At 48.1% G+C, this 71343-nt stretch overlaps 2 protein-coding genes and 2 long non-coding RNA genes across 4 annotated transcripts; 1 reads left to right on the top strand and 3 right to left on the bottom strand.

The window, feature by feature from the left end:
- Positions 1-11776: 11776 nt before the first annotated feature.
- On the bottom strand, positions 11777-13089 carry LOC144111048 (uncharacterized). The gene is made up of 2 exons (XR_013309972.1): positions 12999-13089; positions 11777-12281 (listed from the first exon to the last, which is right to left on the bottom strand). It is a non-coding gene; the product is annotated as an uncharacterized LOC144111048 (long non-coding RNA).
- Positions 13090-39644: 26555 nt separating this feature from the next.
- Positions 39645-40353, bottom strand: LOC144110191 (uncharacterized). The gene is made up of 2 exons (XR_013309763.1): positions 40250-40353; positions 39645-39713 (listed from the first exon to the last, which is right to left on the bottom strand). It is a non-coding gene; the product is annotated as an uncharacterized LOC144110191 (long non-coding RNA).
- An 832-nt stretch (positions 40354-41185) lies between these two features.
- On the top strand, positions 41186-63660 carry LOC144109780 (putative rRNA-processing protein EBP2 homolog). The gene is made up of 7 exons (XM_077642573.1): positions 41186-41375; positions 42006-42092; positions 49790-49995; positions 57164-57377; positions 63301-63415; positions 63460-63506; positions 63616-63660. Exons 1-7 carry the CDS (start codon positions 41340-41342, stop codon positions 63658-63660), a joined length of 750 nt encoding a protein of 249 aa, XP_077498699.1. The 5' UTR covers positions 41186-41339.
- Positions 63661-64091: 431 nt separating this feature from the next.
- On the bottom strand, positions 64092-67111 carry LOC144109992 (uncharacterized). Its single transcript, XM_077642791.1, has one exon. It carries the CDS (start codon positions 67009-67011, stop codon positions 65104-65106), a length of 1908 nt encoding a protein of 635 aa, XP_077498917.1. The 5' UTR covers positions 67012-67111; the 3' UTR covers positions 64092-65103.
- Positions 67112-71343: the final 4232 nt, after the last annotated feature.

Below are 71343 nucleotides of genomic sequence, written 5' to 3'. Positions count from 1 at the left end.
TGTGCGCCGTTGAAGTCACCGCCAACTAGAATAGGGATACCCGAGTTGGTAGAACGTAGAAAACGAACCCATCCCAGATTGGGAGATGCGGAGCCAGGACGACTATAAAAAGAAACTAGAATAAGGGGTGTGCGGGCAGGTTTTACGAGAAGGGCGACAACCTCTTGACGTGTGTTGCACCACCGTGAAAGGTCAAGCGGTGTGTGCGGAACTGAACTGTGAATATAAATTACAGATTTACCTGGGCTGAGGGAGGAGGCGGTGCAACGGCGATCAGGGATAGATGGTGAATGGTATGCGCAGAAACCTGAAAGGCGTGGGAGTGCATTATGCTCTTGCAGTAGGAACGCCCATGCCCTCAGCTTTCCGTCGCGAAGGCGGATGTTCACTTCAGAGGCCTTATTAGCGAAACCTCGACAGTTCCACTGCACCACCACCGATGATGATGCGCTATCCATGACGAGGCCGAAGAGCTTCCACGATGAGGGATGTCACCTGCTTCATCAGCGCTAATATCTTGTCCACTGTCGGGGTAGTCACGGCTAACAGGTGGTCGCCACCTGATTGTGGGCCAGTGCTTACCCTAGGTGATTCCTCTGATGATTGCTCCCGAGTTATGAGAATTCTTCGAGAGGATTGAGAACGACGCTGTTCCCGGCGCTGGGTGAGTTCGTCTAGTCGGCGGCGAGCCTCCGCGATTGCATTGTCTAAAGCTGTGTCTTCATCTGTAGTATCCACATGTGATGGATGCACTGGACGTTTGGGCGTACCATTTGATCCGGGAAGGTGAGCCGAAGTTGGAGATCCGGCTCGGTGCTGGACAAGGCACCAAACATCAGGCGCGCACGGTTACCGAGGTGCAGGAGCCCAAGCTTCACGCCGCCGGTGAAAGACTGCGAGATCGTGAAGTATGCGCATGCGTAGTGTCAAGTGGGAGAAGATGAAGGAACGCCCAGCGAAATGGAGCGGCGAAAGACTGCTACCGCAACAGCCCCCCCCCCCTTCCCAATAATTCATCCGGTCATTTTAGACAAAGAGGCATTTGCTCATTAGCTTTCAATACGTGATTGAATGAATAGAACCACGTTTATTCCACATTAGAACGCGCGAGGGCACTGCGGTGGAAGGGGTGGAGGTATTATCAAGGAAATTTGAGGGGGAAATGTGCCTGTTTTGAGCAGCTAGGTTGGGACTGTGCGCCTTTTGTAGCCGTCTCGGAGCCGACCGCCGACGAGTGACGCCTCCAGGTCCTGGAGGAAAACGAGGAGTGCCCGCCAGATCTCAATGATATGATCTGAAGCATGGAATCTGGGCAGGCGCAGGTCCGTGGAGAAAGCCAGGGTCTGGTCAAATATTTAGGAGAATCCCCCAAGGTGGAGTAGATTTGTAATAAGGGAGTAATTGCTCAGTGGCATTCACTCAAGTGCATCCATACAGCTACACAGGAAAGCTGTACAGCTGTCTCAGAAACTTCGCAGTTTAAGAACAATTCGTCCTGGTCCGGGGTTTTCTCTTTTAACCACATGCTATCTAATTGGTTGGTCATACAGATTATAAACACTCTTATCTCCCTTATTCCTTATTTGCAGTACATTCAGCAAACAAACTGCCCGCAGGCAATATATGTGTATGCATGAACGGCTAGTAAATGAACATATCTTGTAATAGTGTTTTCATGAGAGGATGTGCAAATATAAGAAAAATGAGCGGAGAGGCTCTTCGCTCATGGTCGAAACCATCAGAAAGCAACAACGTAGACAATTTACTAAAACGCCTATACCACGAGAATCGCGTACCAGATCCCGTTCGTGGGAGTTATGGAAGTCTGGCAGCGTAGTAACAATGCTCTAGTCACAAAAAAATGTGTGCTGCATACTTTTTCGCTATGTCAATGCAATTAAATTAGCTGCCTTTATATGTCGAGCACTCCACTGTTCGCACTGCTTACGCGATGTATAAGTCCTATTTCAGATATTGTCACCCCCCCCCCCCTGCTCTTATTTGGCTGAAGCAATAAATGAAGGTGGTGCCTAGATTTATCTTTGGCAAAGGGCATCTTTTGATACCTAATTCAGGAAAACTGGTCTGGGGTCATATCAAATTGTATTATAATATGCACAGCTGCCACTAAAGGGCGCGCGTCTGGGCGATAAGCCATCCTCCTGGGTCATATTACTCGTCGTCGCTCGATGAGGCGGCGGGGTCGTAGTCGTGTCCATGGTCATTTCGATATCTGAATGATATAATTGTTACTCCCACTGTCACTTTTTGGGCTGTAACTTTCTATCCATTTCACGCTTCCATGCCGCCAACTCTGAGCTTCCAGGCGCGACAGCTCAACCGATGCCAACACGGTGCGATGGGAGCAGGCCGCCACGAGACGTGTGACGTCACGTACGCCCCCCGCCTTGGCGGGCAGCAACTGGCGCGCCCGCACAAAACCAACAAAAAAAAAGTCATCCGCGTAAAAACACATTAAATAAAGATTGCAACTTTAGATAATAGCACATAATCCAATATGGAGATTAGACAGAAAGTCGCAATTTAATGCAGCATACCTTTAAATTCTGTGATAGTCCTCGTAGGGCTGGTTATGCAGCCTAGCGTGTTGGTACGTTGATGCGAACACGCCGAGCCGCGCGTTTGCTAAGTGGAGGCGCATTTAACATTGGCTATACACAGCTCTTTTTCCTTGTCGCAGGAGGAAGGACGCTGAGCGGAGGCTGAGCGGACGTGTTCCGCATGAGCTCCCGCCTTGAGACCGTTTTTCGGTGGAACGCGCTGTGCCTTGGTCTTGCTTTTTGTGGAATCGTCTGCAGGAAGTTGCCCTCTACCTGTGGACACCATATTTTGGCAAGTGTTCCCCCTTTTAGGGGTTTTCTTCACGATTTGTACTCGACCACGGTGCGGCACAATTAGGCCTAATCTATAGGCCGAGCCGACGCCTACGGCGCCGGGCTCCAGGGCCGTGCCTTGCGGTAGTGGGCCTTTGCGAGGCTAAAGATGATGGAGTACTCCGTTGAGGGAGAATCTATAACGCCCGAAGAATTCGAGGCGGGAGAATGGGCCTGGGTTTTGAAGGCGCAAGATCGCTTCAAGAAGACTGTGTACGGGGACCACACCCAGAGTAGGCCTACCGAGAAACAGGCGGGCAGCGACGGGCGCCCGACGCACGGAGCAGCCCAAGTCAAGCGGGGGAAAGCGCCGGTGTGGAAGAAACGGGGACCGTTTCTTCAGGTGCCAGCCAAGGATTTCAAGGTTGTGTGCCGGCCCAAGAATTGGGACTTGAGCATAGTGACGCCGAGGGAGCTCGGATATGCCCTGAGAGCGGCAGCGAAGCTGACGAACGCGACTGCGGTGGAAGAAGACCTGGTGCGGGTCAATGAGAGAAACAACACGATGACGGTGAGCACGCCGTGTATGAATCGTAGTGGGGCATATGCGAATGTCAAGACGCTCAAGCTGGGCGGTCGTGACCTTGCGGTTTCGGCGTACGTGGCGGCGCCGGAGAATTCTGTGCGCGGAGTAATTTACAATGCGTACAACGGATGCCCACTGGCAGAAATTCGTGCAGGATTCTTGAAGAGGAATGAAGACATGGAAATTTTGGATGCCAGACCTTTGGGCAAGTCAAAGGCGATTCAGATCACGTTCGGGGGGAAGCGCGTTCCCCGGCAAGTCATCTATTGGAACTGTCTGTACGCTGTGATCCCATATAGAGAGTTAGTCGAGACCTGCTATAACTGCAGACGAGTGGGACATCGGGCGGACGTTTGCTATCGTCCGAAGACTAATTTGTGTCGCCGCTGCGGGAAAGAACATCCTGCACCACCGGAGGGAGAGTCGCTGACCTGCACGCCGGACTGCATCGTGTGTCATGGGGCGCACAGCACGGGAAGTCGGAACTGCAAGTTTCGCCTAGCCGGTCAGCAGCCGACGGGTCTGCAGCAGAGCAACGAGGACAAGAGCCAAACGGGCAAGGAGGAGCGGCGTTCGAGGCCCAGGAAGCGGTCATCTAGCGGTGCGAGAGGCGATAGCAAGAGCAGGGACCGGTCAGCTTCCTTCCCGCCACTGCCCGGACCCGAGCCTGGCAAAGGAGGAGGGCAAGGTTCCGGTCATGGAAGAAGCCCAAGTGCCACGAGGAAAAAGGTGAGCTGGCCCAACGCGGGCTCCCAAAATGAGACTGCTCGAGAGAAGGAGCTACAAAGGCAGGTGCTGCAGCAAGCCGAAACTATCAAAAAGATGGAAGCTAGGATAGCAGAGATGGAACGCGCGCTTAAAACCGGCAGAGTAGACAGGGTACAGACGCCGTTGGCCCAAGCCCCACAGCAAGCGGCGCAGGCGAACGCTTCTCGCGTGGACGATAACACAGCTATGGAAGTGGAGAAAGTGGAGAATCGGGGGATGGTCAAAAGGCCACTTCCGGCAGATGAGGGAGCTCGTGCAAAGAGAGTAGCAGAAACTTCGGCAGCGGACACGCCGCAGCCAGTATTTACAGTCACTTGTCTTAAGAGAGACATGCTTACCCTTGCGGAGAGAGTAGGAAAACTGGAAGAAAGACAGGATAGGCTGGATCGCCGGGTCGACAGGATAGAAGCTAGACTAGGCAACATTGAGGAGCGTCTTGACGCCTTCACCAATGACATGCGGGGTTTCCAGACCCAGGTAATGGACATGTTTATACAGCTAAATGCTATGCTAGAGGTTAGATTGCCTCCCGTAGTCGGCCAAGAACCGATGTTAGTGAACCTAGGGCTTCACCATGGCCCCTCGCCAGCAAATTGAGGTTTGGCAGTGGAACTGCAGGGGCTTCCGTCGCAAGCGGGGGAACCTGCAGTTGCACATACAAAATCTGGATAGTAAGCCGGACATTATAGCTTTGCAGGAGGCTAGCGGCTCGGTGAAATTACCAGGATTTAAGACATTTACACCACCAGAGATTGATCGAGGGGGCGTATTGAGCGTCTTCACGGCCGTGTTAGTCCATCGCAACACCACAGTGATTCACCATACCATAGATAGCAGCAGGGAGGACTACGTCCTGCTGGAGATTTTGCCCAAAAGAAAGGACGATAAGAGTCTATTTGTTCTTAATGTATACTCTTCTCCAAAAGATAAGGGGGTGGGCCTGCCAGACCTTCTGATAAAGACGCAACGGCTAGCGGCTAGGTCTCAACTCATCGTGGTGGGAGATTTCAATGCGCCTCATCCGGAGTGGGGCTACATCCGAGCCAGCCCGAAGGGAAATAAGCTTTGGCAGGTTGCCCAGGACCTGCGATGGACGATCTTAAACAACCCGCTAGATCATACCAGGATAGGCAACAGCGTAAGCATAGACACCTCTCCAGACCTCACATTTGTGAATGGTATCAGGGATGCACAGTGGGCCAACACGGGACAGCCACTGGGAAGTGATCACTATATCCTTTCCACGATATTTAGTGCTGCTAAGCACAAAGACACGGTGAAAGGAACTCGAGTGACGGACTGGGACCAATTTCGGCAATACAGGAATGACATAGTGAACGGGGAAATCGAGGACTTAGGAGCCTGGATTGACACGCTCAAGCAGGCCGTGAAGAGTACCACAGAAGAGGTTCCGACGGAGGGGGAGGGCTTTACGGCTGACTCTAGATTGTTACACATGTGGGAAGCACATGCGAGTCTCCTGCGGAGGTGGAGGAAACAAAGGCATAATGGTGTCCTCCGTAGGAAAATGGCCAAGCTAGAACGACAAATCGAAGCCTACACATTGGAATTGCAGTGTCAACAGTGGGGGCAGATTTGTGACCGGATGAATGGGCAATTCGGATGCAAAAAAACATGGCAGTTGTTGAGGCACCTTTTAGACCCGGCCGCAACCAAAACTGCGCAAAAGGGGCAAATGGCTAGGCTAGTGCATCGGTATCAAGGCACGATTGGGGAATTCATACATGAACTCCGAAGTCGTTACATAAACAGAGAGGCGGGCGGTTGCTTGCCGGATTACTCGGGAGAAGAAAACCTTGAATTGGATGCAGACTTTACGGTGGCGGAAGTGGAGTTTGCAATGGGCCAGCTTCGTACCACGTCAGCAGCGGGTCCGGACGGGGTTACTAATAAAATGCTGCGGAACCTGGATTTCAAGTCAGTGGGGGCACTCACGAATTTGATGAATAAATATTGGGCGGCCGGGGAGATTCCGCCAGAGTGGAAACATGCTAGGATTACATTTATTCCTAAACCAGGGAAGAAGCTCTGCATTGAGAATCTGCGTCCCATCTCGCTAACGTCGTGCTTGGCCAAATTGATGGAGCATGTGGTCTTGAACAGGCTTCAGGGTTATGTAGAGGACAATGAGTTGATACCTGAAACAATGATTGGCTTCAGGGCTAATTTATCGACGCAGGACGTCATGTTACAGCTCAAAAAAGACGTGGGTGATCCTGGGTACGGCACGGGCACCAAGGCTATCTTGGGGCTCGACCTCACTAAGGCCTTTGACAATGTTACCCATGAGGCAATATTGAGGAACCTATCAGACATAGGACCGGGGGGTAGAACCTTCCGGTACATCAGATCGTTTCTGGAGGGTAGGACTGCGGAGATTGTAGTCGGAGAAATGAGATCGGATCCCTTCCCATTGGGGGGCAAGGGGACACCGCAAGGGTCGGTATTATCGCTCTTCCTATTTAATCTCGCCTTGATCAAGATACCACCCAGGCTGCAAGGGATATCGGGACTTAAACATACATTTTATGCGGATGACATTACTCTATGGGTAACAAGAGGCAGTGACGCACAGTTGGAAGAAACTCTACAACAGGCGGTGGATATTGTGGAGGAGCTAGCAGGGGAAGCAGGACTCTCGTGCTCTCAGCCCAAGTCCGAGCTTTTTGTTCTGAGGGATAAACCAAGAGGGATACATGCGAGGCACTATACGCCGCCACCACCTTTAGAGGTGAAAGTGGGGGGAGTACCGGTCGCTGAGGTCCAAACGATCAGGATCCTGGGTATGTATCTGCAGACTAACAGGAAGAATAGCGAGTCCTTGCAAAGGCTTAAAAATACGGTCAATACTACCGTGCGGCTAATCAGGAGAATCGCCAATCGTAAGAGAGGTGTTAAGGAAAAAGACTTGTGTAAGCTAGTGCAGGCATTTGTGCTCAGTAGAATAGTGTATGCGACGCCTTATTTGAAGTTGGACGCGGCGGAAAAAGGAAAGGTGGAGGCTATGATTAGGCAGGCGTATAAAGCGGCCCTTGGGTTGCCTCAAAATGCGTCTACCGAAAGGCTGCTGGGATTAGGGGTGCACAACACCCTAGAAGAACTACGGGAGGCGCACTTGGTGATGCAGCTCGGTAGGCTTTCAAAAACAAAAGCAGGAAGGGACATATTGGAAAGGATCGGCATTGGAGTTGACGTTCCAGCCGGTGACACGAAAATTCAGATGAGGCGGGAAATGCACAAGGGCTTGTACATAAAACCTTTGCCCAAGAACATGCATCCAATACATCATGAGGACCGCAGGAAGGCAAGAGCCAAAGCTTTACATGCTAAGTACGGGAAGTACAACGGGGCAGTCTATGTAGATGTCGCCGAGTATAAGGACAAGGATGCATTTGCAATTGCGGTGGTGGACGGGCGAGGACGCTTGATCGCCTCTGGATCAGTCAAAACCCGCTCCCCAGAAACTGCTGAGGAAGCGGCGATAGCACTAGCTATGACTAGTAGTAATGCTGACCTGATCTTCAGCGATTCAAAAACAGCCATCCGAAATTTGGCGAGGGGCAGAATATCTGTCACAGCGGCGCGGTTGCTGAATCGGGCCACGGAGCGAGGGATTACGGAGACGGAAATTGTCTGGGTGCCTGCACACTCTGGGAACCCTGGGAACGAGACGGCTCACATGAATGCTCGAGGTTTCGTCAGCCGAGTAGGTGAGCTGGACGTCCCGGGAAGGTCCACGAGAGATGGGCTGGTATCCTTTCATGACATTACTAATCATTTCAGACTTGAGCGGAGGATTTACCCACCCCCGGACAAGCAATTGGTGAAGGCGCAGGAATGCGTCTGGCGACGATTGCAGACTAGATGTTTCTTCAACCCATACGTATTGAGCAAAATCTACCCGGACATTCAGCCGGAGTGCAAATGGTGTCACGAATTGGCAACCTATGACCACATATTATGGAGCTGTAGCATAGCACCGCCACCGGCGGACATTATGCGTGATCCTTCCCTCGAGCAGTGGGAGGCCGTGTTGGCCAGCTCAGACCCGGTCGTCCAGACCAGGGCCGTGGAGTGGGCCCCCCAGGTCGCCGTCAGCCATGGGTTGATGGCCATCTGACACGGAATCGTCCACACATGCTCTCTGACGAAAATAAAGTTTTTCCATCCACCATCCTTGTCGCAGTTGCGTGCCGCTGCACCAACTTCGTCCGAGGAGCACTTAGAGAGGCAGTTGGAGGTCCTCTGCTGCTCTGCCCTTGTAAATCGAGGCGCATAAGGAAAACATGAGGGCACGCAGAACGCATATAGCTGTGCACCCCAAAACATACAGGAAACTCAGCTGGCCTCCTGTTTCACTGCCAATTGCAGGTTTTTTTACTTCCAACATTCAGGCTATTTTTTCAGTCTTCCTCTGGTGATAAAAGTGCACTAGTGGTTCCAAAACAAAACTTATATACTTCAATATCAATCAAACACGTAACCATTATGCACGTTTGTTAGCCCCTGAAATCTGTGGTGTCTTTTCTCCTATTTCATCATAACGCTTTTGCTTGCGAGATTGGCCTGTGGTGGCGATACCTGTATTTTAGTTCTTGCTCTTTTCTACCTTACATGAGCTTTGTTTTCAGAGTGGTGATTTTGTGTTTAGAAGCTGGTAATGTATCGATACAAGCCAGCTTCAATTTCTCCTAAGTGTCCCTTTAAGGTAACGGAGTGGATTCCAAGAGAAAGCAAGCTTATAGCAGGGGGCGTTAGTGTGCAACATGCAGTGTCCCGATCTGTATCCAATGTTTTGCATATTTTCATTAAAAATCTACTTTCAACGCGAATGGGCATGTAGATTCAACCAGAGCCAAGCCATTTTTTCATTTACAAATATTTTTGTATGTTGGCCTTCATGTTTCAGTTGTTGTTTTTATAGACCCGAGGGCAATTTTTGTACCACGTTTTAAGAGCGGCTATGGCACATAGGGGACACATCTGAACCACTTTTTTCAGCTCTGCTGACACACGAGGTTGTGAATGGTGCTAAAAGTATTCATTTGTTCTTTCGAAGTCATGTGGCCAGAATTCATACACATTTTTATGCAAAACTTATAGCACCCAATAAAAGGTTAAAGGCATCCTAGCCTAAATCAAGAAGAAATTAGCATGAGCAGAGCACGTAATGCGAAGGGAAATTCTAACCAGTGACTCCTTACGGTAAGACAGTGTTCCAAGAAAAGGCGGGCTAAACAGAGGGCAGCAGAATATCAGTCATGTGGGCATATAAAAATAGGGAATTTGCAGGGATAAGGTAGCCACAGTGGGCACAGGAGAGGGTTAATTGGACAGATAAAGGAGACTTTAATCCTGCAGTGGGGGTTAGCTGGGCTGACAATAAGGATTGTGACTTAGGCCCGGTTTCTAAAATTCTCCTTACCTTACTAAGGGCACTTCACGCACCGTAAGACGACGTGATGTCACTTCTGAAACGTCCCTTACTAAGGGACCCCGAGTTAGGGCCTTCTTGGTGCTTCCCCACGCTAAGGGAGCCGGCAAGCTAGCTACCTTCACGTTTCCAAACCCCGCTCCTCTACCTGAACGTGTTTCCCCGCACGGTTTTGCACGCGATACGCAGAGAGGAGGCTATGGCCGAGCCGTGGGACTAGTGCCGTGCGCAGCTAAGATGGCCGCAGTCTACTGACGGTTGGTATCGTCCCGTGGATGTTTTTTTGGCGGGGGGGGGGGGGGGTGCTATTTTTGCTGATATTGTGAGAAACGTAGCAGGAAGAATGACGACCGTGCGATATCTATATGGAGACAGCTTTGAAAGCTACGCAAGGTTCCTTCGACGCGCACACGACCTTCTCTACGGCAGTGTTAATAAGCCTCCGACGTTGACTCCAGTCCGGCATCTGACTGGCAGGCAGAACCCACCGCTGGACTATAGAGTGAAGCGGAGTTCCTAGCCCAGTATCGTTTTTCAAAGCGAGCAGTTATCGCGATACTGGCAGACCTTCAAATGCATACAAACAATGATACTAGAGGAGCGCCGCTACCTGCTCTATTGAAGGTGCTCATCACATTGCGTTTTTATGGAACAGGTGCCATGCAAACTGCTGTAGGTGAACTTGTGTGTGTGTGTCTCAACCTTCTGTCTGCCGAAGCATCTGAGAGGTGACACAGCTGATCTCGCTGTGTCTTTATCCGAAGTACGTCCGGCTGCCAAACGCCACCGAAACGAGGTCTGTCATGACCAGGTTCCATGCCATCGGAAGATTCCCCGGGGTTACGGGGTGCATCGATTGCACGCATGCGCCATTAAAAAGCCCCGTTGGAGATGATGCCGAAGTGCTCAAGAACAGAAGAGGAGTCATCTCTATAAACGTGCAGGTGAGTGGCCCTTTCTCGAAACTTGCGAAATTGACAAGAGCACAATTCGAGTTTCTTGCCAATGTGCAAAAAGTCCAGAAGAGCATTTGTTGGTTTGTGGCCATTGCTGTAGAGTCTTGGCTGCATAATTTCTCTTTACCTCCGTACATGCACCACACAGGTGGTGACACTGTCGCTCGTACGCAGAAGTAAATTAACGCACACTCACCACACACATACAGACAATAAAAAGTTTTAAGGTTAGATTAGAGTTAACTTGAGGCATTACATTTATATATATTTCGACCACATACGCATCCAGAGTGCATGCGCATTTCAATGGCCATGGGTACCAAATCGTGCCTCAGAAAACTCAAGCCCATAAAGCAGCAGCAAATGCCACAAATGCAGAGAAGGCCGAGCCGTTTGAGTGCTCTAGACAAGTGTGTGGATGACTGTACATGGCATCTGTACACATAAAGTATACGTCAATGCACATGCCACAGTCTGAAATCATTCTTTTGCTTTTACAGGTGGTCTCAGGGCCCCGAGCGTCATTTTTTCGACGTCATGGGAAGCTGGCCTGTCTCTGTCCAAGAGTCAAATTTTTGATAACAGCAGGGTGTCAGTCATGTACGAGCAGGAGGCAGTAAATGGCATTCTCCTTGGTAACCAAGGATATACTTGTTTGCCCTTCTTGATGACTCCCTTGAGGTACCCTCGAACAACTTCAGAGAAAAGGTAAGGAAGAATTGACTTGGCTGAAGTGATGTGAAACACGCGCAAGGTCATGTTCTGTCATGTTCCTTGCAGGTACAACAGAAGTCATATTAGAAGAATAAATTCCATTGAGCAGGCTTTTGGAGTCTGGAAGAAACGTTTTGCTTTCCTGAGGACAAAGCTGGAAACGCTAACAGAGCGGTCAGCTGCAATAATAATGGCATGTGCAGTACTGCATAACGTTGCTTGTACCTTGCAGGATCCCATCCCTAATGACGATGAGCCAGAGCCTGAAGATGCAAGTGTGGATTTGCCTGAACCCGACTCACTTTTGGGCCCCCAGCATCGAAGGCACCTTATCCAGCGTTGCTTCACTAGTGAAGATGACAGCTATATGGACACTGTGTAGAGGTAAACTGCGAATAATGCTGCATATTACAACCTAATGCCAGTAAGTCAGACAGTGCTGATTTTATAAGACAGATAAACATGACTGTATGAAAATGACTTTATTCAGTATGTTGCATATGGACAGGTTCAGCATTGCCTCCTGCTGCAAGGAGTTCCAGCTTTTTGAGCATACTTTCTCGCTTCAAGTTCTGAGCCTGTTCCTTGGCTTTTAAAACTTAAACCTTCATATTATGCAACCCACTGCGTTTCCACGTTCGTCAGCGTAGCGTTCTTCTTTCAAGGTATGCTCATCGTTGATCATCTTCTGCCTTCTCATGCTGAGTGCGCCTCGGACTGCGCTCATCTTCTGCAGAACGAAGGCGTGCCTCCAGCTCCGTTGACAGCGCTGCGTCAACGGCGGACCACTGCCTCAGATGAAGAGCCTTGCTGGGCTCCTCCGTCTTCTGTATTCTGGCTGCATGAAGCCCTTGTGGCCGTGTCGTCTGTTGATGGCCCACCATGGCTAAGAGGGGGTGCTGGAGAGCTCAGACCAGAACTGTCGAGGAATCCTCCTTGGTCACCTTAGCCTAGGCTCATCACGAATTCTGCAGAAAAGAGTGTTGATAAAACATTTCACTATGTTTTCCAACAAAACCAATAAATGACACATAAGAAAAGCAAACTTCATGGCACCTAACTCACATGTTCAGAACAAATGAATGCAGCAATTATGCTAGTGCATGTCTATACTGTACCGCCTTAATGGCACATAATGCATGATGAACTCTCTACAGTGTTTTTTGAACACAATAAGCTCACGCAGCTGTGTTGCAATGGGAGCTTGATAGTGTGCATTCAGAGCAGGCATACGGTGTTTGCCTAGTCACACAGTGTTACTAGCTCTTCATGAAAAAGGAAAGCAGCTGTCTGCATTCCTGGAAGCAGAGTACTATATTGCAGTGGAAGAGTTGGCAAGTTGAGGAAAGTGGCAAAGGAATAGACTATTATTTTTTACATATTCCGCTCATGTGTTGATTGTGCAAACTGTGCCCCACGAAAGGGAAATGTCCATAACAGTCACAGTAGCAACAAAAAATGTAAATATTGATTCCCAACAGAGCACATGAGTGGTCGAGCCGTTTTGTGATAGTTGAGGATGGTAATGTCGAAAAGGGAGGCCAGCAAGCCATTTGCTTATCGATCGCAACTGCACTGGCCGTTATCAGCAATCGAGCATTCAATACGAAACAGTGAGGCACGCTAAGGTGGCCGCAGAACCACAAATACGGTGGTAGTCGCAGTAGAAACGATGTTTCGCTTACCACCGTCGCTGTCTTCAGGCTGCGCGTTCCCTAGCACCATGCCGCCAGTAATGTCGGTGACGGTCTGGCTGGCTGGCATGCCGGCTGCGATGGCTTGTTGCTATCGAAGGAACTTGGCACTCGCACCGCCACATGCGGCACGAGTGCCTTGATTCGGGCAAGGCTGTCATCCAATAGTTCAGGCGGTGGTCCGCTGCCTGCAAAACTTTATAATATATACTTGCAACTTTCTGAGGGAAGAAAACATTTTCCGGGACAAGAAATGAGGGAAGAAAAGAATAAAGAAAATTTACCTATGCCCATCACGCTCCTGGTCTGCTGTGCCTTCGCCTTCTTCAGTTATTGTTTGAGATTATCCCATAATTATTTTAGTTTGATTTGCCGTGGGTGCACGTCGGCATGCTGTTATACTGAAGCCACAGCTGCTCCCATGTTTTGCCTTCGCATTCAGGGAAATAGCATTCTTTTTTTTTTTGCACTCGATTACACTGCTGTACCTTTTTACAAAATAGTCAGCAAAACCTTTGCTTCTACACTGAAATACGGCTTCCCTGGCATAGCAAATGCAAGCACAGTACAAAACCAACAAGACGAAGCGAGGTCCAAACTACCAAAAAACCGACGCTCAGATGCTACCGGAGTTGCCAGCCTCAGTTCGCTTTCTTGCCCAATGCAGCTTTCAAAAAAACTTTAACCTGATAACAAAACAAAGTGAATTTATGCTCAGGTATAGAAGTATAAATGTAAATTTCACGGTGTCGGCAGTTTACCTTGGCAATTAATTGAGAATTTTTTACATTTCTTGAACGTATCCTCGGAACCAGCAGTCACTTCGGTCCTTTTCCTTTGGCGAGGCACTCCTTCCGCAGGGAAGGCGAAAGGAAGCTTTTAGAATTCGTGACGGTCTTCTCGGGTCGCACTACACTTAGGGAGCATAAAGGGCTCCCTGCGGAAGGTAGGAAAATGGTCTAAGGTTAGGAGAGTTTCAGAATTCGGGCTATAGTTTTGCCTTGCCCTTTGTGTATTGCATTTATAGAATTCAGCACACCATTGCTTTACGCCATCCACTGAGAATATTTCTGGACGGGCACTGAACGAGATCATTCCAATTAATTTTGCACAGCTAGCATTGTGCTATTCATGTCAATGAAAATGGAATATCTATCGTGGTTGTAGGTGTTTACATGAACTGGATCTCAGTGACACGTCTGACAAACGTTAGTTAGTTAGTTATATTGATTTTAATGGCGCAAAAGCAACTGAGGCTATGATGCGCCAAACATACGGTTAGAGCTTTTGTTAAAGGTTACGCTTTTTATATCTAAAGTTTGTATAAAACATTGGCTTCTCTGAGAAATTTAAAAATGCTTGAAAAATCAACCAGTGCTTGATCTCCTAAAAGTAACATGGGGTGTAGTGGGATGTATTCATTGTACAATGTTGTGAAATATTTTTTCCTCAGTTGTTCCAGTTTTTTGCATACAATTAAAATGTGGTTTACCGTGAGTTCATCGCCACACATTTCGCAGAGAGGTTTGTCTTTTTTTGCCAGTAAGAAGTTGTGAGTAAGGTGTGTGTGTCCAATGCGTAGTCGACACAAAATAACTTCTATGAAACGCTCCTGATGTGTACATGATCTCCATTCTCCCAAAACAGGTTTTATAGAATGTAGTTTGTTGTTTGTTTGTTCGTCCCATGCAATCTGCCATTTATTCCTGAGTTTACTGTGCAGTAATTTAGAAAAATCCCTCTGTGGTATGTTAACTTGTTTTATATGGCCAATTCTAGCTTGTGCTGCGCAAGCATCTGCTCTCTCATTACCTAAAATTCCAACATGACTAGGGACCCAGCAGAATATAATGTTATGTTTTTGCTTTGTAATTTTAACTATGTTATGTATGATTTTTCCTATTATGGGTTCAGCAGCGTTTGTAGAATGCAGCGCTTTTAGCATACTCAGTGAATCGGTGTAAATGTTGTTATTTTTTATGTTTTGTTTTACTATTTGTTCTACAGCTACAAAGATGGCATAACACTCCGCAGTAAATACCGATACATACTGTGGCAATCGTATCATTTTTTTCATTTGTTCCTTGAATTACTGCACTTCCGACATGACTTTCTGTTTTTGAGCCATCAGTGTTAATTCAGTGTAAGTGTTATATTTTTCTTGTAGTGCAAAGAACTCTTGTAGTATGTGCTCGTGTGGTATTTTCTCTTTTTTTACGTGTGTCAGTGTGAAGCCACACACGGAGGGAAGGCTATACCATGGTGGTAGATATTCATGTCTGTGCAATATTAGGTAGGGCGTCCAGCACTGCTAAGTCTTCACATTTATCTTCAAAGCGCATTATTAGTGGCCTGATAAAATGTGGTTTATTATTGAATAATCTCCTAGATGGGCACTTGGTAACAATGGGATAGCAGAGATGTTTAGGGAGAGAACGGGTTTTTAGGATGTACGTGCATGTTAGTGTGACTCTTCTATCCTCTAGTGTGGGCTCATTAGCTTCAACGTAAAGACTACTTACCGGGGATGTTCTATATGCTCCAGTTGATAGGCGCAAACCAAGATTATGAACAGGGTCCAGTCGTTTCAAGTAGGATGCTCTTGCCGAACCATATACCACGCACCCGTAGTCCAGCTTGGAGCGCACCAAGGAGCGATATATTTGCAATAGGCATGCTCTATCGGACCCCCACCGTTTTCGCGAGAGTACCTTTAATATATTGAGGGCTTGGGATGCTTTCTTTTTCAGGTTGTTAATGTGTGACAGAAATGTAAGTTTCTTGTCAAAAGTGACGCCTAAAAATTTATGTTCCTGTTTGACTGGCAGTGTGGTTTGATTCAAGCACAGATTGGGATCTACCTGTAGGCCTCGTTGTAATGAGAACAAAACAGCTACTGTTTTTTGAGGGGAGAACTTGAATCCATTTTTCTCTGCCCAAGCAGCCAGTTTGGTTTGTGTGATTTGTATTTGTCTCTCGCAGGACAGTATGTTGGAAGAAGTGTATGCTATCTGTATGTCATCTACATAAACTGAATACATTACGGACTTAGGGATTACTTTGGCCAAAAAATTCATTTGTATTATAAAGAGTGTCGTACTTAAAATGCATCCCTGGGGTACGCCATTCTCTTAGGTGAATGTCATTGATAGAGTTGCTCCCAGACGGACTCTGAATGTGCGGTTAGTCAGGAAGTCGTTCAAGCAGTTCAGCATCCTGCCGCGGATCCCTAGCTCTGCTAGGTCATGGAGGATGCCGAACTTCCACGCGGTATCATAGGCCTTCTCCAAATCGAAGAAGACCCCGATACAGTGCTGTTTGTGGATGAACGCCTCCCGGATGGTGTTTTCTAGGCGGACAAGGTGATCAGTGGTCGAGCATGCTTTCTTAAATCCACATTGATGTAAATCTAGGAGTCGACGAGATTCAAGTGTGAAGATCAGTCTAATGTTTACTATGCTTTCGAAAGATTTAGCGATGCAGCTGGTGAGGGCTATCGGTCTGTAATTGTTAGGACTTGTTGGTTGTTTTCCGGGTTTCAGAAAAGGTACTATTATTGCTTTCCTCCACTCCTCAGGTATATTTCCAGTTGTCCATATTTTGTTAAAGAATTTCAACAATGCCTGCACGGCAGCCTCAGAGAGATGGGCAAGCATAGCGTAATGCACATTATCTGGGCCTCTTGCTGTCTTTTTACCAGAAGATAATGCCTTAATCAATTCCTGGAGTGTGATGGGTTGATTGTAGTCCTCGTGCATACCTGCTGCAAATGGAAGTTTTTGTTTTTCTGCTATTGCTTTGTACTTCTGGAACGTGTTTGTGTAATTGGACGAACTGGAAACTTCAGCAAAATGCTCACCTAGTATGTTGGCCTGTTCTTCTAATGATGTTTGTGTCCCGGGTGTAGTCAGTAGAGGGAGTGTGAAAGAGGTATGGTCCCTACTGAATCTTCGAACCTTTTTCCACATTTTTTTTGAGGTTATTGAGCAGTTTATTGAGGACACATATTTCTGCCACGAGGATTTCTCGGCATTTCTCCGAACGAATCGCGCTCTGGCCTTGGCCCTCTTAAAGACAATCAAGTTCTCCGCTGTGGGATACCGACGCAAAGAGCCCCAAGCTTTATTTTGTTGTTTTTTGCCAATGTGCATTCTTGTGTCCACCATACTTTATGTTTTTTGTGTACGAGTCCTGTTGTTTGTGGTATGGCTAGTGTAGCGGCCGATATTATGCATGTAGTAAACCTTTCGTTAATTTCGTCGATGGTGAGGTCTTCACAAAATTCTTTTTCTAGTGTGGCATTAGCTGTAAAAAGTGACCAGTCGGCGAGGTGAAGTTTCCAGCGCCGTGGTCTTGTGGGGATAACTGCAGTAGACAATGAGAGGCTGATGATAATAGGTAGGTGATCACTTCCCAGAGGGTCATTTAAAACATCCCATTTAATATCGGTAAAAAGCGATGGTGATGCGAAAGCTAAATCGAGAAAGCTCATTTTTGCCGAGCTTGGGCAACAATAAGTTGCTTTTCCTGTATTTAAAAGACAGATGTTATTTGAGAGGATAAAATCTTCGATTGTTTGCCCCCTAGAGTCGCAGCGCTCGCTTCCCCAAAAAGGGGAGTGAGCGTTAAAATCCCCAACTACCAGATATGGCTCTGGAAGTTCATCTATCAATTCTTCTAGATCATGGACTGTTAATGTAAAATGTGGAGGAATGTATACGGAACAGATTGTTAGTGTTTTATAGCTGACGATGCTGACTGCAACCGCCTCAAGTTTTGTATTGAGCTTGATTTCTCGAGCAGGGACGCCGCTTTGGACGACAATTGCGACGCCTCCTGAGAGTCGATTTGCCTGCTCGCGATCGCGTCTAAAAGTTTGATAATGTTTCAGGATATGTACATGTTGTGGACCAAGATTGGTCTTCTGAAGACATAAAACTATGGGTAACATTGACCATAAAATATGTGTTATGTCAATATAATTCCGCATAAGTCCTCTGCAATTCCATTGAATTAAAAATGCCATGCTTGTGTTTTTGAGAGAAAATGAAAGGGGATTTACTTATGTGGTGGGCCCGTTATGAGGGGCCTGTCTTTTTTTCGCTCACGAGAGCTGTTCCGCCGCTGTAATGGAGGCGGAGTGGGTGTTGTATCCATCACCTCAACAGAGGTGCTGGAGGACCGCGCAGTCGCGGTTGTGTTAGTTTCAGGTTTCTCCCGACGGGGGGAGGTCCTGCGGGATGCCGACCCATGGACCGGCGGTCCCTGCTTTGGCAGTGACAGGGCAGCTTTCGCTGACCCTGCCTGGGGCGTGGATGGCCCTGCCATAGGCTCGGTGGGAGCGGCCTTGGCAGGTGCCGGAGTGCTGTGTGGTGCTACGCCCCTGCGCACCACATCAGCGAAGTTTTGTTTTGCTGTGAAGGAGAATGTGTTTGTTAGCGCAATACGCCTTCTCGCTTCTTTGAAAGAAATGTTTTCTTTTGTCTTTATGGTGATTATCTCTTTTTCTTTTTTCCAGGACGGACACGCCCTGGAGTATGCAGCATGTTCTCCTTCACAGTTTGCACAGCACAGGGCTGCGTCACATACATCAGACTGGTGATCGTTCGAGGCACATTTTGCGCAAGTTTTACGACCGCGGCAGCTCTGTGAGCCGTGGCCGAACCTTTGGCAGTTGAAACACCTGCGAGGGTTTGGTATGTATGGTCTTACATTGATTTTCAAATATCCCACGTCGATTGTGTCGGGCAGGGTGCTGGTGTTGAACATCAGGATCATGTGTTTTGTGTCTATTTCCTTGTTGTCCTTCCGGATTTTGATTCGGTGGACATCTATGACGTCTTGGTCGATGAGCCCTTCGAGCATTTCTTTTTCAGTTATGTGAAGAAAATCATTTTCCGATATTACGCCTCGGACAGTGTTTAGTGAGCGATGAGGAGTCACGGAGACCGGGATTTCCCCTATGGACGTTAGGTTGGAGAGCTTAGAATGCTGGACATTGTCACACAGTTCGAGCAATAAGTCGCCGCTGGCCATTTTTGACAGCTTATAGCCAATGCCCAGGGTTTCAGTCAAGCACTTTGACACAAGGAAGGGGGATATTATTCTTGCCTGTTTATCTTGTTGTTCACTGTGGATCACATGATATTTGGGGAAAGTTACTTTTCTTTTTTGAAAGATGTTGTCTGCCTCGTTCCGCCCCTTTTGAGAGAGCGATCAGGTTTTGAAAGTTGGGGAGCCATAAAAAAACTTTGTTTTTCGGTCATGGTGTCAGCCACCCACCACGGAGTCCAACAAGGGGACGGGACAGGACTTGATAGCAAGTCCTGCCCACGCCAGCTGTACACCTCAACTATAACCAAATATGACGCAACTCAGGGTAGTTGGTCACACAAGGTTAACCCTCGCCGCCAGGAAAAAAGGAAAAACCAAGAAGCGAGTAGGATATAGGAGAGTTGTGAGACAGAGAAAGGAAAGTTAAAGATGAAGAGGAGGATAGGAAAAGGCGACTGTCGATTCCCCCCGGTCGGGTCAGGCCGGAGGTGCCGTCTGCAGGAAGCTGGAGCCAAAGTGGTGTGTTGCCTCCGCCAAGGGGCCTTAAGGGTCCAAACGCTCGGCATCGGCTCAACCACCAGGATCCCCTTTTCCCCGGACACGGCGATGCCACGCACGGCGAGGCGCGGGTGCTCGGGTCCGTGGTGATGCACAGTTCACCATCATCCCCTTGCGGGGATGTCCCTGCGGATGCTCGGGAACCCGCGGTGTCGCCACTCACCGTCGCGACGCCTGCAAGCTGCAGGCGCCCCCCCTGCGGGGTCTGACAAACGATCTTGTTCACAGGTGTTTCAAGAAGAGTATGTTTCGTATTCGGAACTCTACCCTGACGAGTCGGCCAGACTGTCCCGAGCGATCTTGGAACCAGGGGCCAGATCCAGCGACGTTTCCGTTCGGCAACTGGTTCCTTTCGTCGCTTCTAATTGGCCGGCCGCCGTCATGCCGGCGTGACGCACGACTTCCGGAGGAGGGTCTGCGTTTTCCGTTTACGTCCCGGGGCGGGGCCACGAAACCGAAAGGGTCCGTTTTAGCGGCCGAGACAGGGGTTGAATTCGATTCATCTGTGGTTCACTGCACAGCCTGCACCAGTTCATGGTACACTGCACCAAGCCCTCGATTCCCAGCGCCGTCTGCACCGCCGCCCGCAATTGATTTGTGTGCAGCTTTAATTTGGTGCCATTTGGTGCAAGGAACCGCGGCACCAGCTTCCAAGGCGGTGCAAAAAAGAAGTGCACGTGCAGACGGCTTTCAGCAGACGACGCATATGTTAGCCCGTGAATATTGAACATGAATTGAGGGACGTTTTCGCTGTCGTCGACGGGTTCGATGTCATTCTGCGAGAAAATGGAGCTGAAACCTACGCGACAGTTGGCAAATTTCTGCGTTTTGTGCAGTAGCTGCTATGTTAATTGTGACAGGCTGCCCGTGTGCGTGTGAGTTCACACGAAACTTACGACGGTGTGTGGGATGTTAGCAAACTGCGGGCAGGGCGAATCCGAGCGTGTTTTGCTACAACCGGCACCGGTACCTGTGCCTCCTGCGCGTTAAGCGTGCATGCATATGCTGCCGATTTGACGCTGCCTGGCCATTCTGCTACGGCTACGGGGATGCCGGGGATAGCGCTAAGCAGCTGTGAAGGCTTCTGGTACTGCTGAAGGACTGTTTTTTTATCACTGCTTATAAAGAGCTAAATTAGCGAGGCGGGTTCTCGGCGGTGATTTCCAGGCGGCCTCCCATAGGCGTCGGGAAATATGCAGAGGCCTTGAATTCAAGCGTGACGAAAAATCTTCCAGCGTCTTTCTGAGTGTCTGAAGAGCCTTGCAAATTTGTGATTGAAATGGCTTGCGACCACGCTTTTACAGCACTTCGGAATTCGACTGCCGTCGGCCCAAGCAAGTGAGTTGCGGCATGAAAACACGGAGTCGGTTTCCTCGTATTCACTGTGGGAAGAGTAGAACTACTCCGTAACAAGAACTATGCGATGTCGTCGTCGTCGACCATGGCCAACTCCATGGCCGACTCAAGCCTCGTTAGGCATGGAAGCGAATGCACACAAAAAATGCACGCAAGAACTCAACACCTCCACGGTGAGCAGACAAAAAAACCTGCCTGCACGAGCTCATTGAAAACGGTCGCACATACGAGGCGTGGCGCTGGTGACGCGCTGCACCTGCACCACGGAATTTGTTCTGCACCGCACTGGCACCAGCGGCACTTTCTCAGAATTGGTGCCGTGAACCAGCAATGAATCGAATGCAGCTAGGAACCGTGGACGGAAGGTTCGTTTCGGCGCGAACCGGGAGTTCTGCTTGTCAACAAACATGGCGGCACCCATGACGGCGTTCATCTTCGCGGCACTTTGCGGCTGCAATCGACAAAGGCAGCATGAAGAGCCGGACGATGCATTTGCCACGCCGGTGGATTTTCGCCGACACTTTCGGCTGACCAAGGCACTCGCACGCAGGCTGTGTGCTGATCTGGAAGGAGAGATTGGGACGGAGGGGTCGACCGGCCAGACAACAGAAGCGAAAGTGCTCTGTGCGCTTCGCTTCTTTGCGACAGGGAGCTACCAGACATATGTCGGCAGCAAGGTCACCATTCGGCTCCCGCAATCCTCGGTCAGCCGCAGCCTTCACGCTGTGGCCGAGGCCATCACCCGCGTTGGCAAGCGCAAAGGGTGGGTGTCCTTTCCTTCGACTACAGCCAAGAGGGAGCATGCCGTGGCTGACTTCTTGGAGCGCGGCCGGACCCCCCGGGGTTGTCGGCTGTGTCGATGGGACGCTGATTGCTATCAGCGCTCCGAGGGGCCTTAACCCGGGCGAAACTCGGAGTTTCATGACCATCAAGGGCTACTATGCCCTCTACACGATGCTGGCGAGTGCTGTTCACGTCTGCATTCATACATGCGTCCAGAATGGTATTCGAGATTCGCAAGTAGCAACAGCCCGCGTGGCCTCCATGCATACGAATGCTTTAAGTTCCCATTGTTTGCGTACATAAGCAGTAATTGCGTAGCAGAGAATGATAGTAGACATATACTGTGCTACGAATTTAACGTATATGTTTAACCTATCGCCTATCGCGGCGAAAGAAATCATTTATACTGAGTGCTGTGCATGAATCTCTCAATATCAGATACTGCAAGAATATTTACATTTTTTGTGTCATTCTGCATAGGAATATGTTGTCTGCAGCTATAAACCAGAGAACACCCAGGTAGCGTGTTCTAATTAAATTAGTATCGGCAATATCTGTCATTGTGCATTCAGGAAGGCTAGTGCATGCATCATTTGCTATTGAAGTAGTTATCACCTCTTTACAGCATTGCACGGGGAAGCTTTCAGTGAACAGCTTGCTTCACAAGGTGGACCTGACAGTACACTGCATTATACGTAAATTGCAGTGCACATTATAGGCGGTTTTTCGGAGGTAGTAATCATCTCCTGCATGTGTTGATCTTCATGCTATTTTGTAAATTTTTGCACGTCTCCAATGCCAATAACAAAATCCTGGCCATTGACCTGTGTTGAACAGGCTTAAGCCAAAACTCATTTGGCTGGAAGTACTCTACGCTTCGCCATCGGATCTCTGAGGAGGGGCTGCTTGGTCAGTCTTTACGTGACACAGGCAACCACAGATATTAAGCATGCCCCTTTTTCTTTCTGCAGGGGATAGCGGCTGCTCACTGAAGCCATGGCTAATGACTCTCTTGGCGGGGCATCCCGGTCTACAAACACCTGAAGGGAAGTACAACCACGCTCATTCCTCAATGAGGTCTGTTGTGGAGCGCTGTATTGGGGTGCTGAAAAGCATGTTTCGATGCCTGTAACGGTACCGAACTCTACATTACAGCCCCAAGCGTGCTGCTACCATAATAGCAGCATGCGCAGCGTTCCACAACTTGTGCCTGGAAGAGGGTGGTGCAGTTGACAGCTCGTGGAGCAGCAATGACGACCATAGCCGCTCAGGTGACTAGCAGGAAGACGGCACTGCTGCGCAAGGTGTGCAGCCACCATCTTCTAGCTGCTCAACCCTTGTGAAAGGAAAGGAGGTGTGCAGCCGCCTCGTGCACCTCTTTTCTCTGACGCGTGCCCAGTACACTGCACATCTCAGGCGAGTACGTCGGCAGTTAACGAGGCAACTGGCCAGGCAGCGACGGCACCCGTCACACTAATGCCTACAGCAGTTTAGATGACAGTATTTAATAATTACAGCGTAATGGACAAGACACAGAAGAAAACATACAACACAGTGCTGTGTTGTATCCTTTCTCCAGTGTCTAGATGATCACACTGTAATTATGGAATACGATCACCGACACGCCAAACATCTTGTCTTGAGATGACATTTTATTTTTAGCCTCATCTTAATCCAGTAAAGAGAAAGTTATGTCTTCCCAATAGGTAAGATTTTAATTTGTAAAGCCATTTGCTATAATCTAACAAAATATGGGTCATTAATAGTTTCTATTAGTCTAATTAATTATTCAGAAATGCTAGCACAACTTAAATGGACGAGGTATGCTGTGCTATGGGGGTTTAATGAGCTGAGGCTGCACATGGGCTATGTGAGACATTGCATTGGAGTGCCCCAAATTAATTTTGACATACTAGAATTTTTAATCTACTACACTCACACCGCACATTGCCATCATCATAAGCCTGACTATTCCCACTGCAGGGCAAAGGCCCCTCTCATATTTCTCCAATTAATCCGATCTTGTGCCAGCTGCTGCCACTTTAACCCTGCAAACTTCCTAATCTCATCCGCCCACGTAGCCCTGTGCCTCCCCCTGCTACGCTTGTCTTCTCTTGGAATTCACTCTGTTACTCTTAACGATCATTTGTTACCTTAACAAAATCGCACAGTACACAGTTATCAGTATACGGTTGGCATAATGCTGCAAACACGGGCTTAAGGTGTTACTAAAATTTTTCTAAGACCTGAAACCCGGGCACCATGATCGCCTTCAGGTCTTAGAAGTTTTAGTAAAAGCATGGTAATTTGTGCACAAAAAAGGATTACACAAGAAAAAGAGCACGACATGACAAGCACAACTAACAACTGATTTTATTCGGTGGTTGACACCTCCGAATATGAAGTGATTGAAGCAGCAATGGTGAAATTAACAACACTTTTTCTCTTCAGTTCTTTGTTTTGTTTTAAGTAGACTAGTCAAATGTAACCGTTTTTTCCATATCCTGTCACCTTTTTTCCCCCTTTCACCTCGATATGCCCATAGTCACTGTAGTACTTGATTCACCACGTGTGCCATACTCGGGCACGGTCATGCAAGCGAGCTGAAGGCTTAGGCTGGCCTATTTGTGTTGTAATGCATTTTTTGGCGATAATAAACATCATTATTACATCCTTTGTCACTACAAATCATTCTGTATTCTGATTATGTGTGCTTGTAGTCTTTTTTGCCTCCCTATATATTGCCATATTAATCTTGCTGCTGTTACAATCTAAAATGTTATGGGACCCAGAAGCTTGTCAAGCTCAAGCTCGTCCGAGGATTTCGTCAGCGTCCTCTATCGGTTGTGGCAGAAATAAAGGTGCCTGAAAATAAAACACCTTAATTCTACCACAATCCTTGTGGTTGTTTATTATGTGCAAATGACTCACTGTCAATATAGCCTTCTTAAGCACCGTTGAAGTAAAAATGCTGAATGTGCGTAACCAAAAAATACTTTCTTATACTGAACTGTTCAATTTATAGGGAAATGCTGCCCAACTACAATTCCGTTATGTAGAGATGGTAGCTTTGATGACCTTTGTATTCAGAAAAATCACAGCAGAAGTTGTACTGTCACGTTAAAAGGTCACTACGTGAAGCTGCAGCCTTATAAAACTGGCTGGCAGTCCATGACAAGACGCATGGCTGCCAGCAGTTGGAATATGTCACAGTTACCATGATTCCAGTCATTTAGCAACCTATGCAAAGTACACTTTGTGAATTCTGTGAAACAAAAATAATGTACGCAGCCATGCAATAATGAAGCAGTGCAAACAAGGCAACTATGAGACACACGGAAAATGCAGCTGGATGCACTGCGGTAGCGAACATAGGTGTCGTGCGCGGCTGGATTGGACACATCCGGAGCCCCAAGTAATCACGTACGGAACGCCGCCTGTATGTGGACAAGAGTGCGTACGCTGTGATCCATTTCCTTTTGACTCCACATGGAACTAACGAGTCAAGCAGACGGCGACGGAGGGGAGTTCGGGGTGCGCAGGCGACCCAGCTTGGCCGGGCCCCATTGTTCGCAGCCCCGCTCCGAGAAGCAGCAACGAAGGCGCGTCGCCTTTCATCCCTACCGCGGCGACGCTGCCCGAGGCCATTACCCGGGCGGCGGTCGTTCAGTGTATGGCTGGGAGGAAATTTTGAAGACGCGTTCCTCATGTTCACTGTGAGCGCTTATCAGCTCCATATGACTGCCAGGCACTTCCTGTACACGTGGGGCATCAGGAAGAATTGGGGAGCGATGGCGCCTTAAGTGGCACGGCTTTCGACAATCTGTGCGGCCCTCGCATGCTCTTTAAGCGAGTAATCATGCCGCCCCGCGGGGGAGGATGGAGTGATCCGAGAGGGGAATTGTTAGTATTCGTGACAATGACCTGTCCCCTCTCCCCAATCTTTGATTGGGCGTGTTTTACGCTCCTCTGTCTCTTTTTCAATGTGTTTTCCTCTCCCATGTGTTTTATTGGATGTGTTTTCCTTTCCGCGGTCCTTGATTGGATGCGTGCTTGTGTTTGGCCTAATTGGTTGGTGTCCCCACTGAGGGCGGGGGCTTAGGGATTAAAAGAAGACGTTTTGGTGGGACCGGGGGTTGATTTCGTCTGGTCACTCTGCGGATCAATCACTATGTACATAGTTGTTCTCCTTGTTGTACCTTCCGTTCTGTCTTAACTATTTTATGTGTGATTAAACAGTTTACTTCCTGAAGTTCCACGAGTAATGTGACTGAGCAAGTTTAGAACCTCAAGACGTCGGCATCCAACAACTTCTACCTTTCCCCTTCGGGCTGACATCAAGGAAGAGAAAGGGGTAAAAGGAACCCAACTGGTGCAGTCGACAGAAATGCGACGTCTTCCTACTCGAGGCAACTGAAGGAGGGCGGAAGTACAAGGCGGCGGACGAGCTATAGCGTGGCACGTCCAGAGGAGAAGATTTCAAGAGTGACAGCTGGTCAACGCCGACGTGACGCTGAAGGTCCAAGTCAGCGGGCAGCTGAAGGAACCAGGTGACCAGAGTCAAGGAGGGCGCTGTTGATCAGGAGGAGCCGACGACGACGCGGATCAAGGAGACGAGTTCCAACCGGGACCGTGCGGCGCAGCGACCAACTTCCGGGCCAGTCTTCCATGCTGGGGCACCGGCAGCCTCGTAAAGCGGAGCTTCGGTAGCCGGGCGAGTACCTTTCTGTTTCTGTCGGGCTTGTGCTTATGCCAAAGCCTTGGGTTTTGAGAAGTGACAGTGTTAAACAGAAAGAGATGGAGAACGGGGCAGGAAACGGAGAGTTGGCAGCCGCGGGTCAGGCAAATGAGGGTCCGACGTACCCTCTGACAGCGCGCCGGAGCAACAAATGACCGAGTTGCAAGTGCAATTACGAATTGCCGAACTAGCGGTGGAAAAGGAGCGGTTGGCTTTGGAAAATACAAGGCTGAATCTTAAGCAGAGCGGAACAGCGGGTGGGCTTGGTGAGAGCGCGGGAGCGAGCGGAAGAATGGACGAGGACAGAAGGTTGAAATTTGCTAACCTTATGAAAGGCGTCCTCACGCCGATGCCGCTTCAAGAAGCCCTGGTACCAGGGTGGTTCGAGGACGTAGAGGCCACGTTGGGGTCATACGAAGCTCCAACCCAGTGGTGGGCTGGACTAGTTTTGCCACACCTAAGCGAGAGGGCACGCATGCTACTCACGCGGTTGTCCGCAGAGGAAAGGAGCGAGTACGCACTCCTGAAAGCTAAAGTGTTAGACGGCTTGAGGCTCACTGCCGCCGAATACAAGCGTCTTTACTCATCCGCGAACAAAAACCCAAATGAGACGTGGGAGCAGTTTGCGGTACGCCTGCAGAACTACCTGGAATACTATTTAAACAGCTGTCAGGTAACTTCGTTAGAGGAGTTCAAACTGCTAGCCGTCGCGGACCGACTAAAGGAAGCCCTCAGTGCAGAGGCGAGAGCGCACGTTGCTCTAAATGATAAGCCAGGGTTCCTAAAACCTAGTGAGATTGTCACGCTGGCAGAAAAGCACGACGAAAGCCGAAGATATAAGGTCGGGAAAGCAGCGAGCGCGGCGGTGGCGACGAACGAGGCAGTCGAGGTAACACAGCGCGACGGAACCCAGTCCCGACCAAACAACACGCGGCCCCGGGGACGTGGACAGTGTTTCCATTGCCACGGGCATGGGCAAATCGCAAGATTTTGCCCGAAAAGACAAACCGCGGAAAAGCCAGACATGAGGGGCGGACGCGCAGACCAGAAATCAGTAATCGCCCGAATATCGGTCCCCTTGCATGACAGGGAGACAGTGCACGGCTCAGTGGAAAGGCAGCCCGCGGAGGAGAAGGTCAGCGCCGGAGAGGTGACATTGTTGAGTAGCGGGAACGCTATAAGTGCGCGCATTGACTCAGGGGCCGACATCACGGTTATCCGCAGGTCGCTCGTGCCGCGATATGAATGCGCGGGGGCAACAATAAAACTCACCGGGGCTTTCGGAAAGCAGGTTGTCGCGGAGCTGGCGTACGTTCCCCTAGTAACAACTCAGGGAGCACCGCGAGTATCATTTGACCCGTCGGAGCGGGGCATACTGTGTGCAGTCACAGACGAGCTTATAACTGGGATAAGCGCGTTAATCACTCCCGAAGACTATGAGCAGCTTCTGAGCGATCGTGTCCATGCGCAAGAACAGGGAGAAGCCGAGGGTTCTGACGAAGAAATCGAAGAGAGGGAGAAGCGGGTTGACGAGGCTCTAGCGGGCGCGGTAGCAGCAGATTGCAGCGAAGGGGAAACCGCGGTGGCACAGACGACGCGGCAACGGTTTCGCGAGGCGCAGATTGGAGACGAATCACTCCAGGAAGCGTGGGCTCAGGCTAGAGAGGGAACACACGGCATGGCGGTCCGGGACGAGCTTTTGTTCCACCAGGAGCCTGTTGCTGGGCATCCATGTACTCAGCTTGTCCTCCCAACCGAGCGACGCGCAGAGGTGTTAAAAATGGCGCACGACTCAGTGTCGGCAGGTCATCTCGGCGAGTGAAAAACGCTTCAGCGGATAAAGGCTTCATTCTTCTGGCCCTGGGTCACACGCGATGTGAAGCAGTAGTGCCGCTCATGCCACTCATGTCAGGTGAAGTCGCGTGCACGCACAGCAGATCGAGTGCCGATCGCGCCGATCGCTAGACCAGAGGCCGCATTCCAAGTGGTGAACATCGACTGCATAGGACCGATAGAACCACCGTCAGCTCGAGGGCACCGCTCTGCACTCTGTGTAGTGGACATGAACACGCGTTGGCCCGAAGTCGTGTGTTTAAAAGCGCTGACCGCTAAGGCCACGTGTGACGCTCTTTTGCAAATATTCGCGCGCCTGAGAGTCCCTGAAACAGTGTGCTGTGACCAGGGCACAAATTTTACCGCAAAGCTTACACAAGAGCTTCTCAGGAAATTGGGCGCCTTTCCGAGGTTTTCCACGCCGGACCACCCTCAAAGCAACGGTCTGGTCGAGCGCTGGAATGGAACATTCAAATCCATGCTATTCCAGATTATTCAGGAGCACGGACGTGACTGGGATAGGCTTGTGCCATTCTTGCTCTGGGCTTACAGAGAGGTCCCTAATGAGACGACCGGGCAGTCGCCGTTTGAGTTAATGTATGGCAGAATACCGACCGGACCGCTATCCATTCTCCAAAAAACTTGGACGGGAGACTGGGCAGTACCAGATTCTTTGGCAACGCCGGCGGCAGAGTACCTGTCAGCTTTGCGCGAGAAGCTGGCCGAGGCAAACGCAAAGGCTAGTAACAACAGCACGATAGCGCAACGCAGGTACACTGGACAATACAACTTGCGCGCTGTCGATAAACACTTCACAGATGGGCAGCAGGTGTTGTTGCTTGAAAGGGATGGCGAGGGAAAGTTGATGTCCAAGTGGACGGGGCCTGTGACGGTAATGCGGAAGACGCGCCCGTACAGTTATCTGATCAAACTCGACAATGGCGCATGTCGGACTGTCCACGCAAACAAGCTCAGAGCATACCACGCAAGGGTGAATGTAGTAGGGGTGATATTCGAGGGCGACGCGGAGTTCGGCGACGTGCCCACGTTCCCCATGCGCTCAGTGCCAGGCGACGCGCTGCCGCCGGGTGCTCTCGAACATTTGAACGAAGCGCAGCGCCGAGATCTAGAGGCACTGATCGAGGAGAATGACCAGGTTTTCAGCAGTAGGCCCGGCAAATGCACGCTAGGAGCGCACAAAATCGTGCTAAAGGAGGGTGCTCAGCCACGGGCTGGCCATGCGTACAAGGTCCCGATGGCGCATCGGAAGGAAGTGGAGAGGCAAGTAGATGAGCTCCTGGAGTGGGGACTAATATATTCCGTTGAGAGTCCTCATGCTCACCCAGTGGTTTGCGTCGCTAAAAAAGATGGGGGGCTGCGCCTGTGCTGCGATTAGCGGAAGTTGAATGCGATAACCGAGCAGGACGCCTTCCCGTTGAGCCTACCGTCCGAGCTGCTGTTCCGAGTAGCGAAGGCCAACTTCATCAGCCTAATAGACATGCTGAGAGGCTATTGGCAAATATCCCTTGACGAGCAGGCACAGGCCCTCACGGCATTCGTCACTCCGGTGGGGCAGTACGCATGGAGGGTCATGCCCTTCGGCCTTCGAAATGCGAGTTCGACATTTCAGAGGGTCATAAACCAGGTACTAGCTAGCACCGCACCGCGAGTACGCATGCGCCTACATAGATGACCTCGCGATTTATTCAGACACCTGGGAGGAGCATTTGAGGCACGTTCGGGCGGTGCTCGCTTCGATCGCAGCCACCGGGTTCACCGTGAACGCAGGCAAATGTCATTTCGCGAGACGAGAAGTCGAATTTTTGGGCCATGTGGTTGGGTCGGGGAAGCACAGCGCTAATCCAGGAAAGGTCAAGGCAATAGACGAGATGCCGAGGCCCCAAACAAAGAAGGAGCTCAGAAGCTTTCTGGGCTTAGCTAACTATTACCGACAATATGTCCCCGACTATTCTCGCGTCGTGCTCCCACTGACGAGCTTAACTAACAGGCGGACACCGCAGCGGCTCCCATGGGATGACGAGGCGCAGAAAGCTTTTGATGAGGTGAAAGCTTGCTTGAAGAGCGCATCCTCACTTCATGCGCCTGACCCAAGTAAGGAGTTCGTGCTCGCAACCGATGCTTCGGACTACGCGGTGGGTGCCTGCCTTGCCCAGTGCGATGACGAGGGCCGCGAGCAGCCTATCGCTTTTCTGAGCAAAAAGCTAAGCCCGGCTCAGACCCGCTGGGCGACTATCGAGAAGGAGGCTTATGCCATCATTTGGGCATTGGGGCGACTTGAAGTCTGGTTGTGTGGCGCACAAATTAGGGTCATAACGGACCATAACCCGCTCAAATATTTGACTCTGAGTAGTCCGCACAGCGCCAAGCTGACACGCTGGGCACTCGCTCTGCAGAGACTCGATATCCGGGTCGAGCACAAAAAGGGGGAGCAAAACGCTAATGCCGATGCAATGTCGCGACTCGTAGCTGCCAACTGGAGGCGTGGGGGTATCCGGGGCCTGGAGTTATGTCATTTATGGAGGTGTACCCTGAGGCTTTGGCAACGCATATGGTTCGGCAGCGGCAGGTGGTGCTTCTTCGGCTCCGGGCCCGCGCCACGTTGGTCTGTTCGGTTTTTTGTGTGTGCTTCATTCCAAGATGTTATGCAGCACACTTGGTGGGGAGGTGTCGTGCGCGGCTGGATTGGACACATCCGGAGCCCCAAGTAATCACGTACGGAACGCCGCCTGTATGTGGACAAGAGTGCGTACGCTGTGATCCATTTCCTTTTGACTCCACATGGAACTAACGAGTCAAGCGGACGGCGACGGAGGGGAGTTCGGGGTGCGCAGGCGACCCAGCTTGGCCGGGCCCCATTGTTCGCAGCCCCGCTCCGAGAAGCAGCAACGAAGGCGCGTCGCCTTTCATCCCTACCGCGGCGACGCTGCCCAAGGCCATTACCCGGGCGGCGGTCGTTCAGTGTGTGGCTGGGAGGAAATTTTGAAGACGCGTTCCTCATGTTCACTGTGAGCGCTTATCAGCTCCATATGACTGCCAGGCACTTCCTGTACACGTGGGGCATCAGGAAGAATTGGGGAGCGATGGCGCCTTAAGTGGCACGGCTTTCGACAATCTGTGCGGCCCTCGCATGCTCTTTAAGCGAGTAATCATGCCGCCCCGCGGGGGAGGATGGAGTGATCCGAGAGGGGAATTGTTAGTATTCGTGACAATGACCTGTCCCCTCTCCCCAATCTTTGATTGGGCGTGTTTTACGCTCCTCTGTCTCTTTTTCAATGTGTTTTTCTCTCCCATGTGTTTTATTGGATGTGTTTTCCTTTCCCTGGTCCTTGATTGCATGCGTGCTTGTGTTTGGCCTAATTGGTTGGTGTCCCCACTGAGGGCGGGGACTTAGGGATTAAAAGAAGACGTTTTGGTGGGACCGGGGGTTGATTTCGTCTGGTCACTCTGCGGATCAATCACTATGTACATAGTTGTTCTCATTGTTGTACCTTCCGTTCTGTCTTAACTATTTTATGTGTGATTAAACAGTTTACTTCCTGAAGTTCCACGAGTAATGTGACTGAGCAAGTTTAGAACCTCAAGACGTCGGCATCCAACAACTTCTACCTTTCCCCTTCGGGCTGACATCAAGGAAGAGAAAGGGGTAAAAGGAACCCAACTATAGGGAACAAGACACAGCCATTTTTTTTCCTGAAATTTCCTGCAGCTGTAATACTGAAATGTGTCTGAACCCAAGAATTTCATTTCTTATGTGCTTGGGCGAGCTCTACATCTATGTGAACAGCTTGCTTTGCACCGGATGCATTCCAAATATGCTAAACATGCTTAACGTTATCTGCTCTGAAGCTGTTTATTTGCTCCCCCCCACTACAATAATGCCCACAAGAATACTCTAGGTATCCGAATAAAGAAATAAATGTGCCTCTTCCACTTAAACAGCCAGACGAGATATTTTCTTGCTCTTATAATGACATCTAAGAAAAGTTTGATTTACATGATTTCCTGATTCAATTGCCATGTACTGAAACTTAAGCCCCGGTTTGGCCTTATTACCATGCCTGTAAATTGTACTATAGCACATATAAAATTCATCGTTGCTACTATTATAACATGATCTTGGGTACACGGCACTTATCACTCATTTGGTAGAGCAGCTGCCCGGGACAGGTGGCGGTCCTGGGTTCGAAACCTGGACTAGTACAGATTTTTACTTAACTGCAAATCTTATGTGCAAGCTGTACAGCTTTCCTTTGTAGTCATATGGATGCCCTTGGGTGATGCTAATGAGTGATTACTCTCTTATTGCAAATCTATTCCACCTTGGGGGATTCTCTTATACACATAACCAGTATAGGATAGCACTGATAATTTCTGGGATACATAGTTGCATATTAATACAAATAAGGTAAGGCATATTACTGGGGGTCATATTAACAAGACACAATTGTATGGTAAGTAAAATGAAATAGCACAGTAAAATTAACAGAAGGTAATCATTCCAGGTGGGCATCATTATGAAATTATAACAGTGTCTGACTAAGGTAGCAGTAGATTAAAATGAAATAAATGCAATCAATGTTCATTACACGACTAAAAATTATTGCACTGTACACTGATGAAATCTGGGGTGCGTATAAAAATAATATGAACAAAGATACTCTTTGTAAATACACATCATTACAAAATCATTGCATGCAGTGTCTTTGGCTGGGTAAACATTATAAAGTGAAAAGATGTAGTTAAATAAAATGAATGACTTGCCATTAATCTTGGCAACACACTACCGTGAAGTTATCACAGTCAAATGGAGTAACATACTAAAGTGAAATGAGAGTAGTAACGTGATAATGTAAAATAATGAGGTAGTGACTCTTGACTATATGTTGTGGGGTTGAATTGGGGAGATAAGTACGTTCTCCCCACTCAATCGCGGCTGACACGGTTCAAAGTCGCCCTGACCCCACCCGTGATCGCGTACGCCGACCACGGCGGGCCTTGCTCCGAGGGAACAAAGGAACGACACATTGTCTGACACAAACTGGCATTTATTGCTACAGAAACAATAACGCCTGCTAGCAACAAGGTACGCTAATGAATCGAGGACGTCCGACTCACCAGCTAGGTTCCTAGCGAATGTTCGCCCGCGCTAGGGCAAGGGATATATACTCCGAAGGCCGGGCGGGACGAGTACGGGAGCCTGTCTCCCCGTCGCTTCCTCGCCCCGCCGGAGAAGAGCTGAGCCGCGAGCGGATGTGTCGCTCGCGGCTCCGCTTTTCGCCGAAGCCCCCCATCTCCAGCGCGCGGGCTTCAGCAGTCTCCCGGACAGCGACGCTGGCGCCCTCTCTTGCCAGTTAATGTAACTGACAAGGGAATGCGTTCATCCTCGAGGTTATACTGTTGCTGCACGGTGCCTCGCGGGAAAGCAAACACGGGGGGCTGCAGGGCAGGTCGCCACAATGTATATAACAAATATTTGTACTAACTTTCTCTTGGATAATATAGCATAATAAAAATCAAATAGGAAACGAAACCCACAAGATGCTGTTTAACTACAGATGCTGCCCTCCCGGAGGTGCAGCATCATCATTGGCAACTGCGGCAATCCGCTGTAGTTGCTGCACATTCAGCTGGCCTATGATCGCTTGCCGCTCAGCTGTAGCAACAAGGCGTGCCTGGGATGCAACCGTGCTGTTCAGCTGCTGCTCTGCAATTGCTGTCTTGCGTTCCAGCGCAGCGGCCTGGCAATCAGCCTGTGCCTCTGCTGCGGCAGCCAAGCATTGCAGGGCCGCAGACTGGCCCACGGCGGTCTCGACCAGTCGGTGTGAGCTTGTGGCGACTATTGCCACATCTTTGAGCTGCTGTAACTCCTGTTTGCAAAAGAATGCCGATATCATGGACCTGCATATTAGCTCACAATCTTATGCAAGACAGGTAGTGCAAAAGTTTGCTAATGCATGGGTTGCATGCTATTCTCCAGACTATGCTAAGATGTCTGTCCCAAACTGAAATACATCAATCATCATTCAACATCATGATCTGCTGCATTGCCAAGCTGCAGCCAGGCCGATGCTCCTAGATAACTCTATTTATTGTGTTCTGTGAACTCTGCATAGCACGTCAGCACATAGTGCAAAACATCACCGGGCTAAGCATCATCTGGCCTTGCATTCTTCGTCATTGCTAACAAGAATGTAGTAAATAGGAAAACGTGTACGTACAGACTTGATCTCGGAAGCCAACTCCAAGGACTTCTCATGTCTAGCTGCTATGCCGGGAAAATCTTCTGCAGCTGGCCTGCGTGCTGGTGTGCGCCGCTCCTGCTGGCCTGAACCTAAGAATATGTAGTAGTAGTAGTAAGTGTTTAATCAAAAATAAAATAAAAAGGAAGTTAAAAGATTTTTGCTCGCCCCGGCATCTGCCATCACTGCGTCGGCGGCACCTGAGCTGGGGCAGCAGAAATAAAGGATAGAAGGCAGTATGAAAAAGGGAAATGAAAAGAGGTGAGGGGACAGCAAGAAAGGACGTAGGGAGGGGTCATATATACAATATTTACAAAGAGTCAAAATAAAGTTGTTCAGGTCGTGCGCGTGTACAGAAAATGATAAAAATAAAAAACACACGCGCACAACACTTTGCACACAACAGCTGGGGTGGGGCGCCCAGCTGTTAAGCGTCCGAGGTAGTGCACGGGGAGCGTTCCGTCACAACGCATCACTACTTGGCGCAGAACAGACGGGACGTCAAGCCCGTCTGTACCGTCTGTTCGAGAAATGCACAGAGGCTCACCATTGTTCGCTCACGGGTGCGCGCACTGCCCTGCGGCCACAGTAGTGTCTTGAGCGAGTCTGGGAGTAGGCCCAGCTCTCTGTAGGCCGCGAGCATATCGCGACGAGCATCAGCGAACGCGGTGAATATACACAGAAAAGACATTCTTGCAGTGCTCAATTGCTGCAGTGTAGATCTTCTCATCAGATGGCAGTGTACACAATGACGTGCAGCAGGGAAGCTTGTAACCACTGGTAACTAGCCATTCACATGGTTGAATTTACGTGACAAGCCACTCGATCCTTGGCTGTTCCCCAACAGAAATATGTTGGGACAGGGACTGCCGCCGAGAGGACGTGACTTGGGCAGCAGGCTGTGCGCTGCACATCACGGGCTGCACATCAGCAGCTGATGGGGAAGTGCGCTGGGGATATGAAGTGCTCCCATCCAGCGACTGCGCAGCAGAAGGTGGTGGACTGCTATCCTGAGTGCACAAGATGACCACAATGAATATCGGTATTGTGATTTTGCTCTCAACATAAATAATCTCAACTAGTCACATGAGTGTTGCAGCAAAGCGAAAAGTAAATGAAACACAAACAGATTAGATCTAAGAACCAGACAAATTCACTGAATGTACATGAACATTCAAAATATTTCACACTGTAATGCATTGAAGCCATATTTGCGAGCACATTTTGAGCAGATAATCTATTTAGCATTTTCTAAACATGTCACTCAATGTAAATCGCAGACCTTCTAGCAGGTGACTTTTTTGTGGACAGTCAAAACAGAAAATGGACGCTGTTCATTATGTATTCTGTGGGAGTTAATGCATCTTGACCTCGATAGTCTATTAAAAAATGTGTGCTGCTGTATATATGCTTTGTCTTACGACCGGGCTTTGGACACTTACCTTTTTAATGTGTTCGTTACTATATCCTATACATTTGACCATTGTTCACAGCAAGCATAATTAACGATTGGACTATTCATGTTTTTATATATTGAAAATTGATGTGCTCATGTATGTCTTATTTTTGTTTTCATGCAGATAGATTTCGGTTCTGGGAAAATTTTGACCAAACTTCTCTACTTTCGTCATGCTAATCAAATGGTCAACCGATCGCCACCGGTCTCAGCATGCAGGGGCCTTGCAATCAGTTGCAGACCTAAGAAATCAATTTTCTAATCAGCCAAGATCGATATCAGGAAACATGCAGTTTTTGTCGAACATACCTCGTCAAAAAATCCGCCGCACACACCTACGGCGCTTGAGTGGCCGATGAGGGCGAGGATGCGGCCCCGTAGCCCGGACAAACGTCGGCCGCCGGTGCCCATATGAGTCAACAATTAAGGCGCCTGTTACGTACACAACAGCGGAGGCACATACTCGATCATAGAGCTTACCTGTGTTCGGCGGCCACGACGGCTGCGTCGTGGCGAGAGTTGTAAACTTACTTTTTCCAGAAGTTGCGCATCTGTTCCACTGTTTTCTCTGCGGGCCCCTCATCGTTCAAAGCTGCGGCAAGCTCACGCCACAACAGCGCTTTACCAGCTTTCGTTATCTCCGATGTTAACACCGAAAATCCTTTCACTAGACAAGGAAGCCTTTTCATGAATTCGACTAGGATAAGGCACTGGTGTGGCGAAACATGAGGACCTGCAGGAGGCCGATGGTCTGATTGAGCCATTCCGGAACTTTAGATGCGCTGCGATCGAAATGACGCGCAGAGAGCAGGCAGACGACGCCACATCGCGCACATTCGACACCATCTAGCGGCCAAAAAAGAAAACATGAGCCAAGAAAACGTTGCAGCAGTTGTGTGAAAGGCTCTCGTCTACTGAGCCGGAGTACCCGGGTTCGAACCCGACCGCGTCGGCTGCGTTTCGATGGAGGCGAAACGCGGAGGCGCCCGTGTGCTGTGCGATGTCAGTGCACGTTAAAGATCCCCAGGTGGTCGAAATTATTCCGTAGCCCTCCACTATGGCACCTTTGTTCCTTTCTTCTTTCACTCCCTGCTTTATATCCCTTCCCTTACGGCGCGGTTCAGGTGTCCAACGATATGTGAGACAGGTACTGCGCCATTAATTTCCTTTCCCCAAAACCCAAAATAGTTGTGTGACACTTGTGAAGAACTTCAGATTAGTTTAGTCCGGTTCTACCGCACAGCACACGGGCGCGCCTTTCGTGCTCCGCCGCCATCGAAACGCGGCCGCCGCGTCCCGGATTGAACCCGCGGTGCCCACGGGTCCTCCGACTCAGTAGCCGAGTGCGCTAACCACTAGGCCATCGCGGCTGGTGTAGAAAAAGTACCTGAAGTCCTCCGGGGATCTGTATGATGCAAGCTCTTCGCCGTCGCAGCCACTCAGTTTGCTGGTAGTCCATATATATTGAGCGCCTGCTAGCGCGAAACATCCCGGAAATATGTTCCCTAACATTAATGAATGCAGCAGCCGAGTAACAACAGGAGAACTTTTTAGCAAGTGACTGAAGCGTTCTAAACTTCTGCGCGAACAGATGACGCACGCCGAAACGTTCGCACTTGCAACGCTTTTTCGCCATTAATTCAAAAACGGAACGTCGAGCGCGGACATAATAATGCACGTACAGCATCCTGGCCTTTTTTACGGCTCCATTCGCGCCATAGAGAAAGGAAAACTAAATTTTCCTTCCTCCATGATTCGTGCGTATTAACCCATGAAGAGACGAATCCAAGCTTGTCAATTCCGCATTTCAAGCAAAGCGCTATATACACGCAACTCGCCGAAAGACCGGGAAATCGGAGTACCTAGCATGCCTTGCGGCTCGTTCAAAGTTGCGTGTTTCGTGGGGCGTGTTTTTCTAGCACTGTAGTTCTAATGCGGTGGCGCCAGGTGACTATTCCGGGTAATGATGAAAATAATAATAATAATAATCTTTATTCATGCTGTCAGGTATGAGAAGGAGTCGAGAGAAAAAGCCACGGAGCTTGACGGGCCCTCGACCCCTGGTACAAACATATCGGCAAGCAGGTTTTTTTTTTTTTCACCGAGTTATTTCCTGGCATGGCACAACGAAGTTTAAAAAGACAATAATACATGCTTATACAAAAATAACATTATGAGAAAAGAAAACAGGAATAGATTAACAATTTATAAAACCGAGGAAAAATGGAGTAAAAAAGTAACAAAAATTATCAACGTGATTTGACATAACTGTCGCCATTCCATGCGCGATTAGACCCGATCACGGACCCGATGGAAGCAAAGAATTAATAAAATTGAGCGAAATATATACAATTGGGTTCATTTGGGTTTGGGTGCGAACCGAACCCAGGGTTTTCGCGGTGGAAAACGAAGGCTGGTTGGTAGAGGACACATCAGGCTGTTGCGGTGCAGAACCACGCGCACTATGCGAAAGGGGGGGTCGTCAGTGCTACAGATAACGCTGATTTATAACTGATTCTGATCAAATCAGGAAAGTACATAATTAAAAACCAAGACTGTCATACGTCACCTCTGCGTCAAATTCCAGCGCGAATAAGCGAGCGGTTTAACCGAGAGTAGCATTTTACGGCGCGCGTTTAGTACTGCTGTGTATACATAATAGAGTTAAAGGGGCTGCGAAACACCGCTTGAACGGATGCCAGTTACACTTCAGATGGATTCTTTATGTCACACAGATGATGACTCAAAAAGAATTACGAGAATCGATGCATAGGAACGGGAGCTTCCCTTTCCCATTTCACTCTCCCAATGACGACACACTGTGCGACCAATCAAAACAGCCTATCTTAGCGCGTGGCGGAAGTTTACACTCCATGGTTGCCTGTTCTTTGTAACTCGTTCATGCCAAGGCTGGCGGCGCCGTTTGCATGGTTACAACAACCGTTCCATAAGCTACAACATGGTTACTTATGGATCCCGTCTCGAGCGCGAGATACTGCGATGGTGTGGCAGCCTGCGCAAGATATCAGACACATTTAGCATAGCGCGTACCTCTACTGCTTACCGCCAACCATCGCCCCTAGCGCGCTGGTTGGTCACGGCGAGCAAGGGGCGCGCGCTGTTGACGAAAGCGTGGCGCCATCTGGCGCCGCCGCCCGGTGATCCTCCACAAGCTTACGATGCGCACTGTCTGCTAAATGTGAACTGAACGCATCATTCCTTGTGACCGAAACGAACGCTTATAGAGTGCAATGGCTCGATCGGATCAACTCTGCAAAGCCGCTCTCAGATGTTCCAATACTCTAGACGTCTAACAAGACGTCTAGTGTGACGTCTAGGAAGCAGTCTACATGTCCATGTATTGGAACTTGTCTAGTGCTCACGCCGCCTCGCGGCATAATAATGTAACTAAAGCTTATGAACAGTTGTACTACTATTTTTCACAAACTGAGCAATAAAGATAATTAAAAACGTGTTTTCAACAAGTTTACACATTTCTTCTGGAATGAATTTGCGCGTAAACCGGACTGGTGGATGTGCCTATCGGTCAGTCTACTTGTAGCAGACGGGACCGTTCTCCGAAGACGACGCTAAAGAGATATGCGATTATTCTTTTATTATTGATGCTCAACTGTACATGCTCCTCGAACGTGCTCGTCCAGACGGTCCTGTAAACATAAGAATACGAAAGACTGTAATTAATATGCGCGAAATACGATACGGCTAATATACACTGCAACAGGAAAACACATACGTGACATTAAACCCGCTGTCTGCCCTACGTGGCACTCGGAGACGGCGAGAGACCTAAATACAGCAGCGATCTTTAATCCTGCAACGACTAAAATCAATTCGCAACATGCCGGTGTATTTGTTCTGAGAGTGTAGAGATAAAAAAGAATGCACGCGAAAGAGTTGATGCAACTAATACAGCAACAGAAGAACACATTTGTTAACCGTCACGCCAGCCGTCTTAACGCCCGTCGAGGAAACCAACGACAGCGACGAGTATTCTCTAAAATCAAGCGCTAATTAAGATCCGGCATCGTCCGGATCACGTAAACAGACCTACAGCGTCCGCTGCTGTAGCAAAGCTCTCAACTGCACGATTTTCTCCTGCGTGATTCACTGCTAGGAATCGCACGTCCACGAAGATTAATTAGCCACTAGTTTGCGTACCAAATAACATTATGGAATGACTCACATTTTTCCTTTCCTATACTCCGTGTACAGTCCGACGCCCGCAAGAGCACGACTCGCTCATCCGCGTATATCAGCTCCGCCATCTTTAGACAGCAAGTTAGCCTGCACCGATGTGGACTTCGGCGAAGCAGTCTCATAAGACTGCTTCGCCGAGAAATGGAACGCGTCCCAAGATGGCGGCTGTCCGGCTAGACGTCTAAGTAGCCGTCTACTTGGGAGTATTGGAACGCAGCCATAGAGAGTACCCAGAAGTGTTAGTGCTAGGTCGTAGGATGTTTACAGAGAGGCGCAAAGTCCGTCCATGCAAAAAGTAGCCAGAGCCTCTAGTGGTGTATTTTTGTTTTACTTGCTTTACAGTGCTTTTATCTAGGGCAAACAAGTTGGTTTTGTTAATGTAATATAAAACACAAAAACATGACAAAACGTATCTCTAGTTATTAACACAATTTGCAATACCTTTACTCTTTGTCCAATCATAAAGTTCGCCCTCCGTGATGTCATATCCGATGCTAAAAACCGCCACTGTATGGTGACACCGTCAGCGCCATGAATTTGTTTTTGCGAGCTAATTAAAATATTAAAAACAGGAGTATACGTGGTACGACTGATGCTAATAGCATCACTATAACTCTTTATATGCAACCAATGGGCAAAAAATGCACTGAAAATGTGTTTCGGGGCCCCTTTAATATACTGGCTGCGTACATGAGTAATTATGAGTATGCAAGCGAGAGAGCGACGAAAATGGAACCAAATAAGATGAAACTATCCTAATCTACTCATAAATATGAAGTTTTTCTTTATCTTATTGCTATTTGTATTTTTTAAAGTAATAATAAAGCAAGTACGAGGAATTGTTTTTTGCTAGGTAGACAGCGCTACTGTGGCCATGCTGGGAACTTTTCTAGCGTACCGCGGCATTGCTCGATAACGGGCTTACGTTTAATGTATATAAAGTGGCCGCGGCTGGCAGCGTGCGGCGTGGTTTTGACTTGCGGAGTATTCGTGTGCAGCGTGAGGCTCCGGATTTACTTGTGTTTCAGTGCCATCAGTTGTGTTTTTGCTATCACTAGTGCACACCAGAAGAGGAAATGTCTGACTCGGAATCTCTGGACACGGATGAAGAGGTATACCTGTCAGTCATTTCTACTATGCGTGCGTATGACAGTCGCAACACGTGTCCAAGCGATGTTTACTCGTTGTAGAGAGAATAGGCCGTCAGTGAATCGTTTACACGTTTTCACTTCACTTCACTTCACTTCACTTTAATACCTTAAAAACCCTCGTTAGAGGGTATTACATAAGGGGTGGGGCACACAGAAATGAAAAACAAAGACTAAACAGATAAGTTGAAAGTTATACAAATATAAGATTATCACTAAGCAAGTACACGCGTGATTTCTTCGATGAACAATGATTGGCATGTGATAGCAGCAAGTTCACGGGGAAGGCCGTTCCAGTCGTTCGCGGTCCGGGGGAAGAATGATGGTTTTGGTTTGTCATGGCCACTGTTTGGCGAAACGTTTTTATAACAGAGGCGCCGCTGCTTACGAATACTGTCTGGCAATGTTGTTGGCCATCGGTGCTTTCATTGCGATGTTTAACGAGGAGTTTGGAAGCGCACTAGTAACTACCTGTAGCGCGTCAGCGTGCGATTTCGTTAGGATGTTATGTTCGTTTGGAGCGAATCCCAGCCTCCTACGGGCTGCCGAGATCGGCGGTAGATGGGCGATCGTTTGATCACTTTTCGCTTTCAGCTGCAAGAGAGCCTGGCGAAAGGCGAACTAAAGCCCGGACTCTACGCCATTGCGCCTCATGTCAAGAAGGAGTTCATCAATAACACGGTAAGCGACGCCCGATACGTGATCTTCAACTTTCAAAGTTCGTTTTATTGCGGGTTGAGCCGGTTTTTTTTTTCAAGGCATTTCAATCATTTTAGCCGCTCGAGTCTGTGTAAGCACACCCCGCGCGGGCGACGGGCATTACTGGCTTAAAATGCCTTGAAAGGAATCGTACAATGCAGAGCAGTGATAATTTCTTGATCTCAGAAGATTTGCAGGGCCACACCAAAGGGCCGATCTCGTGTCAAAAAGGCCGGACCATCTGACGACGCAATAATCGCAATTAACGTCCATCTATCTTGGAATTTTCCGAGTTCGATGCACGGGACAAGTTAAGTGCAAAGATATGAAATCGACCTGAAGTTTTCTTTTGTATTCATGAGTTAATGTTAAATATGAATGTTAATTAAATATACATCTTGTCACAAAGAACACCACCAGCTTTCACATCTTATATCGAAGAAGTACCGGCGGTTTTCGGATAGCAATGTGTTAGCAAATAGTTGCTGACTGTTCAGTTTGGAACGAGTGTCGTCAGCAGTATGCCGACATTGACACAATTGTCCTCATTTGCAGTCTTGAGAGAAACTTTTGGCTTTCTCACTTTGGCTGGGGGCACATAGTTTATGCCCTGTTTTGGCTTCAGAATTAATGCTGGCCTTGCTCAGCTGTAAATAATACTACCCAGTTTCATGCTCCACAGGCCATATTCATGTCAATCTGTGGCCAAGGCTTCAAGTTCTAATGCCTGTCTTGACGCACTAGGAAGCTGCTCACAATTTATTTGCTTTGTGCTGTTCGGCACTCAGCTAGTAAGGATCAGTAGGCTCGATGAGAATCAGACAAACCACTAAGTCATTAGCCTATGCTCCATCTCGTCAGTAATTTGCAGCACTGTGGATGCTATGGCGATCTGAGCCTATAAGAAAGGTGTACAGAAGGGTGGCTCCATCACTCGGCTGTGTCTCCTGCACGCAAGAAACTCAGCCGACTCTGGGGACCGCATATTTCCAAATCGAGACACACCACTTTGCAGCAGGCCTCCGCAGTGCTGTTTGTGCAGACTTTCTCTTCTACTTTAACCTTTGAAAGAAACACTTACCTTTTTCTCCAAAAAAAAAAAAAAGCCTGAACTGCCTTTACAATTACAGCAGTAATTGTTTGAAAAATAGTTCAACACTGTTCAAATATTTGAGAGCCTATTTGTTGTGTTCCTGCAGCCCTGATCAGCTGAGAGAGCTTTAGCTTGCTGCAGACAACTTGTGAAGTGGACTCTAGGTGGAGTTTAGGCTTGCGCAGTGTGTAAGCACTTCATGCTTCAGAAACCCAGGCTTTGCTTTTGCCGTTGTTTTTCTCGCTGTCATAGAGTCCGAGTTCACCTTCCTCACCGCACTTCATCTTAACCATGTCTCTGCTTTTAGGATGTCTTCACCCATTCATTCACCTTCATTTTCCTTTCATATTTTGGTGCTCACCGTGTTCATTTCCAACATGTATTGGGAGGTGGCTGCGCTGTACCTATCTGTTGGACATTATAACTCATTACCGGCTGAGCCTTTGTTGCGCGAGAGTATGCAGTGCTGGCCACATTTTCCGCTCATGTTGTCAGTACTCTTCACTTTTTATCTCTGTGTCTAATTCTAGTGGAAATTCTGAGGATGGTGAAAAGAAACAATGCTGTTGAACAGCATAAGAGCTCCATGTCCCCACACCCAACCCACAGAACAGCCAGCTGCTACGTGCCAACCGCAGTCAGAAAACTGGAGAGAGGGAAATCCCCCTCTCCTCTGGTGGGAGGAGGGAGAAACTGGAAGGGGGCTGCCGTGTTGTCCTCGAAAGTTTTTTGTCGGCAGTAATTTTTGCAAAGTTGGAACTATAATAAACCAAGTAGCCTGGGAATGCTCTATAAATGACATTTCTTGTACCAGGGCCTGTTTTCTGTGTAAAATGAAAACAAAGTGAAATGCAGCGGTTGGCAGTACCAGCCTCATTGTGGCTACAACCTGCCAGTACTGGTTGGTTCCTGTGTGTGTCACGCACGTTGCTGCTTCGTCCGCATTCAGTTCATATAGTTGGAATTTCATGCTGCACGGAAGCAACTAGCCTTCCAGGTCTTAAGTTGGCCTGTATTGATTGATTACTGTGTTCTGACCACAAACAAGCCACTTTCGCTCGAAAACAAGCTTTTACAGTCTAGGGAAGGCCAAAGATCAAATACAAGTATCATTGTTGCTGGTTATGTCATGTCATGACAAGCATTGTATGCCTGAAGTGCAGCTACATTGTCATTCACTTTTTTACGGTGATCATGGAGTTGTTTTTTTAACTGATGTCTCAAGTTTGAATGCAGTGACGAGGAACAAAATCGATTGTTAAGGGTGATGAGGATGTTAGAAACTTTTTTATTTGTCAGCACATCTTTGCTGAAACTTGGCATGTAGGTATATCATAAAATGCTGAGTTTAAATGTAAATTTAGATTGCGGATATCTCACCTGGAAGGAAATATACTACAAAATAACATATCCTAATTAGGTCATTCCTCACCGGCCTTCATGGTCTTTTGTCAGTTAAAGAACGCTTTTTTTTTTTAAGATTATACAGACATTTCCTCCTTTGGAACTTTTAATATGAGCTATTTATCAATATTGTTTAGCTCTCATTACTAGGCAGAAGGAAATAACTTTTTCAGCTTTCCACACCGCCAAATTTTATATCTGTAAAAATCTCCAGAAAACAATTCTTTATGCCTTGGGCTTGGTGCATGATGGCCTTAGTTGCTTATGTGCCATTAAACCCAGCACAACAACAGACATTTTCAAAGGTCCATCACACATCATAAAGCTAACAAAATGCCTATAAAGTCATTTTGTTGAGAATAAATAAATTGCAAAGTCTGAAATAAAAAACGATGCCGCGTTACTTAGCCTACATTTGGCCTAATTGCTAATGTATCATGATTGAAGGAAAAAAAGATGCCTATAGGATATGCGTTGGACCTTTGGAAATGTCTACATATTCTTAAAAATGCTTTTCCTCAGTTGGGAAATTACCATAAAAGCCTGTCAGAAATGACCTAGTTAGGATATGTTATTTTGCATTATATTTCTTTTCAAGTGAGATTTTTGAAGTCTATATGTATACTTGAAAGCAGAATTCTATAATATACCTGCATGCTAATAAGTTTCAGCTGGCTATGTTGAAAAATAAAAAGTTTTTATGACCGTCATCTCCTCTAATGCGCCTTTTCCACCAAAAGATCTTATCAAAGGCATAAAAGCAATACTGTTGATTTTTACGAAGACTAAAAGATTGCATGGAGTTGTCCCCAATGTCCTTTTAAACAGGGGTATCTTTAGAAGCAACGAAGCTTTTGTTTGAGGTTTGAACAACCTGGCAGGGTGTCACATATAATAAGGAGCCTAAATTAAATTTTAAAGGAAAGAGTTGTGAAGAAGACAACGTGAATTAACCAAAGAATAAAGAAGAGGAAGAAGAAGCATTCCGAGTGGTGGAGGGACATCATTGGTGGAGAAGCATTCGGTGAGGTGGAGACATGATTGGTGGAGAAGAGAAGAAGACGAGGACAAGGCTTAGGTGGACTAACATTGAGGCTATAAAAGGTCGAGTGAGAGCGAGGCACTGGGGGGAACAGCAGAGAAGCGGAGGCTCCGGCGGGTCAGGGACACTTTGGCTGGAAGAGAGCGACGTCGGCTACTGCTCCGTTGAGCTCGCGTTCTACGGCAACGCATCGTGGACTTCCTGCCGTGCTTGAGCACGTTCCGGGGAGTTGACGGAGGGCGCTACCACCTGCTACGGCCAGGGGTATCTCCAGCGCTATTGCAACCCATCCGGGTGGTGCCCCCAACGCCAACAACACCGGCATCACCTCCACGGGTGCTTGGACCTTGAGCTTGTACGACGCAGCCAGCGACGCCAGCCCAAGCGTGTCGAAAGCCGCCAGCGACGCCAGCCGAAGCACGTCGAACGCCGCCTATGGGATCCATACAACGCCGCACCGAACCAACCGTGAGCACGAACGCCGACCACGAATAGTAGAACGCTAGTAGTAGACGCTGGTAGCAGTGTGCCTGGGTTGTGTGTATTTATAGCCTTTGCGTTTTGTGTTAGATTTGTTAGTTTTGTGTTCTAGTGTGTGTGTCACGTAGGGTGTATTAAATGTGCGTTTGTGTGGGTACACCCGTCGCCTAGTCCATTCTTTCGGTCCGAGTGTTCTCCGGAGAGATCCGTGACAAAGATAAGTGGCGAGCCTGTGCCAGGATTAATTTCCTTTTTTCTTTTTGCGTTGGCTCGGTTCTTTCCGATCTCTCGACGGCAGAAAGGATGGATTTGGCTAGAACGTTAGAACTGGCGCTCAAGCTAGGGTTAAGCAAGGAAGAGGCGATGCATCTCTATGAGGAGGAGGGAAAGAGGCAGAGAGAAGAAAGGGCACAAGCACGTGCAGACGCTCGCGAGGCAGAAGAGCGAGAAGAGAAAACAGCTCGTGATGCAGAAGAGCGCGAGGCGAAAAGAGCTCGTGAGGCAGAAGAGCGAGAAGCTAGAAGAGCCCGCGAGGCAGAAGAAAGGAGAAAAGAAGGATAGAGAACGGGAGAAGGAGTTTATTTTGTGGAAACAGGCGCATGTCGCGGGAGGATATGAGGAGATCACGGACAATGATCAGCATTCCTTAGCGGGTACAGAATCTCCTAGACCGGCCAGAGTTTGTCCAAGAAAGCTGCTGGCTCCATTCGATGACAAGAGAGATGATTTGGATGCATATCTGCAACAATTCGAGCGGATAGCTTTGGGGCAAGGCTGGGAGCGCAGTGAATGGGCCACGGCATTGAGCGTGTGTTTAGTCTGAGAAGTGCTGAATGTGTTTGGAAGGATGCCTGCTGCTGATTCCATGGACTACGAGAAAGTCAAAAAGGCACTCCTCCAAAGATTCAGGCTTACGGCAGAGGGTTTTCGTGAGAGATTTCGCACCGCGAAACCTGAGGATTCGGAAACCGCTAAGCAATTTTCCTGCAGGCTTACCAACTATTTTGATAGGTGGCTTGATATGTCAAACACAGAAAAGAGTTTTGAAGGGGTGCGTGACAAGCTGGTCACAGAGCAATTTTTAGCGTGCTGCAGCTCGAAGCTAGCGCTATTCCTGAAAGAAAGTTGTGTTCATTGGAAGAGTTCGCCGACACTGCAGACAAATTCCTCGAGGCTCAAGGGCTAAAAATTTGAGTAAGGCAAAGGAGGAAACCCAAAAGACCATAGAGACAGACGCGGCAAAACCAACAGTATATGCCGGTGCATCTAAGGCGCCAGTAAGGTGTTTTCTCTGCGGCAAGGTGGGACACCGTGTAGTTGACTGTCGGACTAGTAGCGTTGCCCAAAAGACACAGGTTGTGTGTCAAGGTTGTAAGAGGGGGGGGTCATACTCTGGATGAGCGCCGATACAGAACGCAGGACCGAGCTGCATGCGTTGTCGACTCAAGGGTAGAACTTGTAACGCCACCCGAAGTTCCACAACTGAAAGGAGAGCAAACGCCGCTGCAAAAAGGGGCAATGAGTTGAACACCCAAGTCGAAAGCAGCAATGCCGGTGGTGGTTGGGCAAATAGGGGACCGTCCTATATTGGCGCTTAGAGACAGTGGAGCCAACACAGTCTTGGTTCGGAGAAACCTGGTGAAGGACGAGGATCTTACAGGGGAATCATCGGCCGTCACTCTGGTAGACAGCACAGTAAGGTACCTTCCTGAAGCCAGGATTATAGTGTCCACGCCATATTATACTGGGCAGGTAGTGGCAAAATGCGTAGACCAACCCATCTACGATCTCATCTTGGGAAACATTACGGGTGCAAGAAGTGTTGAAGACCCTGATCCCGAGTGAAGGATGCTCGACGCTGAAGAACATCGAAAGGAGGAAAGGCCCGCGACAGCTCAGACGGGTGCAGTCAGTTTCTCGTCGGCAGTGGAGACAAGAGCTCAAGCGACAGCCCGAGCAACGCAGCGTCCGCTCTCTACTCCTGTTGCGATGTGCTTGAACGTAACGCCGGGCGAAATTGCAATTAGGCAAAAAGAAGACCCAAGCCTGAAGGCCTGCTTCGAAAGAGTCGGGGAAAAGGTAAAAAGAAAGAAATGTCGTACGTCATTCGAATATCTATTGGTAAATGGTCTTCTGCACAGGGAGTGCATATTTAGTTCAGAAAGGCGGGTCCAACAGCTGGTGTTACCATGAGATATGCGAGAGACCGTGCCACACTTAGGACATGACGCCATTATGGCCGGACACCAGGGTGTCCAAAAAACGGTGTCTGGGATCACCGAGGAGTTCTTTTGGCCGGGTGTTCAGAGTGACGTTAAGCGCTTTGTTGGCTCATGTGACGTGTGCCAGTGCACAGTCCCGAAGGGAAGAGTTGGTCCCGTAGCTCTGGGCAAGACGCCAGCCATCGACCTACCACTTCAAAGAGTGGCTGTTGGCATTGGATAAAGAATTTGTTCTTCACAGTGAAGTACCAGACAGAGTATTAGGAACCGTTCTTTTGCAAGAAGAGAATCAAACAGCTCTAGCTATCTCTGGAATGTATCTTTTTGGTTTTGTTGTTGTTGTTGTGGTGTTAATATATCTCTGGGATTTATCTTGTTGCTGTTGCTGTTGTTGGTATTATGTGATTACGCAAGGGATGTTTTGTGGACATCGACATATCTTTAAGTACTTTGTACGGACAACGGCAGTGGTGTGTTAGTGTTCTGAACACGCAGTTTGGTGTGCTGTGTTAGTGTCGTGCTCATGGTGTGTGCTGGACATCTGCGATGTGGTGTGTGCTGGGTCCAGAATCGCCACAGAAGATTGTCGGTTGGCTGGATGGCTTGGAGATGAGGATGACGTGAGCAGTTTTTCATGGAAAAACTCTTGAGAGAGAGGGCCCTTGTCACATATATTAAGGAGCCTAAATTAAATTTTAAAGGAAAGAGTTGTGAAGAAGATGATGTGAATTAACGGAAGAATAAAGAAGAGGAAGAAGAAGCATTCGGTGTGGTGGAGGGAGATTATTGGTGGAGAAGCATTCGGTGAGGTGGAGAGAGATGATTGGTGGAGAAGAGAAGAAGACGAGTTGCCACCCATCCGGGTTGTGCCCCCAACGCCAACAACACCGGAATCACCTCCACGGGCGCTTTGACCTGGAGCTTGTACGACGCAGCCAGCGACGCCAGCCCAAGCGCGTCGAACGCCGCCAGCAACGCCAGCCCAATCACGTCGAACACCACCTCGACGCCGCCTACGGGATCCATACAACGCCGCAGCCGCACTGAACCAACCGTGAGCACGAACGCCGACCACGAATAGTAGAACGCTAGTAGTAGACGCTGGTAGCAGTGTGCCCGGGTCATGTATATTTATAGCCTTTGTGTTTTGTGTTAGTTTTGTTAGTTTTGTGTTCTAGTTTGTGTGTCACGTAGGGTGTATTAAATGTGCGTTTGTGTGGGTACACCCGTCGCCTAGTCCATTCTTTCGGTCCGAGTGTTCTCCGGAGAGATCCGCGACACAGGGTAAATTCATCATCTTTCTTTTTCCCGAGCACAAACCGTTTTTTGGATCAGGTTTCAACGAGATTCTGCTAGAGCTTGTCCTGAAACTTTGTGGCGGCATCCACAGGCCATATTTGCCCTTCAGAATTGTTGACCGTTGGTTCTGTCATTGCAGGCAGCGCTGAAACAGAAGCTGGCAGAAATGGAGCTCGATTTGGATTGGGTTGAGACCCTGACCATGGTGAATGGGCTGGCACCTTTGACGCCGGAGCTGTCGGAGCAATTTGGTGACATGGAGCTGCAAAAGAACCGCAAAGGCACCGTGGTCATGGGATCCAATGAAGACCCTGTTCACCATGACTTCAAGCGCGAGATGGCCTTGTGAGTCCTTTTTATACTTCTTTTTAGCTTTGGACTTTTGATACATGGAATGGTTGTACCTGTCCTAGGTGGGCAAACTTAAAGGAATAAAGACGCCAAACATTTGATGTCTTTATTCTTTTCGCATGTGGAATTCACCTATGGCCTCTGAACGATTTACAGTGTAACTGTTCTTTAATATTCTTTTGATTTCAACTGTCGGACTATGGCTGGGACATACAGCAGAATGTGGGATCATCTGAGGCATCCAAAAGCTGGGATATGACGGATAGTTCATTTTTTGTCTTCTTAGTTATTGGGCAGGCTGGTGTAGGAGTTGGCGTGAACTTAAAGGAAGGAAGCAACAATTGTTCATATGCCTTGCACGACTTCAAGGCATCTTGTATGTCATAGCCATCGTTTGTCAGCTGAAACTGAAACTGGAACAAAATTAGATTAAAAAGTTTTAAATTATTTACGTGACTTAGGCAGATTCCATGCAATGATTGATGTCTTCGGTGTCATTCCGAAAACAGAGCACACGACAATATTTGGTGCCTCTGTGCCTGAAATGCCAACTGATGTTGTGGACAGTCTTACGGGAAGCTCTTGTGGCATAGCTTGGAACGGAACGATTTGCAAGCAGTTTGTTCAGCTCATTTCATTTTGTCCAAGACTGTTGCCTCAGTAGTAGTGTTTCAAGAGCAAAACGAAATGCGCTGTAGAAATGAATCAGGGTACTGTTTCTGGACATGTACAATAAGATCTGTCGTGCTAAAACATGGCTCAGAAGGTTTTGTGACTGATCCTCTCACTTTGACCAAGTGTTTTGCCATTTCGCCTGCCGGGATATGAACTCTTGAAGACACTGGCCAAGTTACGAAGAAATCGAGAAAGCAGTCGTGCATGGTGTACACTAATATACAGAGACATTCAAAAACTTAAGTTCATAATTTTATTAGCCAGGCTGGCTTTTGAGAAAGTTTGCATTTTGTTGATTTGCGACACAGCTAGCATGAGTCTGTACACTGTTCTTGATGAAGATTGAGCAGAGTTGTCTTTGCTTGGAATGCTGGTTATATTTTTAAGAATTTAAGTTTATTTGGTTCTTCCTGTTTGTCATTTGTGTCTTGTAAAAGTGGCAATGTCACATTTTTGGAATACTGTTTCTGTTCACTTTACCTGCTTTTCTGGTTTTTGTGGTGCCCGAGTGTGAACCATCATTGGCTGTGGTCCGTGCCCTCATTTAGCTCATATTCATCAGTATTTCTTTTTTATTTACCCACAGCACCAGCTGGCATTACAGTAGGGGAGGGTGTACAAACAGAGAAAACGTGACATAAGCATTGTCAGCCACAGAACATAACATCGTATCAAGAAGAAATCACAGAACAGAAAAGACAAAAATGCTCACAGCACCACAAAAGTGAAATGGTCATTGTAACATAGATAAGAAAAACACTACAGACGATCCTGAATATATCGAACAGTTGTAAAACTCCCTCGGGAATCCCATGCAGAAAATTTCAAATTTCAAATTGCAAATTGCATTTAAAACCCCTATAGCAAGTCATGTGGAGATGAGGTTATAGTAAACTACAGTGGAACATCGATTATACGACTTTGAGGGGACCACGCAAAACCGTCGTATAATCCGGGCGTCGTATAATCGAGAAACAAAGAATATCGGCAGTAGTGTTCAGTCTTGCCCGAAAAACTGATAGCAACAGCCTGAATAAGCACATGGCAAGAATCGACACCACTCTAAGGGTAGATCAAATTATTTTAGAAATGTCAACACTCAAGCATTTGTTCGGAGGAAGTGTGAGCAACTCTTTATTCTCACCTTCAAAAGAAATCTGTGATTTTTTTCTGAACATTTGCCCAGCTGCGACGCATTAGTTTCGTCTCGAGAGTTGCAACATCTGACAGCAGGTCGCCGTCTTCGTCGTGAGCACAAACCGCCGAATGTTGTTGATGCTGCACAACACATCTGCGTAGGTAGGAATAGACACGCTAGTTTCCGTAACGTAGTCCGTGACCTCTTTGTCGTAGGCGCCTGCAGCGTCAGCAGACACTGTCCACACACACACTTCCGCTTCTCGGCCTCTTCTATTATTTAACTTTTTTCTCTCAGGGTGAATGGCTTTCGACTCCACGATATCGTGAGCCGCACTGGTCGCAGCCGAAAATACGCCAAATTTCATGCAGACCAAGAAGGAAAGCACGTTATCGGAACGCTCTGTGGCACAAAGAGAAGCAGCAGCCCAAGCCGGATAGAGCAAGTGGCGGTGCATTTCAGTGCATGTGTTAGTTTCGTATCTGAAAATAAGACTTATCTGTTTCCCATTGAATTTTTAATATTTTTAGTATAACTTAGGCGGTGATAAATGTCCTTGCAGAAAACTTCCTTGACATCAGGGATTTGATCCTGCTTTTTTTTTTGTAGCTGAAATGCAGTAGTACAACATTCTTGCCCCCAGAGGGCTTGCCGTTAAAAAAAAGAAAGAAAAAGCAGGCACAGTCCGCGGCCTTTCTTTATGCCGTGGCTATCACTGTGGTTGACGGGAGCCACCTTTACGAGCTCTTTTGCTTTCTTTTGGGGAAGATTACCGTATTTACTCGAATGTAACGCGACAACGATTGTAACGCGAGAGTCGACTATTCGGGTGTGAAAAGGGGAAAAAAAAACTACGATTGTAACGCGAGGTTGGACTTCGGCCGTGCGACAGAAAAACCGAAAGAAACCGAATGTGACGTGAGGAACCGATATCGCACAGTTCTGAGGGTCAAAGACAACTTTATTGAAATACAAGCCAAACAGGCATTCCTATACACCCTCATCCTCACGGCAGTTGTCGTCGTCACTATCATCATCACAGCTTGACTCTTCTTTGTCACTAGCTGCCTCCCACAGCAGGTCGTCCTCGCTTCCATCTAGAGCATTTGAAATTGAGCATTTCTTAAATGCGCGGTTGCCCAAATCATGAGGCAGCCCGTACCAGGCTGCCTGAAACCCAGTGGGCAACGGTAGATGCGCTTGGGCATTTCAGGCTACCTGCAGATGTTGTTGATCCACTTTCAATCCACTCCCAGTATAATTGTCGCAAGCGATCCTTGAAGGGCTTGTTCATGCAAACGTCCAGAGGCTGGAGAATGGAGGTCATGCCACCAGGTATAACAATGAGATGCGTTCGGTCACGCTGTAGCTTTTGTTTGACGCCGGGTGTCAGCTGACCTCGGAAAGAGTCCAGAACCAGTATTGGTTCCGGATGCAGCAATGCGCCTGGCCTTCGGTCCCACATGCTTTGAATCCAATCTATGACAAGATTCGAGTCCATCCAACCTCGTGACAGCGCACGATAACGTCTTTCGGGAAAGTTTCCTTCGGGATCGTCTTCCGGCAAAAAATGATGAATGTAGGGAGATTGTGGCCGTCAGCCAAACATGCCACCATAACGATAATCCGATTTTTTTCGTTGCCTGTGCTTCTAAGGCGAACTTCATGCTCACCAGACTTGTGCACTGTTCTGGACATAGGCATGTCCAGATACGCGGGGGTCTGGTCGGCATTGCTGATATGTCCAAGTGGCATGTTGGTAGAGCGACGAAGATTGATGACGTAGCACTGGAACTCTCGAAGTTTTGACTCGAATTCCCTGGGAAGCTTCTGGCAAATAGAAGTCGTGCATCGAAGGGAGAACCCGGCCCTTCGCATATACTTCTGCACCCAGCCTCGTGATGCCTTAAACTGGTTTTGGGTCAAACCCGTGTCCCACGCAAGCTCCTGTGCTTTGCACTGAAGCATTTCAGTGCTTACTCCAAGTAGTCGGGAACGTTGCTCGCTAATGAACTCTGCAAGGCGTCGCTCCAACTCCGGGAAGTGGCCTTTCTTGGGCCCCCGAAAGCCTTTTCGCAGGCTGTTGCAGTTAAAACAATTCCTCGCGATGTTTCCTCCATCCCCTGATCATCGATTCGTTGACGTCCAGACGTCTTGCAGCTGCTGAATTTCCCACTTTCTCAGCAAGCAGAATAGCGTTGCGCTTGAAGCCAGCTCTATACTGAGCGCGTGAGAATGCCATTCCGGTTGAACACAGCTCGACCATTTGATAGGGGTAGGCCTAAGACTCGAAGCACGGAACGCACAACTGCACACACTGGCACCAAACATGAGAAAGAGCGAACAAAGTGCGCTGCTCCATGCCCTGCTGCCTGTTAGTCATGTGGCCACGTTTTTGCATCAGTTGCAAGGATTAACAGACAGATGGCGGTGGGATCGCTCGCTCCTTTGCTGCCGTCTTGGCGGCGATTGCGAGCGCTCGGTGCCTCCGAGATGGCTGTCTCAATTTGCGGTCACGGAGGCCACACAACCTTGCTACAGATTGCGAGCATTCGTCAAGAGGTGGCGCCCTCATCGCGCCAGTGACTCTAGCTGGCGTCAACTCTTGTTGGCTTGTTCTCACTGGCGTCGTTTTTTTTTTGTGATTGTGATTACGTTGCTGCTTTGTCCTAGTACAGTAGAACCCCGCTGTTACGTTCCTCACTGCTGCGTTTTCCCAGCTGCTACGTCATTTTCATCCGGTCCCGGCATATCTTCCCTAGGATCCAATGTATAAGGAACCCCGCTGTTGCGTAGTAGCTGTGAAAACGTTCCCGCATGATACGTCGAAACTTAGCACCCCGAGCCCGCCTGGGCTGAAGTAGGCAACGCGCTCCAACCGCCATTTTGACTTTTGGGAGTTTCAGCCGGGCTTGGCTATGGAACTGGCTGCAAGAAGCCGCACGCCAGTTTGAGAGGCCGCCACTAGGTGGCCGTTCGTGAAAAATGCTCTCACTACCCTAGCTCTCACTTTTACGGTCGCCGCACGGTTGTTGGACGGGTCGACTCCTCTTCTATCGTGCTATCGTCGTTGTACATTAAGCCTCGTGAACGTCGAACTTGTGCTTAGATGGCGTCGCGCAAGCGGAAGGCGCTTTCTGTTGAGGAAAAGCTGGACGCAATAAACGCAGTCGACAGGCAGCCAGTGCGGAAGAGAGTCGACATTGCCAAGGACCTTGGTCTCCCACCCTCAACTCTTAACAGCATCGTCTCGAAGCATGTTGAGATAGAGGGGAATGCAGCGCTCTTCGGCCCGAAAGCAAAGCAGGCTTGTGGCGCCAAGTATGGAAACCTCGACGAGGCTCTTCTTACTTGGTTCAAGCAAGCTCGTGCTGCCGGTGTAACTTCAAAGGCAGCATTTTGCACGAGAAGGCGATGGACATAGCCGACAAACTGGGCATCACCGACTTTGTGTCGTCCAATGGCTGGATCGACCGTGGTGATTTCTAGCGAGCAAAAGAAACGCCAAGTCACCATTCTGGGCTTTTTTAAGTCCTAAGCGCACTCTGTGGAAATAAATTGTCTATAGTTGAAACTGCACTTTTTTCATTCATTTTCGGAGCTTTCCTCACTGTTGTGTTTTCCCGGCTCTTACGTTTTTTTTCCCCGGTCCGAAATACCGAAATACGGTATTTCGCATTCATTTTCAGCTGGCTACAATGTGCCTGTGGGACAGCCTGTGTCTGCTTAGAGCTTTTTTTTTTTTCTGTGCTGTACCAGAGCCGTCGTACGAAGCGGGGTCAGCTTAAAATTGTGTCGTATAATCGAGGATTTTAATACATTGTCTCTATGGGAGTCTTGCCGGGACCAAACCGATTCCTCATAAAGTGCGGGTCATCGCATAAACAGGAGGCCATATAATCGAGGTTCCACTGTACATACTCTTCTAAGCGTGAAGTCCGAGGCACTAAGGAAAAGGCTTTTCACGGCTCTTTATGTCCAACATATTTCCTGTCACACCAGTTTACTTAGAAGAAAATGCAGTTGTAGATCCTGTAGGTATCTTTATGCTCTAGGTTTCTAGTAAATGGAAGTGTTTCAAATTAATTTTAACCTTTTAAAGAGTTTCATCAGTCTTTAGCACAACAGCAAACATTTCTAACCCTTCATTTGGTGCGAGATAGCCTTAACGACTGATACATCACAAAACCCAACAAATGAAACCCGTTTTTTGCCCACTAGTTCTGCATTTGTAGATCTTCCTGCAGTACTTATCATTGTTTGTACTTTTCTGTTATGTAGGAGATTCCTTTACTCACTGCTGTGTTCTAGAACCTGTAACGTGCTGCAAATAAGATATTAAATAATTTGCTGCTCTAGGAAGGCTTTTCTCGGTGGTAGGCATCTCCATAAGCTTGTTTTCTCCTGCAGTAGTCTTGCAGGAAGAGGCACAAAGCTGCCGCCATCTTTGACATGTACCCTGAAAACATAGCTGGCCTACTAAAAGTGTGAAACCTGTTTAATTGTAACTGGAACTCATGGTACTCGCCAACTCATATCGGCATGGCATAGCAGACATCACATGTTGACTAACCCGACGTGTGTTTGGTCTGTGTAGCAGGGCCTCTTGCAAGTTTGTGCTTGATGCAAAGCCTGAGGTGGCACTCTATTTGGAGCATTGTCTCGCCTTACTGCACCAGCGACAGAACAACCTGCCTTGGTACAGTGTGAAGAAATGACATTGTAGCTGCACACCTCATCTTTTCCGCGCTCACACGCACTCACCTGAGTTATGCCGGAGCAGCCGTAAAACTTATAGTTCTCTGTCTTAAAATTAATTTTCTGTGTTCGTTTGGCATGTGCGAGCTTTGCTTAATATTTGGGTATGTTGTAATTGTGTCCATATTTGGAGACATTGCACTTTGTTTGCAAAGATTTGAAAGTTTTCATATCTCATCGACGGGTCTGGATGCAGCTCATGAATCTCTAGCGCCTTCTGTTCCCTTTGCCCTCTCTGTGAGTCCCCTCCGTTACCCTCAACGATCATCGGTCATCTCATTTTTGCATTTTACATGCCTGGCCTACTACCATTTTTTTCTCTTGATTTCAACTAGGATGTCATTTATTCACTTGCGTTCTATGACCCACTCTGCTCTTTTCCAGTCCCTTACCGTTGCCCCAATCACTTTCTCTTCCTTGGCAGGTTGTGTTGTCTGCAGTTTGATTTTTAACCTTTCTGGTATCATTTGAGTTTGGGCCCCACACATGCTCCCTGCGATTGCTGCAGCAACAGATGTGATGTACTGCTGTCACTGAAAGATCTTTGCCCTGCTGCCTTGGACGATGGCGCCTATTCTCTTCCTCGTGCAGCTACCGGCAGGCCCAGGCGGCCGTGTTGGAGGGCATCCCTCGGCTCCACCAGCTGGGTGTGGTGACCCGGCGCCCCGATGACTACTTTGCCCAGATGGCCAAGTCAGACACTCACATGACCAAGGTGCGTGAGAAGCTGCTTACCAAGAAGGTGGCTCTGGAGCGCTCCGAGAAGGCCCGCAAGCTGCGCGAGCTCAAGAAGTTCGGCAAGAAGGTGAGTGTCTTCGTCTTATCTCTTTACCCTGTCCTCTGATTTGGGCTTGGGTGGCTAGTTGCAGCTCTTACAGGCTCTTGAATGAACTGCAAGTTTACTTCTTAGAAACATTTGATTCCTTTCGTTGAATTCAGGAGTTGGGCCTCTTGCAATGCACCTTTTAAGCTCGTCGGCTTCCACAAGTTGATGTGCGCCGTATTGCTTGGTTTGGATGCGCCCGATCTCCATTGCTAAATTTAGTGTGCACGGTGGCATCCTCTAGTGGCACTTAAGGAGCTCGTCAGGGGTACCATTGGGGCTGGTGCCACTGGTCTGGCAGCGTGTGCAGCTGTGCTACAGTGTCTATACCAGATATGGCCAAACTGTGGCTCCTCGCGAGTCCATATGTTGCGTGCAGTGCTCTGCCAACTGAGCTACGGCAGTAGCTCTCCAGTCTTCTACGCTCAGTTGTAGTTGTGTTGTTTGTACGCTAACCCTGAAAGTTTGTACCAGCACCGCGCCTGACCTTAGCGGTGGATGTGGGATGTTTTGTTATATACCGTAGGGTGTCGTGTAGAACATGCAGAGAGGGCGACAGCTGTTCAAGAATCTTCTTATGCTACCCATGGCATCAAGGCCACCAGAACCTGAGTCCCTTTGGGCAGTAGTGGGGCATATGTGTCCCACTTCCATTGCTGGCAAACAGAAAGCAGTGAACCTGGATGTTTTGTGCAGAATACTACCGTACTACGAAACAAGTTATTAAGCATGTTTTTATACTTTGCTGTTCTTACAAGCGCGGCTGTGCAATTTGACGAGACCAGTCTTGGAGGGGGAAAAAAAAGATAGAAAAATTGTTAAGCTTTTGAGCCTTTTCCATCAGTAAACTGCCTTGTAATACTTCTTGAAGCAATGTCTAATTCTGTTGCGAGTTTGCTTATGCGTCGATAAGATAGTACGACATTTGAGGTCTTCTTACGACATACGTTTTTTTCCACAAAACCAGTGGTCGAAATGCATTGAAAGTAGGGGTGTGCAAATATTCGAAATTTTGAATACGAATCGAATATCTTTGATTCGATTCGTATTCGAGAAATTGATATTCGAGAATCTCTGATTATTCGAAAATTCTCGAATACTCACGAGCGATCGTATACTGTGCAGACTTTCATAAAAGTGACCGTGGCAAAACCACAATATCGGGGCATATTAGCCAATGATCCAGTTAAAAATTCCAGGAAAACGATACAGAGGTCCTATTCCCTTCCTTTTCCGTCGTTTATCACGTGGTCCGATCGCGTGGTCCGATCGCATTCCGACGCCACTAGGCTTGACCTCATGCGAAATTCCGCATGTGGCCTTTCCCACATATCACCCGTGCTGCGAACAAGATGGCCGACGGCCCACTTCGAACAATCGCAATGCGAAATCGCGCTTTTTTTAATCCTGCCGTAATACTTTGCACATTTAATGTCCAGATCCGAAGAATGCATCCTGTCGCCTTCATAACTCTCTCGAGCGTGACCTCTACCATCCCGTTTTGTAAACTACGCTATGCGGGAAAGCCTACTTGCGAAATTTCGCGGGAGCCTCCTGAAGGGGCGTGTCGTGTTCTTACAATAGGGCAAGCGATCCTGTAAAAATCTCGCTTATTGCATGGTGCATTGTAACCCACGCACCTCTTCAGTAGCTGTAACGGCAGGCGTGACAACAATCGAAAGGCTCCTGTCGCTAGGTCAAAAAATAGCCCGGCCACGTAGTTTTGGTTTCTGGGCTTCGCCACTGCCGTGCGGCAACTGCAACTGTCAGCCCACGCATTCGCCGGTAGTCCAATCCCAGCTCCGCGCGGCTTTTGGACGCCGACTGGCGCGTCGCAGGTGATTTATTTTTCCTTTTTAGAAGCCGTCTCGCCGTTCCGATGCTAGTGTGTGTTTCCCGGCCCTTGCTTCCATTTGCGTTGTTCTCTAAGGCTCGTCATGGGCTTACAGGTGTTAGCGCGATGGAGCTGCCTCCTAAGGCCTTACTGTATCTTCGCATTTTCGGCAGGTTTTTTTCGGGGGGCACGGGGAAGTTTATAAACCTAGGCCTCCGGATAAAGCGGGCATTTCTTCCAGTCCCTTGAACTCCGAATGAAGGAGGTTTTACTAGTCATCATGCTATTTTTTGTTGCCAGTCTTGTTATTTTATGGATTTTGTTTTGTGTGACCTCATTACAGTTTGGATACTGTTATCCGGTGATACATAACCAACTCGCCCAGCAACTGGTTTTGATTTTGGATACTGTAATGCTGTCTCATGAATAGTATACATTTCTGTGCACATGTTTTTGTATACGGTACTGAGACAGTCTAGTTTTGTTTATTTTCGTTGCAAATAACATACATTATATTAAAAAAATAAGGGCAACAACATTTGCTTGTTTATCATCTTGATATTTTTTTTGTACTGAACAGATATTCAATATTTGATTCGATATTCGAAGCCGTTTTTTCTTCATATTCGTATTCGATTCGTATTGGGAAATTTCAATATTTGCATACCCCTAATTGAAAGTGATGTCATTGAATTCTGAGAGCCATTTTGAGTGACATTTTGCAATTTGTATGAATGTGTGACATGTATACAGCTTGCGCATTATACAGTAAAACCTCGGTAATTCGAAATCGCTTAATTCGAACTGACGGCCGGGTCCCGGCAAAACCCTGTGTATTTCAATGGGTCAAAACTCCCGATAATTCGAATATGCCGGTATCCACGTCGGTTAATTCGAACTAGGCGCCGATGGCTGGCATTGCTCCTCGCATATAGAAGTCACCTCGTAGCAAATACAATGCGCTGAAAATTAAAAAAAAATGCAGAATGATGAGAAAAAAAAAAAGCCAGCACGCACGAGGTGAGACGTGAATTTCGTTGCCCGAACCAACCCTCCGGTGCATGCCGTAGCAGGTTTTCGCTGCCGGAGCGTCGAAGCATTGGCTTGTCTATTTTTGGCTGACGCGCGGTCACGCGGGTAGCCACCCTACCGCGGGCGCCGCCTATGCTCCGGCCACGGTGGCTCCGGCGCAAGCTGTTGCAGGTTTCCGCTGCGCCGAGGCGGTCGTGACCATTGGAGACGTACGCGACCATGGAGGAAGGAAGTACTCGGGAGAGGCGGTTACGTCACATTTTTTTGAAGCCGCGCTTTTTTTCTGATGGAAATAAACGTTTCAATCAAGCGGGCCTCCCCTCCCCGTTCCCCCGCTTCCCTCTACTTGGCCGCCGTCCCAGCGCGCCTGCCCATGCAGCAGACGACGCCGCTGCGCCCAGCGTTCTATTGGCTGCGCCGTCGGCTAAACTCTCCCAGTAGCCCTTGCGAGAACGCGTGACTTCCGGTACCCTTTTATTGTTTATTGTGCAGCTCGGGAAGCGAAGACTCTTTCCTTTCCTTCATCCTGCACGCAGCACCCGGCCCCTCTTGTGCCTAGTCTTTGTTGCCGCGGTGTCTAGCGAAGTTTGTGTTGCGTGATATTTCTCGTTTGTTTGGTATCTCGCTGGTGACATCTCATCGACTGTGGCAATCATGGCAAACCGAGGAAAGTACTCCGCAAAGGATTTGAAGACGAAGGTGGAGATATTACAGGAGGTCGAACGTGGTCTCCTAACAAAGACAGCGATCGCAGAGAAGTTTGCAGTCAAGAAAAGCACGCTGTCCACATACCTCAAGAACAAGGACTCGATCTTCCATGCGTATCAAAAGGAGATGGAGCCCTCGCGGAATCGACTAAGAACATCGGCTCATCCAGAGATGGAGGATGCTGTAATGGCATGGATTAAGGACGTTCGCAGCAGGAACATTCCGCTAAGTGGACCAATAATTGCCGCAAAAGCAGTGGACTTCGCCAGCCAGATGGGCATAAGTGACTTCAGCGCGTCGGAAGGCTGGTTGTCGCGTTTCAAGGCCCGTCACGGACTTAAGTTTAAAAGCGTTTGTGGAGAGGCAGCCGCAGTCGATGAAGAAACGTGTCAAAATTGGATCTCAGGTCAACTAAAGGACTACCTGGCCGATTACTCGCTCAGCGATGTGTTCAATGCAGATGAAACCGCGCTTTATTTTAAGTTGCTGCCGAACAAGACTGTCAGTTACAAAGGCGACGCGTGTTCAGGCGGGAAGAGAAGCAAGGAAAGTGACGGTGTTGGTGTGCGCAAACGCAACTGGCACGGAACGGTGCCGCTTGCTAGTTATAGGCAAAGCAGCGAAGCCTCGCTGCTTTAAAGGGCTAAAAACTCTCCCTGTTGATTATACTTTCAACAGAAAGTCGTGGATGACGCGAGCAATTTTCACAGATTGGCTGCGCACACTCGACAGGAAGTTCGCGGCACAGAACAAGAATGTTCTGTTGTTCGTCGACAACTGTTCAGCCCATTGCGACATCAGCGGACTGAAGGCGATCCGTCTGGCATTTCTGCTGAAAAACACTACGGCTGTGCTGCAGCCTGTGGACCTTTGGGTTATTAAAAACCTCAAAACACTGTACAGGCGCCACCTCCTAGAGCGGATTCTTGTGTGTATGGACAGCGGCAAATCGTACGACGTCAATCTCCTCGGAGCCTGCCACATGCTGGCAACATCGTGGAATGCTGTCAAGGCGGACACAGTCGCGAACTGTTACCGAAAGTGCGGCTTCATTGAAGGCCCAGAAGCCTGCAGCACGGCAGAGCTGGATGCTCAGTGTGATGACTCCGTCGCGCTGCACCCTGCCTACGCTGCTTTATCGGAGGGTGTTGACTTCCAGAGCTTCATAGACGTTGACAGCGGCGTGGAGACATCGGGGCCGTTAAGCGATGCCGAGATTATTGAAGCGGCCTGCGGTGACCAGATGCCGCACAACTCGGGCGCGGCGAGCACAGCTGACAGCGACGACGAGTCCGACGGAGGCGACGATCCATTGCCACCCCCGAGTGCATGTGAAACAGCGTCAGCACTTGATCTGGCTGCGCGCTACTTCTCCGCCGATGATAATTCGGACGCTGCGTTGGAGCTGTTCGGCAAGTTGCAGACGATGCTTGTCGAGTCACGGCAAAGAAAACGAAAACAAATGCGCATCACCGATTATTTTTCTCTTTGATATGCTTTGCCAATCTGCTGTTAATAAACATGTTTTTGAAGCATAGTGTCATATTTAATCATTAAGCTTGCTGCTTACGCGAATGCATTTTGATGTTAGCTCCAACCGCATAAACAAATTAACTTTATTTCCTTCGACATTCGGGCTCTATGATTTTAATTCGCGCAATCGCCCGCCGCAAATGTGTAGTAGCGCGTAGTAAGAGATAACGATCTCAGATATGCCTGTTTTAGCTTCGGCCCGTGCTGCCGGGCGTAATGGCCGCTTTTTTTAGCGCCCGCTCGTTAATTCAAACTCCGCTTAATTCGAACAATTTTCCGGTCCCCCTCGAGTTCGAATTAACGAGGTTGTACTGTAAAGGGTCAAGCTGATGAGCAGGCAAGGGTAGGTAATTGGAGGGCTTCTTACAACATAAATATGAACAAAGTCAAAGTATTTTGTGCTGCTGGTGAACAGTCCCCAGGGGCGGGCTACACGCAACAGAAATATACGTTTGAAAGTAGAAGGTTGGGCAGCTGGTGCTGTCACTCAGTTGGCAAAGCACAATATGGGACATGATACAATTGTGGATTCGGATCTCATCATTGGCATATGATTGTCTTTTCTTCTACATTCTGTTAATTTACCTCGATTTAAGGGATAAACACTACTAATTTTCCAGTTTGATCGGCACCATTTCTTAAAAAAATCCTATTTGTTTTCTCTTGTTTCATTAACACTTGACCTCTTAATAGTTATATCATTATGCGCTCTTCATTGCCTCACTATTTTGTACTTGGTATTTCTCACCACGGAAGTTTGTTGTTTGTTGGAGCTAATGTTGTTTGATTGTTGTGCAGGTGCAAGTGGAAGTGATGCAGCAGCGGCAGAAAGAAAAGAGAGAGATGATGGAGAACCTTAAGAAGTTCAAGAAAGGCAAGGACTCTCTCTTTTTAATGCATTGTCTTTTCCACCGTACACCTCGTCTTCTCAGTCATGTCTGGACACATTCTGTAAAGGGTACCAGACCGTGGTTGGCTCCTTCTCTTATGTCCGTTGCAAGATGGTAAGCGGGCTTATGCAAACAATTTTAGTGCCTGCAAAAAAATTAGCTCTGCTCTGAGAAATGCCTGCATCCCCGAGTTTTGAGCGTTAACACGGGCTGGTGCTTACAGTGTAAAGTGCTGACGTACCTGGCCAGTTTCAAGTGTGCTTCTTAAAAACTGTTTAAAAGCATACCATGTAGTCAAGCCAACCTACACTGACCCCATCGATAATGAGCATTAATTCAGTGTGAATGAAGGCGATAGGTCTGTTGCAGTGCGTGTTAGAGCTGTAGCACTGAGTTCCGGATAGAATTAATGTTCGTGATTTGGGACTCTGTTACCTTAGACGCACAAGTGCCGCAAACTTTCCAACCGAAGGGGCCTCTACTTTCCTCTTGAGGCTCACCTGTGTGCTTAAGTAGCCTTGTGGCATAGAAAAAAAAAAGCGTGGTAGCGTGCGTGTTCATGGGTAGACTATGTTACCTGTTCTGTTCCTCCCCATCAGCCACAACACCCTGTGTTTCTTAATCCAGCAGGTCATACATACTTAGGGAAAGTGTTTTTCATGTAGCATCGTCCAAAACAGCTTACTTGGCGAAATTTTTTTCGCGTAGTATTTGTGCAAACCTTGCCAAAGCTGCCGTCCTAGGTGCAGCAGCAGCTCAAAACAGACAGGCATGGGCCAAACGAGAAGCTCCAGCCTGAAACTGGAACAACTAGCCCACTTATATCTCGAAACGAGTGTCCCCTGCCTCATATTGCACTGAAAATTTAGCTCGTATTAGTTGGAATAAATAGATAGTGTAGAGCATTTTCTGTTTTTGAGATTGCACGGTCACATAGTGTGTCATTTTGCTCTTCCGTAAGCCAACCACATTTCACTGCTCGTCAGAGATGTCCTAACGAACACAAGCTGTTTTGAAGCTAGAAAAAATTGACTGATTTTGCATGTGAATGTTTTGTGACAAGGGTGGCTATAACATAAGTCACAAAAAAAAGAAAATAATTGTTTGTGGGACGTCTTTTCAGTTGCTAACGGGGGACACTGCGGTTTGACCGTTTTTTCTTATTTCTTAAGTTATGAAGTTGAAATGTTTACACCTGATGTAGTTTCCTCTGCTGATAACAAATATGCAATTAGATTTTACCTAGCTTATATAGATGTCAAGATATTTCAAGTGTCATGTTGGGCCACCTTGCACAAAATTATGGCAACTTGCAGTGGAAATATTGGCCTGTATTTTACATGTGCATGCTCTAGAAGGACCAGGGAATGCAACCATAGCACAGGCATAATTTTAGATGAATCACCAAAAAAGTTACAGCCTTTAGAAATTTCCAGTCTGAAAATGCAATTTTCTAGAACCAGATAAATTGATTGTAATTTATATTTATGCATAGAAATATGTATTTGTTTTAGTATGGTTGCACAAAGCATCTTATAAGCTTTCAAATGCAACAAAAATGCAAATCGGACCAGTAGATCTCAAGATATCATGGGCAAGGGCTGTCAGTGTAGCGAAAAAATCCGTTTTGAGAAATCAAGAAAAGAAGTTTGAGAACCCAGTAACACTTTATTATGGCCAATAACAGCCATGAATCTGCAAGGGTTCATCCCTAGAATGCACCAGGCATGTAGTCAGAGTCTCTTTCAGTTGTGCGCTTTTTCATAGCGCTGCGGAACCTTTCTGCTTGTAGATGCTTTGCATCGGATGTTGCAAGCCAGCGCCGATCCTTCTCAGCTGACCTCTCAATAGCTGCAGTGCCATGATTTACGCTCAGCTGCTGCAGAATAGCTTTGGTGGCATACTCCTTGCCGGCATTGACTCTTGTTACTGGTTCGGCAACAGCTGACTGCACTGCAAACAAAGAGGCCTGTTTGGTCTTGGGCACCAGGGACCAAATGACAGAGTGAAGACTCTCATTTGAGTTCTGCATTTTTCCTCGTTGGCAGCGCTCAAGCAGCTTCCTATTGGAGAGGCGGACAAAAACAGGTTGCAGAGCATCTGCGACATACTTTGGCAAGTTATAGCGATGCTTTGGGGGTGGCTCATTCTTTGCCAAAGCCTGGTTGTACTTGCACCAGGATTCCTGGCCTTGAGGGCAAAGACCATGGTTTGTCTCAGCATCCGTTGATGTAACATGGTGGTAAGTGGCAAGCACAGCATTGTGCATTTTCTCGATATCACCCTGGTGTGTTTTCAAAGCCCATCCATAATACATGGTGAGCTTTGTAATGAGCTCGCCAGTCAGCTTTCCTTTGCCGCTGAGGCTTGGTCCGTTTTCTTTTTTTTTATGCACTAGGTTACGTAGTGCTGTCCCCATTCTCTTGCTGACGTGGTTGGTGCAGTCTTCTTTCTGTATCTGCACATATCCGTATGCCTTTGCCTCTTGTAGATTGTTGAAGGCGTGGCTGTCGCCATCACAGAGCATGGTGACATAGCGCAGCCCATACTTTTCAAGTGAGCGGCTGAAAAGAATCCTGGCTGCTTCAACTTCCATTTCACCTGGCTTGCTCGACGTGTTCTTCTGGCATTTGTGTTCCGCTTGCCATGCTTCAAATTCGGGATCGTCCTCCTTCAGACCACAATGGCATCCCAGGCAGAAGTTTGACAAAACAACAAAATCTAGAACATAGCCCGTGAAGAGTTCTATTACTGTTCCAACGCACACATGTGATGAATGGCCCCGTGTGAGCCACGTTCCATCGAACGACACAGCTATGTTTGCTGGGTGATCGAAGTTCAGGTTCTGGTAGGCAAGCTTCACCGCACCAGCACAGTCCCTCATCACTTGTGCGGCAGCGTTTAGAGCAGCAGAAGGGTTCAGCTTGTCCTTCAAGTAACCTTGGCATGTTTTGTAGTGCGTACCCCGCCGGGAAATGTTGAGCGCGGCGAAAATGTCGTTCAATGCGGTCTGCCCGTTTCCTGTGCTTGCAGCCGCACGCGCGGCGAGAACGTTTACTTCGAAGGGGTTGCAGGTCGTGTTCGTGCCTACTCTAGGCGAGCTCCAAGTAGTTTTTACCTGCCCGCAGACCTCACAATTGAGCGGGAGCTTCACAGCAATCCCAAATTCCAGCTCACCTTTTGAAATGTTCACGGAACCGCCGCACACTTTGCACTTCACACATTCGAGCAGCTCGTTCACGGAGGTTAGGGCTAGCACCGTGAACGGTGTTCCCGACACGGGCGAATCGTTGATCGTTGCTCTCAATAGAGATCGCTTTCGCCGAGTGCCTGAAACTGATGAAAGTTCATGCCGTGCCTCCGTCGCGCGACGCTCTAGCTCCGTTTTATCGGCGTCGGTCAGGAACGGTGTGTCTACACGGACGGCTGTCCTGGCTTCTTCGGTTGTTGCAGCATCTTCCAATGACGCCGCGGCAGGGCTCGTAGTGTCGGCAGTCTCCGATGCTGGTGCATCCGGCGACATTTCGCGTGACTGCGACCGTGGCGGCCGTGATTGCGGTCGTTTTTTCTTTTTTCCAAATGCATGGGCAGTACAGGACTTCCTTTTACCACCAGCCATCGTAGCGCGTCCGAAAAAGCTCTATCCAAATGGCGGACGCAATGCAGTTTTCTTGTATCTTTTTAGCTGACGATTTCTCAACATCCAATAGGGAGGCGCGATTCAGGACACGTGACACGAAAGTGCCAATGCAGCACGAGTATTTTTTATTTTTTACTGGCTTGTTGCACCGCTGTTGCCAGATGCACAGACTGTTTTCTACCGAAAACTGATAGCTGAGGGCTTCGCGTTTCAAACGAGACCAAAATGGTTGCGCTCCGCGGCACGGTTGTTGCGCAGTACGCGTTTGAATTTGACCGTTTTTTGAGTTGTTCTCACGAGAAAAACTTCCACACAGATGACTTTGAAGAGCAATAAATCGATAAATACTTCATAGAGAGTTGTAATATTTTATGTATGGGTTCTTGAGAATGTCTAGATTCGGAAAAAAAATACTTTGAGAAGTCGATTTTTTTGTCATTTTTCGGCCGCAAACCCCCGTGTCTACCCTTAACCCACATATGCCAAAACTTCAGAAATGAAAAAAAAATTAAATATTTTACAGTATGAAATGTTTTTTACTTCACGATTCAGAATCATCCTTTTATTGACAGAAGTATTATTCTCAAAACAGACTTTTTAGCCATCCTGCAGTGTGGGATTCTAGGAAAATTCGCTACTTGCTACGCATGGTAAAGCTTCAGACACCGCATTTCTCATTATGTGCGGTGGTTTCTTTCTGAGAGTGTGCAAAAATTATTTTTCTTGCAGAATTACAATGTAGTTGGGGGTTTAATTTCAAATATGGCATCCAGAGTAGACTGGCAGATCTTTCCAAATGCACAGAACGCACAAAACTGAACACATACAACACGCCCCTTGCACAGGAAAAGTTTAGACCCTCTTGAACCTATGCTAGTGGGTGCTAGCTTTTACATGATAAACTTTTAGAGTTAATTCTCAAGAAAAGCAGTGTCCTTCTTGTAGGGTGTTGGATGGAGTAGACTCCCTTTAAGACCGCCTCCTAAGACCATGAAGACTGTTCATCTTATCAGAAGTTCATCTAATCAGGACTGCTTCTAAAAATGATGTTCGAGCATGCAGTGTGTCTCCAAATACTTCGTATATCTGAACAAAGCAATGAAATGGCCTTTTAGGAAAAAAATAACTGCAACATAAGCATTCATTGCACTGCTAGTGGTCTGGTACACATTGATTGACCTAATAAGGCATCTGGCATTGTTGGCTGTTGCCCAGTCTGTTATTTTTTCTTGTGTGTCTGTTGAGAAAATCGTCTGGCTGCTACAAACGCAGACATCTCACTTAAGGGGGGACACGGCTCTTTCGGGCCGGAAATTCGCGAAAAAATCGGTTTTTCAGTTTTGCCATATTCGGATTCATGAGGTCATTCTGCATCTGTCATCGAATTTTTAGAAAGGAAGGATCAGTATTTGCTTCGTAATAGGCATTTAAATATCCGAAGGCGCACGCGTTTAAGGGGGGACGCGGGTCTTTGCGATCAAAAAATGATGAAAAAATCGATTTTTCAATTTTGTCACAGTTGGACGCACGGCATCATTTTCTATCTTATTGCCAAGTTTGGTGGCCTGAAACCGCATATTTTTCGCAAAATCGCTGATTAAAGATGAAATCTCGACAGAACTGCTCGCGAAAAAACATAGCAAAATGTCTATTTGGCGGCGTCTGTCGCGTGAGAACCACCCTTTGCAGCGCTGCAATCTTGGTCTCGTTCAAAAGAAGAAGGCCTTAGCTTTTTTTCCCGCCGAAGCGAAGGCCGATCACGATTCGCAGGCAAGAACAAGACTGAAAACAAACAAAGAAATTCAGCCATAGTATTGGCTATATGTGGTCACGTGGCAAGATCAACGTCTCCTATTGGCCGGCGCCATTTTCTTCGGACGCTCTGTGCTTTCATGGGTGACGCCATTTTGAAAATACCACCATGGAGAAACCGTACCGGAAATTCCACAACGTGCACAAATTCGACAAGAAATGAAGAACACGTCGCAGAAATAATGCCGAAGAAATAATGCCGAATAATGTTCATCGCCAGCGATGCCGACCAGCCGCAACGGTGAGCCAGAACATCAACCGGCGGATGAACCGACCTTTGCAACCATTCCGCCGTTCGCCTCGGGTGCGGCGCACGTCGTAGCGACATTGGAAAGGGGCGAAGAGCTGGATGATGGTCTCATCGCACAAGCAGCGATTTCAAGAAAAGAGAGTTACGTGCCGGAGCGCGAATCGACGGTCGTGACGGATGCTTTCACGCCAAGTGCGGCGTGTGCCTTCGACACGGAGCAACCCTCGGACTCGGGTGAGATCGGCAATCGGCGGCGGCGGGTTCGAGTCGACACTGCGTTTTTGACCCGTGCTGATCACGAGCAGTTACAAAAGGATTCTGACGATAAAATCGCGAGCCTAACAGTGATTTCTGCTAGCCAGAGGAAGATGCGAACGCTTGAGACAGAATGCACAGCTGACGACCCGCCAGCGTCTGCAGCTACCTACACTATCTTCGATTTGGCGGCGATCAACAAACTGCTCCAAAATACTGTGTGCCGGACTTGCGATGGGGACGTTGCCATCACGAAAAACGGCACGGAGTATGGGATTGCTGTGAAATTGTGCATGGAGTGCCACAATTGTGGAAGTATCGCCAGTGAAAGGAGCTCTCGGCACGCAGACGGCAGTGCGAAGTGCAGGCCGTTTGAAGTGAATATTCTCGCAGCTCGTGCTATGCAGAGCACTGGTAATGGCCAGACTGCCCTCAATGACATTTTTGCAACAATGGGTGTGTCCCATAGGGGTCTACACCATAAGAGTTATCAGGGCTATTTGAAAACTAAGTTGAACCCTGCAGCAACAAGGGCTGCAGAAAAGGTGCTTGCCAGCTGTGCCTTATCAGTGAAGGGTTTATACAAAGAGCTGTGCTTTGACAGCCCTGGAAATGTGGCTGTCTGTTTTTATGGCACGTGGCTGACCAGGGGTCACACATCCCATATAGGTGTGGGCACAGTGATTGAACTCTTTTCTGGTTATGTTTTAGATTATGTGGTTCTGTCCAACTTTTGTGCAGGCTGCACACGTGCACCGCCAAAGGAAGACCCAGAATATGAAATCTGGTTGTCTAATCATGACTGCCAGAAAAATACCTACAGTAAATTGGGGCTCATGGAAGTTGAAGCTGCCGTCACTCTTTTTGAGCGTTCGCTTTCACGTCATGGCCTGCGCTACTCAGTCATGCTTTGTGACGGTGACAGCCGGCCATTTAACACTATTCAAGAAGCTAGCGTATATGGATACATACCAGTTAGAAAAGAAGACTGTGTTAACCATGTCAAGAAGCGCATGGGGACTGCATTGTGCAACATCCTGAACAAGCACAAAGGCAGAGGTGAATCGCTTAGTGGAAGAGGCCGCCTGACAGGGGACCTCATTGAGAAGCTTTCAAAATATTATAGCTGGGCCCTGAAGTCCAATGTAGGTGATGTGGACAGCATGCAGCAGGCAGTAATGGCTACTTATTACCATGTTACTTCTACAGACATGCTGTCTGATCGTAGTCTGTGTCCAAGTGGCCCCGACTCTTGGTGTAAGCACAACGCTGCTGCCGCCAGAGGAGAAACGCCGCCTAGCCACACTTACAATCTCCCTGACACTGTAAAAAAGGCACTGCGCCCGGAGTATGAGCGGCTATCTGATAAGGAGCTGCTGAAACGCTGCCAAAGTGGCAAAACTCAAAATGTGAATGAGTCCTTATACTATGTTATTTGGTCACTCATTCCTAAGGACAAACATTCCTCATTGTTTGCCGTAGAGTCTGCAGTGGATGAAGCAGTGATGCGCTTTAATTCTGGAATAAAGCAAGCACCTACACATATCCTTCAAGAATTGCACTTAGTGGAGAACTGCACCAGCTCTAAGAGAGCAAAAGAAAAGGACTCTCGAAGATTGACAAGCGCTGAGAGAAAACGTGAAGCCTCGGACACATTTTTGCAGTCGGCAAAGCGACGCCAGCGACAAAAGCACGATGCAGATTACTTGCCAGGTGCCTTCTAGGCTATTTGTTTTCAAGAATAAAGTATGTTAATGTGTTTACTATGATTCAATGTGTTTACTATGCTTCAATGTGTTGCAATTAGTTTTTTTGTGTTTTTCTCAGTTTTGTTTTTTTTAGTCACCATACCATCATCATCATCATCATCATCAGCCTTACTACACCCACTGCAGGGCAAAGGCCTCTCCCATGTCTCTCCAATTAACCCTATCCTTTGCCAGCTGCATCCACCCTTTGCCTGCAAACTTCTTAATCTCATCCGCCCATCTAAC

Source organism: Amblyomma americanum, chromosome 11, assembly GCF_052857255.1.
Source record: "Amblyomma americanum isolate KBUSLIRL-KWMA chromosome 11, ASM5285725v1, whole genome shotgun sequence".
Classification (NCBI taxonomy): domain Eukaryota; kingdom Metazoa; phylum Arthropoda; class Arachnida; order Ixodida; family Ixodidae; genus Amblyomma; species Amblyomma americanum.
This window is presented reverse-complemented; position numbering and strand designations above follow the sequence as displayed.

What these genes read in the sequence shown, in the direction of transcription:
- LOC144109992 (XM_077642791.1), bottom strand. Translation starts at nt 67,011, where the DNA reads ATGGCTGGTGGTAAAAGGAAGTCCTGTACTGCCCATGCATTTGGAAAA.
- LOC144109780 (XM_077642573.1), top strand. Translation starts at nt 41,340, where the DNA reads ATGTCTGACTCGGAATCTCTGGACACGGATGAAGAG. An exon ending in AGGAGTTCATCAATAACACG is followed by an intron (nt 42,093 to 49,789) that starts GTAAGCGACGCC and finishes CTGTCATTGCAG; the next exon opens with GCAGCGCTGAAACAGAAGCT. An exon ending in CTTATGTCCGTTGCAAGATG is followed by an intron (nt 63,507 to 63,615) that starts GTAAGCGGGCTT and finishes TGGTGCTTACAG; the next exon opens with TGTAAAGTGCTGACGTACCT.